Raw genomic sequence first — 71502 nt, 5'->3', positions numbered from 1 at the left:
CTAAACAGAGTTCCATCATCGAAACACAATCAACCCTCATTAAAAAAGTTCCAAAGTGTTTGACGCTCTCGGTGACGGAATCTCCTACTCGACCCTTTAGGCACATCACTTATTTTAGGGAAGCTAGAGAATAGCTCAGCAACGAGCACAATCGTTGCCGGAGCGAATGATCGGGGGTTCGAATCTCCGTCTTTTGAGAATTTTCGCTTTCCCTTGCATCCTCTACTATGTTGTGGCTTGTGTGAGAGAATATTGCCCAATGATTAAAAATCCATACGGAAGAGCTAGATTGTATTTGATTCACCGTGATTATCCACAATGATATATGAGGGCTTCTCTCGCCACACTTCCGGCGAGGACGGGAGAGAGCGATTGTTTATCTTTTTCCAAAGTGTTTTGCTAACATTCTTCTCATATGTTTTGTGTGTAATCCGCAGAAATACAAAAATGAGGAGGATATGAAGAAAGGAATTGCCTTCCCAACATGTCTCTCGGTGAACAACTGCATTTGCCATTTCTCACCCTCGAAGAACGACCCGGACTATGCTCTAAAGGCAGGAGATGTAGTGAAAATGTAAGTAACATATTCCAGTGAAAATTTAGTCCACATGGTCAGGGGACTTCTTTAAATTAACCTATTCAATGTCAATAATTGCTTAAATGTAAAACCCACCCACAATTGAAAGCGTATCCAAATCTCTTCCTGTAATCAAATAAGGGTAGCTGGGTGCTAGGTTGGTCATTCATTACGACCATAATGCGAACCCTACACAAAACAAGCATATTGTTTAATTGTAATTTATTAGCTTAAAAATGTTTAACAAATACTGTACAATCTGATTATCGCGAACGACTTTTATCCTAGTTGTGCACGACCGAAAATCGTCATCCAGTTTATTATAACCGTAGTGCATTGAATGACTATTTCCGATTTAACCATAACATCCTCCCGAATTATCCTGGGATGTAAGCGCATGATAACGATTTTAATTTTCCCTAGTGATCTCGGAGCGCACATCGATGGCTTTATCGCAGTGGCGGCACAAACAATCGTGGTCGGTGCCACGGTGGAGAACAAGTGTAAGGGTCGTGCGGCCGATGTCGTACTGGCGGCGTATAACGCCAGTCAGGCCGCCCTTCGGCTGCTAAAGGATGGCACCAGCAACTATGCCGTGACGGAAGCCGTACAGAAAATTGCCAGCGAGTTCAAGTGCAAACCGATCGAGGGCATGCTGAGTCACCAACTGAAACAGTTCAAGATCGACGGGGAAAAAACCATCATCCAGAATCCGACGATCGCACAGAAGAAGGAGCATGATAAGTGTCAGTTCGAGAAGTACGAGGTGTACGCTATGGATGTGCTGATCAGTACTGGCGAAGGGCTTGGAAAAGAATTGGGTACCAAGGTTTCCATCTACAAGAAGACGGACGAGAATTATTTGCTCAAGCTGAAGGCGTCCCGTGCATTTTACGCAGAGGTAAGATAATCATTGTAAAGGGCTTTTTCCGCGACGTGGCAATGGTCCTGACGGCACAAGCCTAGTGATGTACTATTGCATCCGTGGTTTGAATCCCGTCAGGGCATGTCGATAAAGAAGAGTAATTCTAGAAGGGGTCCAATGATGTTAAATTAAGCGCTTGAGGGGTGTGTGTTTCGGAGCGAGGTGCGGAAGAACTATAATTTAGCCGCGAATGTCTGTTTCGAGAAAAAGGACATTTTAGTAAAAGTTGATTGAGGCCTTTACTAAAGCTATATTTGGTTTGAATGTGCTGAGCTTGGTGACACCCCCTAATGAGTAGTAAAGATTATGAGAGCTGAGGGTCCCCTCTCTCCTATGTACACAAACAAAAATACTCTTTATTTTTGAAAATACTTTTCCACAATGTGATAATCCGTGTTTTTTTAAAATAGGTGAAGAAAAAATACGGCACAATGCCTTTCAACCTGCGTAACTTCGAGGAGGAGGCTAAAGCCAAAATGGGTGTGAATGAATGCGTAACCCACAAGCTGGTTGAGCCGTTCCAAGTATTATACGAAAAACACAGTAAGTATCGATTAGGCATTTTACTTTCTAGTGTAGTAGCTTGCAAGGAGAATTACGCGTCTCCCAACCTCGTGGATTTGTGACCAGACACCTTGCAAAATTATAACGATTAATATCCTTCCAAATGGAATTTTGCTCCCGGCTAGACCTCGAGTCAATCCGTGGCTTCGAACTTCTGTTTGGATTTGTTGTACCATGAAACAGTTTTCATGATACCCAAAGGAGAATCGGACAAGTTATATTCCGACTAAAAAAAATTTTGATCGTTGTTAAATGTACCAATAATTCAATAAGCTATCCTTTTCTTGTAGATGAAATCGTCGCCCAATTCAAAAACACCATACTGATCCTGCCAAACGGACTGCAAATCGTCACCAGCAACACGATCGATTTGGGCTGCTTCGAAAGCGAATACAGCGTGCAGGACGAAGAGATGAAAAAATTGCTGGAAAGTGATCTGGTACTGGCCGATGCTAAGAAAACAGCGGTAGCTAATTTGGCTAAAGCTGCAACAAGTGCCGGTAGCACAACCGCCGCCGCAGCCACCACCACCACCACTGTCACTGCATCATCAACCGGCGATGGCGCGCCAGGAACGGGTGCTGCCAAGGACAAGAAGAAAAAGAAGAAGAAGAAGGCGGCGGCTGCGACAGTTGCTGCCACTGAATCCGGAGCTGGTGACTCGAAGACTGATGCTGGTTCGAAGGCGACGACGGCGGACTCCAACAAGGAAAACGCCGCCAAGCCATAATATCCTATGCTCTCGCTGCATGGCACAGTGCTTTCTATATGCGTTTTTGTCGACTTCACCCTGCAACCCCCTCAGCCCCCATTCTTCATCAAGACTTCCGTTAGTTCGTCGCAGCTCTACAGCGACATTTATTGTAGAATAGTCTTAATTTCTTCCTGCTCACCGATTGGTTTGTAAAGCGCTTAGAGAGATCGCCCAATCCGTAGTAGTCTCAGTGGAGAAAAAGGAAGCAGGAAAGGATGTTGAACTTTTTACAGTAAGCATAATTGGTTTTGGTGACCAATTTACGGTTGGCGCCTTTTACTGCCACTATACGCATAAATGCCCCATGTTCTATGGATTTCCCTATATGCATGGGACAGTTTATTATGCGTAGAACAGCAGTATACTTGTAGCAATCGTGTTAGAATTCGTTTTCTTGTGTCTAGCTACTGATCGTTCTGTTTACAATCACAAAGCATGTGATTTGAAGACATGTACTGGTGATCACGTGGAATAGAAAATTATCCAGTAAATTGAATAGAATCCAACCCGTACTAGTACCGTACATCATCCATACTTCAAAAGGGAAAGTAGACGTTAGCATACAAAAAGGCTTCCCTTCTGTTCAGTGCGGGGAAAATAAAAAATAGTAGAACACGATGTAAGTACCTTTTTGTCTGAAATTGAATAAAGTCGTTTCGTTGAAGCAGTATAATGTACAATCCAATCATTCATATTGTATAAAAAGCCACAGTCGAGTCGTTTGCAAGAATGTAATTCCGTTTTTTTTCGTAATAAATTTGACAAAACCATATAAATCTATTGATTTTAAACTTACGACGAAAAGTTATATTTTCCGTGTTCCGAAATGCCCGTTAGATCGAGCTAATAATCTTGACACAAATCAAATTTGTTCTTGATCACGAATGTTATGGCACTGTGTCAAACTTAGAGAAAGATTTATCCTTTACACACTCGAGTTTTATAGTCGGTTGATCATTTTAGTTATTTTTACCCAGCATCTCCCAAGACAAACAACTGCTTAGGACTCCGCTGTTTTGCCAAGCTCTCCAAAATCTAAATTTAAGCTACACAAAAACCTGGGGTTGGTCAGGGGTTCTTCGAGTTACCAATATTTTCCAGTAGAATCTCACTATTTTTGACACGTTACACCGATACGACATTAAAGGCTAATAGTTTTTTCACCAAAATTAAACGATAGTCAGCCAAAGAAAAGACTTAGCGAGACAAAACAAACTTATCGCAGTAAATCAAGCTGACCAATGTTATTTTTGCTAATGCTTATAAGACTTTGATTTCTGTGTTTTCTAAAGGGTAAAAAATCCCTACAGTTTTAATTCAGAACAACCTTTGCCGTTCAACGGATCACACATTTACTTTATTTCTTCCCAACATGTACACATTTTCATACGCATTACTAGAAAAAGCTCACTTTTTCGAACCCGTAACCGGAGCTGGTACAGCGGATGGTGCCTCAGCCGGAGGATCTACTGCCTTCTTAATGGCATCGGAGGCCTTTTTGGTCCACTGGCCCATGTAGCAAGGAAGGCGATGAATGAAGTTAATCGTATTTTTCACTCCCGCATTGTAGTAGTGTGTCGTTAAAAAACACAACTCACCGGACTTTGGGAGGGCAGGAACCTATGCAAAAAAACGGAGCCGGAGTTAGTTTTGAAATCGTACGCTATTGTCGAATTGTAAAGATAAATATAGCCTACATCAATGGGAATCTGCTGCTTTACCGACGCAATGTGCGGCTGCAGTGCAGACGAATATCGTTCATACACTTGATCGGTATTTTCGTTCCAAATTCCTTCCTTGCGTGTGTAGTATACTGCACTTCCGGCTAGCCCGTTTTTGGCGATAAACCTGTAAATTTTAAAATCATAAAATGGATTTGGGGGCAATCAAAAATGAAAATATACTACTTCAACATTGTATGGTGAAGGTGCAGACACCAAAATTGTTGTTTTACGTAATTTTTGACAAAAAGAAAATACTGACAGTGATTTGAGGCTTCAGGTGTCAGTTTATATTTTCTAGCAATAGAATTTGAAAAGGCGTAAAGCGCAGATGTTGCAAGCACCCCAGTGAAAAAAGGAGAACGAACGGTCAGGCGATTTCAAGCCAAGATGAAGAGAAGGTGGGAACATTTGACACTTTTGAGTGTAGTAGTATTATACTTGCAAAATTAAGCATGGCGGCCGGGGCCCTTGAAGTAAACATCAACATCCGAACGACCATCCTGATTCTTTGGCGCAGTGAGAAAAGGCCGAGCTTTACTTCGGATCTATCGATTAGAATACTTATGGACACTTTTTACCTAGAAAAAAATCGATTAAATTAACTATGACCGAACCGAAACAAAACTTATGGCAACAGAAGGGCACGCTACGTCAACTGTTTTTGCTTTTCTTCTTCATATACTCTTGTTTTTTCGGCTTCACCGAAGAAAAATGGCAACCGCACTCACACACAGAAAAAAATGTGCACACCTGTATCCGTCTTGATTTCAATCCACACGCAACTTAAGAGAAGAGAAGACAATCGCGTAACCAATTTGATCCAGTCCTAACCTCAATATTGAACCAGCTTTTGATTGGTCGTTTTGCCAGTCAAGAGCGTTCATAATATTTACCAACGGGATGAAAAACAGTGCTGCTGAATTTATTTTGGCTACTTTTCATACACATGAACATTTCATGCAAATTGAATAGATACCCTTGAATGACGAATAACTACGTGTATTGTTCAGAGAGACACGAATAAATTCAATTTTTAAATGCAGCTAGTATTGTGAATTCTTGACAGAGGGTCGATATTTGAGGTACATTATTTTCAGCAATTGTGAAAAACATGCAAATGGAATCTGGCAACGATGGATGCTTGTTGTCTTTGGAATTACGACAGGGCCTGGTAGATAAAATTAAGAAGAGCAAGAAGCCTGTTGTCGTCTCTTCCCCAGTTAAGCTCAGCCGGAAATGAACCGGAATTCTGGCTGGTTCCAGTTCGTATTCCGGCTCCAGTGACACAACCGATTCTAGTTAGAATCGGTTGTGTTACTGGAGCCCGTATACGAACTGGAACCATCCAGAATTCCAGTTCATTTCCGGTTGAACTTTACTGGGTCTCTTAGCACGCAACCATAAAATAACCTACAGAATAAATTCTTTTAACTTAAATTTAGGTAATTTTGACCTGTGCGTCGCTTTCGCACTTATTAGTGTTGTAAAAAAACAAAACGAGAGATTCGACTCAGTCCCCAAGTAGCAATTTTTGTTTCAGTAACTATTTCATAACCAGTTGGCAACAAAAAATAGGTGCTATTGTGACTGACATCTAACTTCCTGTGCGACCTAAAAAGCGCAGTTTTAGGCCGATTTTCAACATGATTATGATTGAGCAAAACAGTAAAAACTTGTACCCGTTTCGTTGGAATAACCATGCGAGAATAACTAAATGAAATCATATTGTTGTTAACATGTTGAATGCAGGTCGCAACAAGATTACTTAATCATACCATTTTTTCGTTCACCTAGACTGTCAATCGCAACTGAAAAGTTACTTATTTTCTTATAAATATGTTAAGATTATGTTACCAGTGGAAATGAAAATGAAGACCAAGTTAAAATATATGTTGATTATTTAAATTTGAACAGTAGTGTCATTCTTCATATCAAAAATTGCCAATGAAGCATTAAATTTTACTGCGCATCAGGGTCTATCGAGTGATATTTTATTCCACTTCATATTATTTCACGCGCTCTTTGTGAAACCAAATTATCAACAAAATAAAACCCATTTTTTCAAGGAGAAAACCGAATCATATCAGAAATCCAACATTATTCAATGAAATCACACATTTATCATAAATCAGGAACATAAATCGCTTTACTGCTAGACTTTTATGAATATTCGTGTGCCGGTTGAGGTTTTATTTCCAATACATTAGAAAATGATGAATATAAGAAACATGGCTTTCTAGCCATCCAGGGCCAAATTTAGGATGTGATTTTGGTGAATGCGAAACAATTTGCTTTTCGAGCAAATTTATATCAATGAGCAAAGATTTTGATTTGTGAACAACTGCATTTCAGCGTACGGTTTGGCTCCATCGAACAATTTTTAGTTCACATCCAAATATACCTTTCCTTAATATGACTCTGTACTATACTATTCTTACTGAAAACGTTCTAGTTACAAAGTCATATTCTTGTCATACGCGCGTATCAGGCACATATCATTATACTTTGAATCACAAACTCACACGTATTGATGAATAGCATTTGCAACACTGAATTGACCAATTCATAACTAAAGGTCAGCAAGTTAATAATTAAGTTGAATTTTTGTTTCCATTACGTTGACAAAATTCACCTGTCACACTTCATGCGCTCCACTTCATATTATAGAAGCATTGAACTGTACGGTGGCGCCAACTATAAGATGTTCGGTGTATCGGAAAAATGTAAACATGTATGATTGTAACGAGAAATTTTAAAAGGAAATTTTGTTTTTACCGCAGTAGTAGCATTAATACTTAATAGTTGAACTATTGGGTCATATTTCTATGAGAAGCACAGGGAAATATTATTACAGGACGCAATAAAAATAAACAACTTCCACTAACATAGGAGCTATTTTAAACCAACGGTAAATCATATGTATTTATACTTGTGCATCTTATAACAAATGAGTGGATAGGAATAAGGACTCAATGGTTACAGGAACTGAAATTGGAAATAACGCAACCAGTGGTACACATATGTTCCGCGAGTGAACCACGAGATTACAAATTGAAAAATAAATTTACTTGCAACTTTGATGTTTTTCGAAAAAATAGGAACTGAGAGTATTTGATTGCCGACAATACAGTTTTGTTTGTTTTTCATACCTATTTAACCAAAAATTAGCCTCATAATAAGATAATTTTTTTCATAAATTATCAAAAATATCAAAACGTAATTCAAGCGTAGGTTTTTTTCATGAAGGCCGCAACAATTAAAAAAAGTTAAGGATTCTATATCAACTCAGTTGGCAAATAATCCCAATCGTCAAATAAATGCTGCAAAATACCCATTAAAAATGTGGCAGTGGAACATTTTTAAGGACTTTTTTTGTTAGGAAAAGCCCACTTGAGTCTACGAGTGGGGAGTGGGTCCAAAATGCCGGTATTTTGTCTACGTGCTTTGTAAACGGTCCCTTTTCGGGTGGAATTCTCAAGAAATTTTTTGAATTATTAGACAAAATGTCATTCAGCAAAAAATACAAAAAAAATCTATTTTCAAAATTTGCATATCATGGGCTAGTATTTTCAGACTCTTCAATTATTAAACAAGAAATTTGCTAAATAGGAGTACTCCTTAGATCACGTTAACTTTTCTATTGTTTCCGGAAGGTACTCCAAGTAAGCGATATATCTCAAATTCATACTACTCATTCCGATCTATCTACTATCTTTCTTGTTCTTAGTTCCGAAATTATTTTCAAATATATCAATTATATAATCAGTGTTGAAGGAATTTAATCACTTCGTTTAAAATCAGCAATAGCATACATGCCATTTGTTTATATTTTTCCGATACACCGAACATATTATAGTTGGCGCCACCGTATAGCTCAATGCTTCTATAATATCAAGTGGAGCGCACGAAGTGTCATCGGTGAATTTTCGCAATGTAATTCCAACAAAATATTTCTTATTTTTTGTTTTGCTAAGCATCAATTGTGAACTAGTGGATTCAATGTTGCGAAAGCATTTTATTAACCCTTAAATGTGCAATGTTGTTTTAAAACAACATTGCGAAAACCATCTCAAAATTATCATAGTAACGTATTAAAGCTGTGAGACAATTTTCACAAAATTTGAAAAAAATTGGTTTGCGCCTTTAAGGGTTAATACGTGTGAGTTTGTGCTGAAAGGCGTAATGATGATATGTGACGGATACATTCGTATAACACGAATACGACTTTGTAAACTGAAACGTTTTCAGTAAGAATTTTGGTCTTTGACAACTGTGCAAGTGTCAAAATACATATAACAAAATCAACATCACAACTAAATTTCAACCAGCTCTGCAGCATCAGCAACCAGTTCGGAACATTAATAAACATGTTCTAGCTGGCAACATAAATGACTATTTGGTGACAAAATATGTTATTAAATAACCTTGATGTTATCTACACTGAACGTAAAAGTCACGTAAAATTCATCTGAAAATACATATAATTATTTTCCATGTAGCTTTTCCCATAACTTTTATGAGCAAATCACATGAATATGAGAGATATGGTTTTGATTATATTCATTGGAAAAATCACATACATTTTATATGCACTGCCGTTTAAAGTTATTGGATTTTGGGAATGGATTTCAAGTGCAATACTTATGAGTATTATTGGTTGTGATAATAGAATTCATGTGTTATTTTAATATTTTTAGATGTATTTTTAGGTTTTATTGTACAAAATTGTTTTTTTTGTAACATAATGAAATTAAAGTATATCCCAATCATCATTCTGTGTGCTCGAGGAGACGTCAGTTTCTGAAGTCTACTTTTTGTAGAACATATTAGGCGTTTGAAGAATGGTGTCATCTTCTGTAAATATAAATTCAGACGAATGGGATAAGTATTGTATTGTTGATGCTTTTGTAGCTAAACGATAAAACTTACATTGTGTTTGTTCCAGATATACAAGAAATCCAAGTGGGTTAACAATTGATTGAACAAATTCACCATTTTAAAACTGTTTTTCATATCTGAAAATCATATATATTTAATCTGATATTACAGATAACGTTCGTTCATATACAATGTAGCATGATGACAATAGATAATTAGTGTGTCATCATGAGTTGTATGTGATTTGCACATCATTTTCAATAGATATACATAGTATGAATGCGATTGTCATAAGAGTTGATCTATGTGATTTTTCTAATAATTTTTACGAGATTTCTTGGTTCAGTGTATGTTCAACCAGTGCAACAAAAATAACTGTATTGTTCTCTCGTTGCAACATAGTGTGTACTTAGACTATTAAAACTAGTTGCGATTTGCTACTTGGGTCGAGGTCTTCCGTGGAGTAAGGTACTTTTAAGTTGTTTGGGGTATACCCAAAATTAGGTAAATTCAACTTAAATTTAAGTAAATTAAACTCAAGGTTGAGTTATTATTTTAGCCGTAGTTAAATTGAAACTACCTTCAACACTGTTTACCTAATTTTACCTTCCTGCACGGTACCACGAGATTGAGTCAAAAGTACTGAATTTTAGGTAGTTTTTCGGTGGCGTGCAGGGACAACTTGACAGATCCCAGTTAAACTCATTCCGGAACCGGTTCAAATTTCTGAATGGAGTCATAATGGATTCCAAATCAAATGCAACAACCGATTCCGACTCAGAATCGGTTGTTGCATTTGATTTGGAATACATAATGACTCCATTCAGGATTCAAACTCCGAATGGCTTGACCGGGATAGTGCTTGTTTCATATAGGGGAGCCCGGGGCTAGTTGGCGGTCGGGGTAAGTTGGCGGAATCCCTTTTTCTCTGTTTCTATTAGACATATAGCGCTGCCTCTTTTTGTGTACCTCGTTATGTGAAACCCATTATCCAATGTGTTTTTGTTGCAAAACGATTTGTTTGGTGGAAGTTGTAGGTGATATTGAGTTTTCGAGCATATAAAGTAAATTTTCTAAATTTTAAATACTTTGCGTTATTTAGGGTGATTTTCAATATTTTTCCAGAATGATTATATTTTTCGATAGCGCATGAAAAGAGCTTTCAGTATCCGTTTAGATATTACATCTATCCACACACAAAAGTTATTTTTTAAATAGTCTTTAATGAAATATGCGGTTGGGGTTAGTTGGCGGTGTTGCACGCGGGGCAAGTTGGCGGTACTATTTACAGTGCAAAAAAGTCATTAAAAAAATTTATTTCTGGAATTCACTCCAAAGTAAGAAAATCTTTTTCTTGTGTATCTCGTCAATGCAGGAGACATTTATTTCGGCCAATTGCATGAAGAATTTAGAAAATTTCCTTTTGAATGGGGAGTACGCATCAAAGTCAAAATACCGGGGTATTGAAACAAATACAATAGCAAATGTCGGTTAATACACAGTTTTCTTGAAAAGACATTCAGCACGTTCCAAAAGGACCCTTGAAGTAATTGATGTTGCAAAATAGAACACGCGGCATAAAAGAGCAGACTGTTGGCAACGTCTCTGATTTTTTATTAAGTGTTTGATGCGTTGTCTCCATTTTTAGAGACAAAAATATGTGACGCGGAATACCCGCCAACTTACCCCGGCCCCGGGGTAAGTTGGCGGTATGTGTGGATACGCCAAAAACTAAGCAATCAAATGGAGGATTGCTTAGTTTTTGGCGTATCCACACATACCGCCAACTTACCCCGGGGCCGGGGTAAGTTGGCGGGTATTCCGCGTCACATATTTTTGTCTCTAAAAGGAGACAACGCATCAAACAGTTAATAAAAAATCAGAGACGTTGCCAACAGTCTGCTCTTTTATGCCGCGTGTTCTATTTTGCAACATCCACCTACATCAAAGCGGTAAAAATTGAAAACTGAAAACACCGCCAACTAGCCCCGGTGTCCCCTATGTACCACCGATATAATGGTGGCGCTAGTATGCCTTCTCTGTACCTAATAGAAGAGAAGACAATCGCGTAGCCAATTTGATCCAGTTCTAACCTCAATATTGAACCAGCTTCTGAATGGTTTGCCAATCATGAGCGTTTATTATATTTACCAACGGGATGGAAAACAGTGCTGCTGAATCTATTCTGGCTACTCTTCATACACATCAACATTTCATGCAAATTGAATAAAAGTCCTGGATGACGATATAGTTACGTCTACTGTTAAGAGAGACACGAATAAAAATTAAATTAAATTTTTAAATGCAGCTTATGCATTGTAAATTGTTGGTTGAGGTGAGATTTTCGAGGTACAATTATTTTCAGCAATAGCGAAAAGCATACAAAAGGAATCTGGCAACGATGAACGCTTGTTGTCTTTAGATTCGCATCATCGAAGGTACAGTGTCGCCATCTACAAAAGTTGTGCCTGTGGGTGATGCATATGTAAACAAATGATGTTAATTTTTCGTCAGTTTTCAAATGGACTATTTTCAAATTTTCAAGAATATTGAGTTAATTAAATAAGTGAATGGGATTAAATAGACTTCTGCTAAACCCTTCTGCTAAGCCACCAAACCTTTGTCAAAGCTTTTTCGCAGAAAATATGGAATAAGAATTTCACGTTTTAGCATACGTTTTCCTCTTGGTTAATTGCAAATTGTGATTTTAATATACAAATATATTGAAACGTAATTTTAATGGTATGGGCCAATAGAGCATCACCCGAATAGAAATGTACAGTAAGAAAACCATGATTTTCACTGTGACAGTATAGTAATTTTACAATAATTTACAGTAAGTTTTAGTGTTATGCTACAATACAAAAACAATAAACTTTAACGTTTTTACAGTAAATTTCAATGTAAAATAGACTTTTACAGTGAAAAAGGGGGGTGGTTATGTATCTTAACATTAAAAAAATCAATTTTTCTCCATACATTTTTTTCTCGAAAACAGCAAAATTTAATGTGAATGCACTGTATCAGTTTTTTGCTGAACAGTGAAATTTATTGTTACATGAAATTTTATTGTAAATCTACTGTGAGAACTTGGCATCGAACAATGTTGAAACAGTAATAACTATAATATTTATTGTTTTATGATTATTTGTAGGGTAAATGCTATTGTAAAATTCTATCCGGGCAGCCCAATAAAGCATAGCGTATATAGTTTGGTAGTTTTTTTGCTAGAGAACGCGAAGAAAAGTTCTTATAAACTGGTCGAATTTCACTGAAAGTTGTTTAACTATCAATAACACTCGTGGTTCTGAACATAAGTATGGAAATTCGGAGTCTAGGGGCAGATCACTTGTGATGCATTTTTAAAAATCAGCGAAATTAAATGCATTTATTTCCATCAAAATAGAAATTCATAATGTATTTTGCGTTACGTGCAATGTTGTTTGCGTTGCGTGTAAGACGTCAAAACCCTACAGAAAAACTAGCCCTACATTTAACAAAATGTCGAACAAAGTGGATCAACGTAGGACGTTTGTTAAACAAACTTTTCTGCGAGGGAGTGCAAAGCTGATGCAAAAATGCAAATTAAATGCATTTTTTCTAATTTGATGCAAATTTGTTATACATTCTTAGAGTGATCTGCCCCTAGTTCGGAGTCCACCGAATTTTGACCGGTGTGTATTGCTACTTATGACAAGCGGAAACATCTGCCCAGCCAAAAACTATCTTGATTGCGTTCAACTGCTCAAAACCCACCCGTATGTCTTTAAAGCAAACTATTGCCTTTCCCGAGATAAACTAGCGTTTCGTCGATTTTTTGCTATATGTGACACAAATGAGTGCGAACGAAACAAAAATAAACGTCAAACCGTTTTTTCGCTTGCACTAATGCAAAGTGAACATGCGCGTAATTAAGCGCACGGCTTAGTGGCGCATGGCTGAAATGTCTCGATGTGGATTTTAGAAAAGATTCGCAATATATGCAAGTTATTGCAAGTGATAGCTCCTGGCGGTATAAATATGGCCAACGAAAAATACACATTTCTCCATAACAAGTATTGAGAGAATTTTTTACCATAAGTTTGATATATATTGCTTTTCAATTTGTAAATAAAATTTTGGGCGAAAAGGTGAATTTTCAATATTTTTTATCATTTTGAAAACTTATTTGTTTTTTGCTTCACAAAAATGCGTTATGTTGAGAACGCAAAATAAATATATTCTACGACTTTTTTACTCGTTTTTTTATCAAATTAACTCGTTTGATGATTTTTGTTTTGATTGGTACTAAAAATTTCATGCATTTATGAAAAAACCATTGAAAACGGCACGTTTAAAATTATTCATTTTCCATCATCCATTTGTTTGCATAAACTTCACGCACACAAGCTGTCAAACTCAGTTTCGTAGTCGCGAAATTACTGCAGGGCCCAGTCGGGAAAATTAAGAAGAGCAAGAAACCTGTTGTCGTCTTCTCTTAGCTCTGTACGAGTACCACGAACAACGAAACGAAAAAGATTCAAGAGAAAAGCGTGTTTCGTTGCGTGTGTTATGAATGCCACCCAGCCTTGGGTCAACTTGACAGCTCCCATCCCAGTCAAAAAGGGCAAGTTGCTGGCTAACGGGAGGCTATTTGCCAACTCGGATGCGCTAATTGCCCTTCAATTTGCCAGCAAGTTGCTGGCAATTTGAGGGCTATTTCAAATGCAACATTTGGGTGATTTGCCGCCGTCATTTTTTCGCCGCTCTGCTCGCCCTTAAATCGCCAAGGGAACGCGCCATTTAACCGCCCCCGCCTAATATGAAAATCACAAAAAATATTTTTTTTTCGGATTTATTTTATCTACTCACATAAACTTATCAGTATACTAGGTAATCACCACCAAACTATAGGAAGAATCGATGATTAAATTAGTATTGCACACCAAAACTTACCACAATCTGACTTTAGGTCAGAGATCTTGCTACACTATACTTACACAAGATTCCACAATTTCCCACATTCGTTGACTAAATGAAGTTCACTAGACAAACAAAATACAAGCGAGAACAGGCCAATCATTAAAAAAACAATTTTATACTTAAGCCAAACATGAACCGCCATGTTTGAAAAACGCAAAAAACAATCAAGTCCATTTCAGCCGCCAGAAAATTTGTCTAAGTATTGAAATTGCCTTTAAATTGCATTCGCAAATCGTATTTGTTCCTAGGGGCAATTAGCACAGGCGAGTTGAGTCAAACTATTTAAATCGCCTGACCATGTTCGTCCGCATTTTTTTTTTTACCGGGATATAATGAACTCATAAGCAAATTTTAAAATGATTTAGTGATTTCACCACAATCTGTATTTCATTCTGACCACATGTATTTCATTTCATCCCACAATACGGCGGCATTGCCATGTCGGCGGCTGTATCGAGATACGACTGTCAAAACCGATGACAGCTCACTGTGAAGCAGAAACCAAAAGAAGATTTGCATCGGAGTGACAAATTTCTGCCCCGTTCTCTAGGTGTGGTTGAAAATTTTGTCGCTTTCGGCTTAAATTCAGTCCAAATTAACGCCAGAAACGGTTTTAGCTTACTTCAAGTCCCGATTCTAGTATCCGGGACTGTGTAGTGTAAATTGTTATTCGAGATCATCAAAAAAAAAATGACTGGAAGATTACCAGCTTGTGTGATCGATGTCGGAACGGGGTAGGTGCCTAGCCTAATATTGAACGCAGAGGAATGTTCTCTGCAAAGCTGCATATCTGATAATTTCTTATCTACAATACCCGCCGTCATCGTGGTTTCATTTTCAGCTACACAAAACTCGGCTTCGCAGCAAACAAGGAGCCTCAGTTTATTATCCCATCGGCGATTGCAATCAAGGAAACGGCCAAAGTCGGTGACCAAAGTGCCCGTCGCGTAACAAAAGGGGTAGAAGATTTGGATTTCTACATTGGAGACGAAGCGTTCGACGCTACCGGATACTCGGTTAAGGTACTGTAAAGCTTGTACTATTTGTGGTTGTCTCGGTGAGAATGATGAGTCATTCGGTTATGATGGCTTTTATCTGACAGGCTTTTGAAGCACTTTACAATCACGACCGTCTTTCTTTTTTTTCAAATTGATGGTTTCGCGTGCGCTTAAATTTGAGTGACTGATTTGTTAGCACTGAACTGACTTGATTATGATTTCCTCATAATCCGAGGATTGCCGTCACTAGAACCACAATTTAGTAGGATAATGGCTTAAACAGTTCTTGTTCAGCTTATTCTCTCTGATCAAAGGTTTATTCAGCTTTCGTTGTTAGTTGGGCATGTATCGAATGTTGAGCAACATTGTGCAGGACCAGCGGTGCAAATTTTCATTTTCAAATGCCAACTTCTAGTTCAATATTCAACCCCAACTGTGATTCAAAATCAAAGCCTCCCTTAATCATTCACTTTCAAGTTGGCGGGATTTTCATGACCAAACCGTACGTCTTTATTTCAAATTGATGCTTTTTCATTCACTAACCAAAGTTGTCATGTGCTCTGTAGATGCCAGTTTAGGTCAAATGTTGGAATGTTATGCGTTTTCAAGCTTAAATGAACAGCAAGAAGTATGTTCAGAGTAGTTTTGCTTGAAAAACCTAGTCGATACCCCAGTAGAGTGATATTCACAGGGTCGATGAAATGGAAAATGATTGGAAAAAGATTGAGCAGCTTGTTTGAATGTTTGAATGAATGATGCCAACTAAAGACTGCAAATTGAACATAGTAGGGCATGATTTGAGATTTGTCTTTCCTTCAAGATCAAAACTACCTGTTGAAAATTTACAGCTCTGTGCAGGACATTTTAATTTCACATGATTGATGTTATGATTCCTGAGTGACATGCAGTCAATTATTTAAAAAAAAAGCATAAAAAACGTTAGTGATGTTATATGTTGCTAAACTATAACGAGGTAGATGGTTGGTTGAAGCGCAAAAAATATTTTTCCTAATTAGTTATGGAATTTGCGTTTCAACTTCGTCTCTTCAGAATCCGACACTAACTTGGTGACATGGCTCCGGATTGAAGCTAGTTCCAAAAACGAATACACTATTTGTATTTCTGAGCAAGCCTCTAGTCCTTCATGATATCCCATAAGAAAAGGAGTTCTGATTAAGATGATGAGGAGGAATTGATTGATTGAAACTTTGAATTGATGAAGTTGAAACTTGGTTTAGTTTAGCAAGCCAATATTGCAATAGACTTATCCAGCTAAGTTGGTATTGTGCCGCTTTGGCGTTTAAATTGGGAAGAAAACAAAACCTTCGCACGGCGAATTGGGAGGCAAACAAACCGCTTCTGGACCTGAGTGGTGGGGGGTAGTATAAAAATGCGACATCGCAGTGTGCGTATTTTAAACGTCAGATATCTCATGCCACAAAATCTTATGGGATTTTCCATTGATGTGCATCGGGGTAGTGGAGTGCACAGGTTTTGCACTATCTAGCAGAAGTGTCAATACAAAGTCTTCTGCACTTCTGCTAGAAAGTGCAAAAATGGTGAAGTTCCAGAGCTCTCCACTACACCAGTGTCAATCAATCGAAAACACCATTAATGAGAGTGTGCTTGAAAACAATTTTCTCCGTAGTGGAAAAACAAGTTTTTACCTAAATTGTTGTCCTCTGAGGAGAAATATGACCTAGTAAATACTTTGGCTCGTTGCAATTATATTTCTAAGAATGGAAAAGGGGACATAAAACTAGACTCGAACTTACACAAGAAAGATATTTTCTGTAGTTTTTTTTTCGTTTCAAAACAAGCTTTTCGGAGCCGGGCCGTCTCTTTCAATGTAAAAAATTATCTTTTTTACATTTTACCGACATTCAATTACCTAGAGATTACTGAGTAGGGAAAGTTATGAAAATTGAGAGCCATAGTACTCAAGCGAGAGCAAGGATGTGAAGTCGGTTCTCACGGTAAAGAGGGACAAGTCTGTCTTTGCCAAGAGACATGCTGGTGAACTCGAGTGATTCGTAGTTATGCCTCCTAAGCTCGACCCTCATCAGCAGAAGACAAAAGTTAAGCCCGTAAGATATTAAGCATGTTCTAATGACCCTGCCACTTCTAATTTTCCGATCTGTATACTTCACATCCTTGCTCTCACTTGAATACTATGGCTCTAAATTTTCATAATTTTCTAGCTAATTTAATGTCGTTGAAATGTAAAAAAGAAAATGTGACTAACATAGTCAAAATAAAAAGAGGATAAAATATCGCAAATCCATCAAAATATTTCTTACTAAAAATGTAAGGCTTCAGTAATAGATAAAGATAATTTGTAATATTTGAGGCGAGCAATTATCTAATCCCGATTGCTTTTCCATCTCCAATTGCAGTATCCCGTCCGCCATGGCCTGGTCGAAGATTGGGACTTGATGGAACGCTTCCTGGAGCAATGTATTTTCAAATACCTTCGAGCCGAACCGGAAGATCACCATTTTCTTTTGACGGAGCCCCCGCTAAATACACCGGAGAATCGCGAGTACACTGCGGAGATCATGTTTGAAACCTTCAACGTACCGGGTTTGTACATTGCAGTACAAGCTGTTTTGGCTCTAGCGGCCAGTTGGGCCTCGCGACCCGTAGAAGAACGAACGCTTACCGGAATTGTGGTCGACAGTGGTGACGGTGTGACTCATGTTATTCCGGTCGCTGAAGGGTACGTCATTGGATCCTGCATCAAGCACATTCCGATCGCTGGGCGGAATATTACTTCGTTCATCCAAAGTTTACTGCGGGAGCGTGAGGTGGGCATTCCTCCGGAACAGAGTCTGGAAACTGCGAAAGCTATCAAGGAGCGGTTCAGTTACATATGTCCGGATATTGCGAAAGAATTTGCCAAGTACGACGCCGAACCGGCCAAATGGATGCGCCATTACGAGGGGATCAATGCCATCACCAAACAACCGTTCGGGGTCGATGTGGGGTACGAGCGTTTCCTGGGACCGGAGATTTTCTTCCATCCGGAATTCTCTAACCCAGACTTCACCACACCTCTGTCGGAGATCGTCGACACAGTCATCCAGAACTGTCCGATTGACGTCCGAAGGCCGCTGTATAATAACATCGTACTCAGCGGGGGTTCGACAATGTTCAGGGATTTTGGTAAGTTGGACAAGTGCGATCGAGTAGAACGCCTTACGCGTAATTAAAAATTTACAACTCTAGGTCGTCGGCTACAGCGAGATATCAAACGCAGTGTGGATGCTCGTTTGAGAATTAGTGAAAACTTGAGCGAAGGACGTATAAAGGTAATGAAAAGTAGCGCGAAACTTAACATGAGCAATGTCTTTTTAACAACTATTTCGGTTTTCAGCCAAAACCAATAGATGTTTCGGTGATCTCGCATCACATGCAAAGATACGCCGTTTGGTTTGGTGGAAGTATGTTGGCATCAACGGTAAGCCATTTATTTTAGCTACATCGTCAACACAGGCTTATTTTTTTTCTTTTTGCATCTAGCCCGAGTTCTACCAGGTTTGCCACACGAAAGCTGCCTACGAGGAATATGGACCAGGCATCTGCCGCCACAATCCAGTATTCGGCACCATGACGTAGTTTTATTATCTGATTGTACTATACTGGCTTCTACTGATAGCGTTTCAATTTACACTGAACGAAACAAAAAAACACGTAATCGATGAGTGCAGACACACATACACACATAAAACACAAAATTTTGAGTAATGCAGAAAAGTAGTTGTGCTTTCAATACGAGAGCAATGATTCACAAACATCATTCCTTCAAGAAATTTCCAAATCAAATTGTGTGAGCCAATGAAACTACTTGTTTTATTAATTTATTTTTCAATTTACACGCGAATGTTAGAGCATTTTAACAGTGTCTACAAATAAACAGGCTTTTATTTTATTTTTCGATTACTTATTGCATTTTCCGAACATTGGTGTGAAGCACCAAATTAAGCCACACTACGATTAAAACAAGCCAAATTGTAATTGAAATGCATTTAAAAACCCTTCAGGCACGACCGAAAATCATACAGCGGACTAGGTGCTCGGAGCAGATGAGCAAATATTTTAAGCGAAACAAAAGTATTTTCCTGCGAGTAAAAACATTTAATCTTACGATTTAAAGAACTTCTATTCTTTTGTTTTGTTCTAGTTGTTGATTGGTTGAGTGATAGAGAAGAAAAAAATAAAGTTGCCGACTCAACATGATTGAACAATCGCAATTTGATGAATTATGAATATATAAATCAAATGTGTAAACAAAAAATAGATAATAAAGTTCAAATCAAAATCATAACATCTTGATCCTTTCCTACTTTAGCAGTTTACGTAAACCAGCGGTTCTCAACCTTTTTCGTACCACGGACCTTTTAGAAAACGCCCTGGGTTGCTGCGGACCTCCACGGATAAACATCGATTTTGTATGCTATCAATATGTTATTTTCAGTTTGTTAGGAAACAAGACTTGAATTTTCAATCTGCACTCGGAAAGTATATTTTTCTTCGCGGACCCCCAGCAACGACTTCGGGCCGCCTCTAGGGGTCCGCAGACCCCAGGTTAGTAATCGCTGACGTAAACCATAAAAAGTCCTATTTGCATCTGCAACAAGCCTATTTACATCGCGGCTAACATCGTAATCAAATGTCACTAGTATTCCAAGATATATAAATTCGTCGACAACCTCATACCGTACCTCACAGATTTCCACCTCGGAAACAACACCATTCGGACTGCCTCGCTCTCTACCAGCTACCATGTACATTGTCTTGTAAGAGTTTATTGTCAGTCCGATTCTCGCTGCATCCCTTATAAAAGGCGTAAATGCCTCTTCCATTGCTCTGCGATCAACGCCAATGATGTTGATGACTGATATTCGCAAATTCAAGAAACCTTGTAGATCCCGTTCTAATGGTTCCGTTCATTTACACATCAGCTCTTCGTATCACACCATTGTGCGCTATACTAAACAATAGATCAGAATGCGCATCGCCCTGCCTCAATCCAGCTTGTCAGAAGTATGTCCGGTTATTTTGACACTTGATTCACGGTGCTACAAAAAATGAACTTGATTTGGATGACTAAAACGTCGTTGGACGCAAAATTAAATGTTCTTCTGAAACATCATTAGACAAATAACATTCTTTTTGGAATAATGTTGAACCATGTGCATATTTTGCATGACAATCCGCAAAAAAATGGTTGTTTGCATATTGCTATCCCCTAAATCATACGGTAGTTCATACAAAACAGCAAAAACATAGAATACCATTGTTTTTCTTCCTTCCAGAACAGTCAAAAATTGAAAACCGGTAAAAAAAACATCGTGGAAACATTCAAATCCAACTTTTCTAAATTAGGTCTTTTCTTTTTTTTTTTTCTTTAGGAAAAAATAAATGTTGCATCACAGACAAACAGACGTAACACGAGATGAATTTTCATAGCCCACCAAAAACGATCGATTTAAATAAAAGAGATTATAACTACTAGAGCGAGCAAAGCGCTACTGTCTCCATGTATTCACGGACTGAAACATGGGGTCTCGCTCTAGCATATTGTATCCCATTACTTTGACATGTATGTACCCGGGGCAATATGTGTCAAACTAATGGGCCTGGTATATGTAAGAGCGAGATAATAAATTATCAGTGTTAGCAGCGACATGCGACCTCTAGTAGTTATAATCTCTTTTATTTAAATTATAAAAAATGCGCCATTCCACCGAGCGTGGCGCTTCGTTACCACAAGTATACTCAAAAACCAAGACGAAGGGAAAGAAAGGCGTAAACATTCGTCACTTTTGAGTGTATTAGTTTTATACATGTCATTTTGAACATGGCGTCCGCGACCCATAAAATAAGTGAACATAAAGATCCGAACGAGCATCCCGATTCTTTGGAGCACGATAAAAAGAGAGAAAAGGCCGAACTTCACAACGGATCTTCCGATTCGAACACTTAGGGACATTTTTGCCTTTCTCAATAGAAAGGTATTGCAATTGCTCTGAAAACCGACTTTTTAACGGAGGCCCGGAGGGCCGAATGACATATACCATTCGATTCAGTTCGTCGAGTTCGGCAAATGTCTGTGTGTGTATGTATGTGTGTATGTATGTATGTGTGTGTATGTGCGTATGTGTGTGTGTATATGACCAAAAATGTCACTCATTTTTCTCAGAGATGGCTGAACCGATTTTGACAAACTTAGTCTCAAATGAAAGGTGCAACGTTCCCATAGGCTGCTATTGAATTTCTAATGGATCCGACTTCCGGTTCCGGAATTACAGGGTGATGAGTACGAACACGCAGAAAATGTCGATTTTAATAAATTCTGCAATGAATGTATAAAGGTGAAAATTTTTCCAAAATATGACCACAACTGCTTCAATTTGTAGTATTAGGTCACTAACATCCATCCAAAGTCTATTTGGCCACATTGGCCACCATCATCGGTTCCGGAAGCCCCGGCAGAAGTATCTAAATTCAGAATAACAGTCACATCGGTTTCTCGGAGATGGCTAGACCGATTCGACTAAACTTGGCCTCAAATGAAAGGTATTGCGTCCCCGTAAATAGCTATTTAATTTCATCCCGATCCGACTTCCGGTTCCGGAGTTACAGGTTGTGGCGTGCGATCACATAGCAAATTGTGATTCAAACCGATACTCCGATGAAAGTAAAAAACCTATTTTAATCCACCTAGCGGTGCAATTGTGAATCACGAGAATGTGTGCGTTGTTTATATTCATTAAAAGAGTTCGAGTTCTAAAATTTTGAAAAAAAAAACAGCCACGGTAATATTGAACTGAAAAAAGGTGCGAAATCGGCAAAGTCCCAAAAAGTCGATTTTTACAAAAAAAAATTTTTCGAGATAACATAAAATCTCGACGTTTCATGCATTTTAAAGATGTTTGGCATCAAAAATACGAATTCGATTTCTTAAATTTCATGGGGTCCCCCTTTGAAAAAAAAAAATTGAGTTCTGGCTTATATGGGAATTTCATATGTGACCGGACGATTTAGTCTATATTTCCGGACCCATATAAGCGATCCGTACGAAATTTTATAGACATCTGTGGGGATATTATAGCTATCATTTGGAACTAAGTTTGTGAAAATCGGCCCAACCATTTCAGGGAAACTGATGTGAGTTCGTAAATTTTGAAAGATGGCCGCTTTTCCCGGGCACTTCCGGAACCGTCTATGGTGGTCAATGTAGTCAACGAAAGTTTGGTTGGCCGTCGGTGACCTAGAACAGCAAATTTAAGTTGTTTGAGACACATTTTAGCGAAATTTTTACGTTTTTTGCTTTCATCGGAGTATCGGTTTGAATCACAATTTGTTATGTGATCGCACGCCACAACCTGTAACTCCGGAACCGGAAGTCGGATCGGGATGAAATTAAATAGCAATTTACGGGGACGCAATACCTTTCATTTGAGGCCAAGTTTAGTCGAATCGGTCTAGCCATCTCCGAGAAACCGATGTGACTGTTATTCTGAATTTAGATACTTCCGCCGGGGCTTCCGGAACAGAGGATGGTGGCCAATGTGGCCAAATAGACTTTGAATGGATGTTAGTGACCTAATACTACAAATCGAAGCAGTTGTGGTCATATTTTGGAAAATTTTTCACCTTTATACATTCATTGCAGAATTTATTAAAATCGACATTTTCTGCGTGTTCGTACTTATCACCCTGTAATTCCGGAACCGGAAGTCGGATCCATTAGAAATTCAATAGCAGCCTATGGGAACGTTGCACCTTTCATTTGAGACTAAGTTTGTCAAAATCGGTTCAGCCATCTCTGAGAAAAATGAGTGACATTTTTGGTCACATACACACACATACACACACACATACATACATACACACATACATACACACACAGACATTTGCCGAACTCGACGAACTGAATCGAATGGTATATGTCACTCGGCCCTCCGGGCCTCCGTTAAAAAGTCGGTTTTCAGAGCAATTGCAATACCTTTCTATTGAGAAAGGCAAAAGGTAAAAAATTCGCTAAAATGTCTCTCAAGCAACTTAAATTTGCTGTTCTAGGTCACCGACGGCCAACCAAACTTTCGTTGACTACATTGACCACCATAGATGGTTCCAGAAGTGCCCGGGAAAAGCGGCCATCTTTCAAAATTTACGAACTCACATCAGTTTCCCGGAAATGGTTGGGCCGATTTTCACAAACTTAGTCCCAAATGATAGCTATAATATCCCCATAGATGTCTATAAAATTTCGTACGGATCGCTTATATGGGTCCGGAAATATAGACTAAATCGTCCGGTCACATATGAAATTCCCATATAAGTCGGAACTCTAATTTTTTTTTCAAAGGGGGGACCCCATGAAATTTCAGAAATCGAATTCGTATTTTCTATGCCAAACATCTTTAAAATGCATGAAACGTCGAGATTTTATGTTATATCGAAAAAATTTTTTTTATAAAAATCGACTTTTTGGGACTTTGCCGATTTTGCACCTTTTTTCAGTTCAGTATTACCGTGGCTGTTTTTTCTTTTTCAAAATTTTAGAACTCGAATAATGATTTATTTTCCTGTATATAGTTGTCATGTGATGTATAATAATAAAATGTAATATATGCATTTAAAAGCTTTTAATGAATATAAACAACGCACTCATTCTCGTGATTCATGATTGAGAAAGGCACAATTGCACCGCTAGGTGAATTAAAATAGGTTTTTATTTCGAAACTACCAATAAAAATAATTATGACCGAACCGAATCACATCCTCTGGTCACAGAAAAGCCCACTACTTTATTTGTTTATGTTTTTCTTCTTCATATCCGTTTGTTTTATCGGTTTCATCGAAGAAAAATGACCACAGTACTTATACTTAGAACAATGTGGCTACCTGTACCGTCTTGCCCGAAAACTTTACCGCCATTTTCATTTTATGCAAACCAAAATAAATAAAAATGTGAAATGTATTCCTGCCGAATTGTCCAAGGTAAGAATTGTACAAAATCATTTCGTAGTTTCCTGCACGATGCCGATCGGTGAGCAGATACATTTTAGGATCTTGCAAATTTAACTGGTTCGGTGTAACGAATCTAACCGGATGTATGCAATAGATTCGAATTTGTCGGTCCTCGGAACTGACGGAGAAAGTAATGCCGTGTAGTCGTGTGCAGAATCATCGTGGCGAACCATCAGTTTACAATTTTATAAAATTAAATTCTTGCATGGCCTACATGATGAGTTTTCTTACGGAAAACATTAAAAATGAAATCGTTGATGCGAATTGATCCTCATATTGGCAAGAAAATTTTAGGGATTGTGTTTCCGCGATCTGGATCCAATGATGGCCTAGACAGCACAGCCGACTCTTTAACGATAGGCCACATAGCTTAGTTCTTATAGTTAACAGTAAACGCCAGCCTGGAAATTAAAATAAAGAGTACCTGATGTCTCCGGGGTTCCAAAAGAGCGACAGCAAAGAAGAGTAAATAGAGACAAAAATCAACCATACGATCATTTAACGACAAGAATTGATTTCTTCACAGGAAAAGTAAAACAATTTTAGCGTTACCTAATTTTCGGTAACAATAAATGGTTGTGTTTGGTTTTAAAAATGTAGTCGTAGCTCTTTAAATTTGTCAATTGCAATCATTATGCCATGGAAAGTTGAAGTACGTACGGTGATTTTTCTATTTCGCCCTTCAAATTTAACAACTGCATCAATGCTCCCACCTTTCATTTACTATCTTGCAGTTGACAAGCGGTCTGGGCATTGTTGCTAGGACTTCGGTTAAAAAAAATATTTCCCATGGTTGCCAGAATCACATTTTGTGCAATGTGTTCAACAGATGTCGCTAGTATACGGTGGGCGATGATTTTTTTAGAATGCAGAACTGTTACGTCTGTTTGTCTGTGGTTACATAGTCGCAGGCGTTTCCCCATACTTGTCAGCTTCTTCGAGCTGTTACGTCTGTTTGTCTGTGGTTGCATAGTCGCAGGCGTTTGGTTCTCATGCCAAAAGATATTTCATTTCCCCATACTCGTCAGCTTCTGTGCTTGGCTAACCGTGACACTCGGTACCAACCAGTTGCTTTGGGTGTTCACGCATGTTGTGTGAACCGATGGATTTAGTGTCTAACTGGCGGCCATTTTGTGTTAATTTGGACATATCGTCTAACTGGCAGCAAGTTGGTTCTGGCCAGTTCAAATCCAACTTTTCTCATTTTTTATGCCGCAGGTCTCAGTATTTTTTGCTATGAACGAAGATTTTGAGGAGTACAACAGTTTTCAAACATTCTATGGCCTGACTTTTGTTGACCGATTCGTTCATCGAATATTCCTCGACAACACCCTCATCCGAGAGTCGCTTGGTTCTCTAACGTCTGGAACCGGTTATGCAAGACAGTTTTGCGCAAATCCTACACACAACGAGATAATAGGGCAGAGTCAATTTTCTGTCCTGATCTCAACAAATTCGAGCATAGGTCGACCGAGATTCCATAAATGGTCGATTTGCGAGCAAGTTTCGCTATCAGGGTGTCTCCAGGTGTGGTTCCGAATATTCTTTCGTGCAAACGAGGTGATACAGATGTCCGTTCATACAAGCATTTTACACAATTATACTAGCGCTCATAACGCACTTGACAAAAGTCCGTTCTTGTTTGTTTGTTTTGTGTTTTTTTCGAGAGTTGTCCCACTGGAGCTGTAGAGCTGGGCTCTCGGAAGGGCTCCTCGTCAGAATTACTCACTACAATTGCAGACGAGACGGGAAATGGTACCCAATAAAAATGATATCGAGTGTTTAGTGATCCAATTGAAGGCATGAGTCGAGGCTGCCAGAAGATAGAAACTTCCGAACCTGACCGACCGCGTTTGTAAATTTTATATGCTAAGACGTTGACTCCGGTGTGTTTTAATGTTGGGGAGATCGCGGGCGTAAATATGTGTAGAGGATTGCAATTGCATGCTTGCGTTTATGACCAGGTTTGTGTTATCGCGAAAGCCACGAGCATTTGTACTTTGGGAACGGGAGAGATTGTGAGTGTATATGAGAGAATATGAAATTAATTGTGTTAGTAATTTAGAATATAGTAATAAAAGGAAACATAATATGCCGAATCAAGAAAAAATGCAAATTAATTAGAAGTCAACGCTTTTTCTTGAACAGGGCGATACTAGCAGTGACACCTTTCAAAGAAAATCAACAGTGAATATTTCCAGACTTGGTTTTCTTTTTTTAAAAACTATTGTGTTTTTTGCATCCTAGTGGTTACACCATTAAGGGTATACTAGTTCTTCCGCCTTTAGCCGCTTAGAGCGTTTACCGGTCTCCAGAGTTCGGACGTTAAAGAGTCCGCCCGATCCCATCGAGGAATTTGGCTCAGCTTGCTTGCTTGGTGTCGGTGTTTTGCCTTTCTCAATAGAAAGGTATTGCAATTGCTCAGAAAAGTGACCTTTTAACGGAGACCCGGAGGGCAGAGTGATATATAGCGTTCGAGTCAGTTCGTCGAGTTCGGCAAATGTCTGTGTATGTGTGTGTGTATGTATGTATGTAAACACTCACGGTCACTCACTTTTCTCAGAGATGGCTGAACCGATTTTCACAAATTTAGTCTCAAATGAAAGGTGCAACGTTCTCATAGGCTGCTATTGAAATTCTACTGGATCCGACTTCCGGTTGCGGAATTACAGGGTGATGAGTACGATCACACAGAAAATGTCGATTTTAACAAATTCTGCAATGAATGTATAAAGGTGAACATTTTTCCAAAATGTGGCCACATCTGCTTGAATTTGTAGTACTAGGTCACTAGCAGCCATTCAAAGTCTCTTTGGCCATATTGGCCACCATCATCGGTTCCGGATGCCCCGGTGGAAGTATCCAAATTCAGTATAGCAATCACATCGATTTTTCCAAGATGGCTTGACCGATTCAACCAAACTTAGTCTCAAATGAAAGGTGTTTTATCCCCGTAAATAGCTATTAAGTTTCATCCGATCCGACTTCCGGAGTTATAGGTTGTGGCGTGCGGTCATAATGCAAATTTCTATTCAAACCGATACTCCGATGAAAGCAAAAGAGGTAAACATTTCGCTAAAATATCTCTCAAATAACTTATATTTGCAGCTCTAGGTCACTGACGGCTAACCAAACTTTCGTTGATTTCATTGACCACCATAGACGGTTCCGGAAATGCCCACGAAAAACAGCCATTTTTTCAAAATTAACAAACTCACATCAGTTTCCCGGAAACGGTTGGGCCGATTTTCAGCCATGCATTCCACGCACGTATTTGCATAAACAAACGCAGATTTCAATCTATCGGCAACAATTTTCGAAAAACTGACAGCATTAAAAATTACAGTGTAAACAATACACTCTAAACTACTTGTAACCAAATTTTCAAGAGAAAATACCTAATGGGTCATTTTCTACAGCGTTTTTTCCGTGATGAAATTTGATGTGGGACACCATTTAATAGCATTTTTCTCGAAACAGCTTCTTAATTTTTTTTCAAATTGGCGAACACAATAACTCAAAAACTAATCAACGAATTGACTTGATTTTTTGTACGAGGATGCCCAATATGGCTACCATGAACCACAGAAAACTGAATAATTTTTTTTCTACCTATTATTTTGAATCAAAATGAGTTAATTTTACAGTAAAATATGTGATTTGTCATGTCATGACGCCATTTTCCGAAGTTCGAACTTTTTTTTTCTATTTTTTGTGGTTCATCGACTAATTTCAAGTCAAAGCTTTACAAAACTTATTGAATGTCCTATACCAGACAATTTTATCGAGAGTTATTTCCGCCCCGGCGCTCCTCGACTTGGAAATGGTTGGACGTCTACTCGTGGAACGCTCGTATGTGTTGGTCTGTGTGACTGAAAATATTTTTTTTTCGAGCACAATGAATAAATAAAGCAATGCTAACATTACATAAAAGATCTATTGTTGCCTTGTCTTCAAAATCGTTATTGTTATTTATCAGTGTGCAATCGGGCTGTCTCAAAAACCTATTCCTGCAACCTATGTGCATTAACTGTACACCTACCGTCTCACCGTTGCACTTGACAGTGTGTGCAGTGCTGCTTTCCATGCGCACCCGGCTTTCCATGAGCGTTTTGGCGACTCAGAGGCTGTCCTTCCATGTTGCTCAGGGATACATTGCTCGCATTGAATCCGCTTCTGTTTCTTCCAAGTATCCTTTTTGTCCCCTAGGTCCGAAGCGGATCAATCGACTATTAATTGAAACGATAAACATACTAGCAGTATTTTTCCTTGCTCGCGAATACTTTTCCTACAACCGTGCTGTTTCATCTCTATCTTATAACAGAATTCTATTATCCCTGTTCTAGTCAATATATGCATTCATTACATTATGGACCAGGCAAACCCTCATTTTTTATCCTGAGTAGCTATACCAGTGAAGGCATTTTAGGATTTCGCAAGAAGGATCTCTGCCCATAAAGGGCATAAGAAATATTTATCCACTATTCCCCATAAAGTTTGCTCAAACCGAATGTCCGCCTGGTTCGACTCGGATAGGCCACACCGACCCGAAAGGGTTGCTTATTATTTCTGAGAGCCGGTGTGCTTGGTCGAGTTAAGTAATCGTAAGTAAGTATGTTCTGAATAACTAACTATCTCTTAGGTGCCAGTCCTGCACTCCTTTCCTGAAGTAGCCTCATACCCACGATCAAAAGAGTCGACAACTAGCAGGATCCACATGTCCCCCACCCAAGCGAATTGATCAATTTGCAAGTAGGAGCACATATCTACCAACCAGCAAAGAAGACTTCCGAATCAATGAGAATGGACCATGCCAGTCGAAGGCCACAGGCCCTGCGCCATCTCGTACAGTTCCTGAAATCAAGATTTTTGTTAGTGCTACTTACAGATTTCATTTCAATGATAGGTTCATTCTCTCATGTTAAACTCGCTTGCCGCTGCTCATCTCTTCCGGCATTTCGACTCCGTCGGTCGAACGTCTCATAGAAAGGATCTCTATCGGATCCTCAATTTCCGTCGGAACACTTACTCAAAAGATCTTCCATACTTAACCTTCCGGCGAATGGTAAAAAATACGTCAGACAACTTTAATTGACCCCCCCTCGACACCAGTTTGGCCTTACCAAGCCGTAACATGGGTGGCGTTATGAGAGCTGTCGAATAGGAGTTGAGAACAGTTTGAAACAACATCTGATGTTGTTCCAAATGTAAATGACACTATGTCATGGATCCGCCATCGAGCCTAGTTTGCATACCGTACATAACAAGACTCACTGTTCTCCGTTCATCCACATAAAATATCTATGGTTGCCTTGTCTTCAAAATCGTAAAACAACTTTCGTTTTGAGCACTTTATACCAGACGCTCCCCTTAAGGAGATAATTGTTTAAAACTATCTTTGCGCGCAGAGAGCACAAAACATGTTTCGGAATTTGCGGTACGACTTCATCTCGTCAGAATCCGACACTAACGTAGTGACAGAACTAACCTAGCACCAGATTGACACTAGCTCTAGAAAACGGGGCACAATTCGTGTTCCTGAGCAAGGAGTTCAAAATCGAAACATTAGGTTTGGCTTAGTGTTGGATTCTGATGAGACGAAGTCGAAATTCAAATTCCATAACTAATTCAACACGTTCGTCTAGCAGATACCTTTTAAGAAGGTGATGGTGCGCCCTGAGTGCCGATGCTACATTTTGGTTACATCAGTGCTTCGCGACGAAGCTTGAGAGTGCTACTGGAGTGTAGGATCATTCCCTGTCGACTCGTTATGGCACCTTAACAATAGGGGAATTTTCGAAATGGTCTTGACGATAAGGTACCAGACGAGAATGTTGGACACGCCACCTTGAATTCCAAGATGGCGACTTCCGATTTAACGAAATTCTGTATTCTGTAACCCAATCAATCAATAGTCTGCGTAAAAACCTCACAAAAATTGCACAAAAAACTTGAGTGCAGTAATCATTTGTTTCAAAACATATCATGATCTGATTTTAATTGATATCGATTTATCATTGCATCTTACATAATGAGGGTGCGTGATATTGATCACTTCGCATTTCATAACCGTACACTCGTGTACGTAGGTGATCTTTTATACGCATTGATAGAGTTTATTCATTACATTCCGATGTGCCAAACCATCGTTAAGCATACTTTATCAAGATTATATCATCTGGGTTAATTTGTATCAGTAAATACAATTTGTTTTCTTTATGTCGGAACGAATAGTGATAAATAGAGTTCAATAAAATACTAGCAACTTTTTACTCATATTTTTGCTGATTGCAACGTGCTCCAACTAGCGTAACGTATATGAAATATATAGTCAATTGATTTGATTTTGTCTTTTGATAAATATGTAATCTTGATTCCAACCAGTTTCCTGATTGGAAGCAGGACACTAACTTTAAAACTTCTGTTTTACGGCATGTATTTCACGTTGATGACAATAGACGCAATTATTTGAAAATGTATTTATTGTTTTATATGTGCATTAAGTGGATGTCAAAAACCGTTTATCTTCGCTTTATTTTGTATGTTTTCGCAAATGCTACTCCGAACCGAACCGGAATGAGAGCGAGAATGGCAGATAGAACGAAACGATCAAAAGGGCAGCAAACCCTCCTGGAATGACTCGGAGTGCATTTCCGAAAGCACCACCGTATAGCTTTTGTGATGGAAATTACACACTTGCTTGAACTTGCAACAATATTGATAATTTTGCGCGAAGCTTCGATTAACATTGCTGACACTGATTAAATGTGCCTTCAAAATGAAGGATTAATAATGAGGCTAAAAGTATGGTGTATACATTCAAACTCAACAGTGATATATTTAGTTGTAGACAACAGTACACAAACAATACGATTTTATCAAAAAAGTGAGCAAAGTATTTAAACTATTTATCTTCTAAAGACTCGATTACTTCTTGTGTTGAATGACGATAATTTAGTAATCACATTTACGAATAATTTTGTCGTAATCCTGGATCAAAAATGTTGTAGAAAAATAAAAAAAAATCACTATCACTTACCAGGGACAAGAAAGCCTTCTAAAGTTCTTTTCATTTCTGCTTACGTTAGATAGTTATTCTGCTCGTCTTCATCGGTGCTCCCGTCGTCATCGACATCAGCATCGTTGGGCCGCTCCAACACCCGAATGTCCGACAAAAAGTCTCGCATGGCATCCACTATCGAATTTAGCGAGTTTGTGTACGCCTGCAGTCCGGCAATCGCTCCGTCACCAGCTGCTGCTCCAGCAACTGCTGGTCCTTCCATTGCCTCCCGGTTACGATTTGCAACCTGACCGGGTTGCTGCTGTTGCTGTTGTTGCAGACTAAAGCTGGGCAGAAGTGATTGAAAGAACATCGAAAATGGCGAAGCGTTGATCATCGTACGAGCAGTTGGGCTGATCGTTGGCCTAGTTAAGTTGAAGAGACAGAATGAATAAGTGGACGTTTGATATCTTTTTCGCTCGAAGAAAACTTTCATTCTTTGAAATATAAATTACCTCTTGTAGATATTGATCGAGTCCAAAGGCGGTAGCGGATCGTACATCAAAACTGGTTCTGTCTCTTTCTTGATAAATTGAGCCAACGGAACCTTCTCCTTAAAATCGGAGAGTACAATGTGCCGAAGAATGGCTCGCGGGGGATTCATGTACCTACGTGAACGTGAAATTTATTAAAATTTAATGACAAAATTAGACTATGCCGATTGAATCGTTTATCACTTGTTGCTCTTAGAATTGCTTTATAGCAGATCTTGATCTTACCTTTGATTTCTTTTGCTGGTATAGTCAGCTACAATTTCATCCTTAGCATCCACTCGATCCAACACAGTATTTACATTCCGTTCAAGCCACGGTAAAATTTCGGCATCCCTCCAGACCAGCTTGGAGCGACAGATATACATCGAAACAAGCTGTTGCAGTGCAACCGTCGCCTTATCGTAGGAGTTTGCAGCAAAGAAGCTGTGACTACTGACACGCGGATCTGGCTGAATGGAAAGTTCGTCCAACAGCATTCGCAGCACCGCAGGGAACATCAGTAGCGCATACTGCAAAGCCCGATCGGCTTCATCCGTTCGTTTCAGATGGAACAACGCCAGCGCGTAAGAGTAAGCCATGTTTGGAAGCTGTGACAGATTGTTGGTCATCTCCCACTCGTCGTACAGTTGAACGAACCACTCGTACTGTTTGGCACGAATTGCGTAATAATCGATAATCAGGATTATTGCAAGTGGATCGTTCACGGGATCAAACGTCAGGATTAGCTTGGCTACTTCCAATGCAGTTCTGGAACAAGCCCGAGACTCCAGATACTGGGAGTGCTTAAATAGTGTTATGAAAAAAGCACGGTTCTCCTGTCGGCGATATTCCAGCCGACAAGTTCCCTGAGTCAAGCTAAACATCGTATGAAACGATGATTCCAGCGCAAACAGTGCGTGTTCAATCAGATCCGATGCCATTGCGTGATCTTCGGACATTTTGCACAACTCGCTCAACTGAATCAATGAATCCACATGATACGGATGCTGGTTAATTATTTTGATGATGTTATCTGAGTCCATACTCTCGACCGCATGAAGAAACTTTTGCTGTATTAGTCGATACGATGGACTATGCTCGAAGGCAAAGTATACCACATTTTTATCGACTGTTCCTTTTATTGTGCCGGAGCTACTAGTGCCAGCTGATTGCTCTGGAGCTTGCACTAAGTTCATATAGATTCCGGATTTGCCAACAGGAGGCCAATTATCCTTTGGATTCACCAGATAGGTGGATTTTAAAATACGTGGCGCACCACGATTATTTCGGCGTTTGTTTCTGAAAATAATCATCACAATTTAATAAGAAACACATTCTCAACAAACGTGTTATAGTTCAACTTACTGCTGGTCGGTTACGACCTTGCTTCCGAACATTCGCTTCATCTCATGTTGCGAGTTTAAGTTTTTATGTTGAACCGAAAGCAGAACCTTCGCTGTAGATCCAGCCGAGCCATGGCTAGAGGCGTTGTTTGCCACAGCTGGACTGTTCTCGGACCGCTCGTAGCGGTCTGCGAACAGTTTATCAACCTCCTTGACAGTTTTGGTAAAATCATCCTCCGCATCTGCATTATCTTCACTGCTACGTCGTGCCGAACTCGATACATATTTTCCCGTTCGCTTCTTCTTCTTCTTTTTCTTCTTCTTCAACTCTATCAGATTATTGTTCTTCATTCCTCCGGCTCCGTCACGTTCAGTTTCATCATTGTCGTCCTCTTTGAATTCGCTCTCCGAGAGCGATTGCTGTTGATTTAGCTGCAAAGAGAGAAATTTGGTTCAGTTGAATTTCCCATTCATGAAGCCTAAACAATATGGAAAATTGATGAAAATCCAATGCCATTTGATAAATCTAACTTGCGTAAAAATCATTCAACGCTTTCGTGGACTTATTGTAATTAATCACTCTGATTATGGGGTCTGGGTTATTTGACATAGTCATTAGGCATAAGGCCATTTGGCATAACGGTTATTTGGCATAATGGCCATTTGTCATAATTTTCAGAATTGATCACATTGAAGGCTCTTTGGCATAACGGGCATTTGTCATCATTTATTTTATCTCTAGGATAACGGTCATTTGGCATAACGGTCATTCGGCATAATTTTTAACTTTGCATAAAATAAAGATCATTTGGCATAATTTTGAGAAGTGATCGCTGTCGCACCGTCGAACAAAAACGAATTCATACCCCCTATGTTTGAGTGATTCGGGCAAACAAGTGGATCGGAGGTTTGCTTGCCAGGGGCCACGGCATCCGACGGCGGATTGGCGGCCACCTCGCCACGGTCTCAGTTATGTGGCAAAGCAGCATTACGTGAGCGAAGCACGTGCTAGAGCAGTGTAACAAACCGATGACTCAGTATATGTAAATTCATTCAACAAATCATCGTTTGAAAAACTTGCATACGTTTGAGAAAACGATAAAGCTACTATGGTTTGGATCGAACAGCATGTAATTCGAAAGAACAGCTCATGATATAAAGAATAATAATAAGGAGAATTTTAATTATTGAAACGCTGTATGGAAAGCAAAAACTCACGGGCATCCATAATAATGATAACCAAAACAAAACATGGTTCTAGTGGACCGAAATTCTAGCGCGCTACGAGAAAAAGAGTAGTAAAAATCGTAGAAGGTAGCATGAACGCAGTCATATATAGACAAACTACTCACGCCTCCATCCAAAAATTAAATTTCAAATCGGCGAACTCATCGTGCCTCCACCAAGTTGAAAATTCAAACTACCGTCAAACGGGGTAACTTGCAACAGCGGGGTAACTTGCAACACTTCAACATGTTTCTGTTCAGATTAATTTAACAACGCTAATAATAGTGTTTGCAATTTAGCACAACAGCTGTCAAAAGCCAGCATATGTTACAAGATAATCATGTACTACCAGTCAATATTTTCGGTTTTTTAGCGCGACAGGGTAATCTTCTGTATTTCGAGATATTTCAATAAAAAAGAAACCGAAATGTCGTGCTTTGGTCCACTTCAATGATAAGAGCATTTCATTTGTATCTCATACGTACAGATCGAGTATACAACAGCAAACGTTACTGTTTGATACATGTTTGTTTACCCTCTCAAATATATGCCAGATAACGATTTAACTATATTAACTACCCATGTGGGGTAGCATGCAACAGTATTTTGTCTTATTATTATTATGCCTCTAGCCATCTAGCTGATTGAGAGTTTCAAATAACAGTCTATATAGCATTTTAAAGGTATAAACTACAACTAGAATATGAAAATGCTCCTTAAATACACAAGAGTACCAGGAAGTCGTCTTTACGTGAACTTGCTTCTCTAGCAATACTAGAAAATGCTCAATTTCTATCTTCTTATACTCACCTCAGGAGCGGATCCAGAAAAAAAATTCGGAAGGAGTCCGAAATTTCGATTTTGAAATATTCAATGTACAATACGTAATATCTAATACCCTTCTTTAATTAAAATCAGTTTTGGTTGTCGAATCTGGTTTGGAATGATTTGGAATTTAGAGCGAATTTAAAATAGAAACTATTTTAAAATTTCTCAATGAGATAAAAATTTCGGGGAGGTCCGGATCCCCAGAACCCTTCCCCTGGATCCACCACTGACTCAACTGGATTGTTCTAGCATTTATAATAGTTCGATTGCATGGAAAAGATAGTCATTGACAGTGTAAATTAATAGGTTATCTGTTTTCAATAATATCTGGAGACAACAAAGATATGGTATGATTTAGTTCTTGCCGTTCACTGAAACTATCCCTGGCAGCACTGTTCCAGTGGAATCCAATCACGTTAATTGCGATAGAACTGAAGTTATAGTTCTATGGATAATACTTGTTACTTACTAGTTCTGAAATGAAGGGTTAAAACCCTGTTAGCTAGCCTTTCCTACGAATTTCTGAAATAAATCGAATGTTCCAGCTGTTCAAAAACGTTGTTGATTATAAACAACATGGGCATCCAAATTATAGTACATACATTTGGTCGCGGTTCTTTGTAAATGACATGGGTATCCAAATTATCGTACATTTGGTCAATGTACCAAAGATAAACAAAAATATACAGCAATAGATTTCAATGAAGTTCATGTGTTGCAAGTTACCCCATATGCGTGGTTACTTGCAACAGGCATAATTTTTGGCCATCCTGAAAACAGGGAATGATGCTTTGATATGATAAATACCATTTAGTAGTCTTTATACTCCCATTAGCGCTTGTACATATTGAAAATTATTCTAATGTTACAGCATTTTTAGTTATACCACTTTTAAGTTGAAAAGTGTTGCAAGTAACCCCGTTTGACGGTATGTTAAAACCTGCCCAAATCGATCACGTTCAAATCGACGGGCGATTATTCTCTGATATCACCAACGCTCGTACCTACCGCAGTGCGACGCCAAGGCCCAATATCGCGCAACTTCAGGACGCCGGGGTTGCCCAAGACTACGCACAGCGGCTGGAAGCAGCACTTCCCACGGAAAAAACAGCTGGGCGCAGCAACTCTTGAAGATGGCTAGATGGAGATCCGTTCCGCCATAGGAAGTATTGCTATAGCGGCACTAGGTACAGCAACTCCGAATCGAGGAAACGACTGGTTCGATGACGGATATAAACAGTTAATAGAGGAGAAGAATGCAGCACGGGCGAGGATGCTGCAGCACGGAACGAGACAGAATGTGGAGCGATGCAAACAAGCACGGAACAGGCAAACCTCGGTCCTCCGGAGAAAGAAGCTGAAAAGTTCGCGCAAAGGCTACGTTCCGCAAGCCGATGTGTGCAGGGACTTAAACGGCAACCTTCTTACGAACGAGTGTGAGGTGGAAGCAGTACTATGACGAGCACCTCAACGGTGAAGCAGCAGAGTACGAAGGCGGTATGGCAACGGATCTTGTAGCACATTCAGAAGACGATAGGCTGCTGGCTCGTGATGGAGGGTGTCGTTTGTCCAATCTACAAAAAGGGTAACAAGTTGGATTGCTGCAACTACTGTGCGATCACACTACTTAGCGCCGCCTACAAGGTCCTCTCCCAAATTATTTGCCGCCGATTGTCACCATTTGCAAGGGAGTTCATGGGGCACTACCAAGCAGGATTCGTGGGTTCTCGCACCACCACGGACCAAATATTCGCGATTCGGCAGATTCTACAGAAGTGCCGCAAATACAACCCACACATCATTTGTTCATCTATTTCGATTCGACACAATCGATCGAGATTAGCTATGACAGATAATGCACGAGTACGGTTTTCCGGATAAGCTAACACGATTAGTCAAAGCGACGATGGATCGGGTGATGTGCGTTGTTCGAGTATCAGGAACACTCTCGAGTCTCTTTGAATCTCGGAGAGGGTTACGGCAAGGTGCTGGTCTATCGTGCCTGCTGTTCAACGTTGCATTAGAAGGTGTAATAATGAGAGCGGGGATAGACACCAGTGGCACGATCTTCAGGAAGTCCGTCCAGCTTCTTGGCTTCGCCGACGACATTGACATAATGGCACGAAAGTTTGAGGCAATGTCGGAAACATACATCAGACTGAAAGATGAAGCCAGCAGGATTGGACTTGCCATCAACGTTTGGAAGACAAAATACATGAGAGGAAGAGGTTCTAGAGACGACAATGTGAACCTCCCACCCGAGTTCGGATTGACGGTGACGAAATCGAGATGGTCGACGAATTCGTGTATTTGGACTCACTGGTAACCGCCGTCAATGATACCAGCAGAGAAATTCAGAGACGGATCTTCGCGGACTCTTTGGACTTTGGACTCCGGAGGACGCTTCGGTCGAACAAAATTCGCCGCAGCACGAAGTTGATTATCTACAAGATGCTCATTACACCGGTGGTTCTCTACGGCAACGAGACCCGTACTATGCTTGTGGAGGACCAACACGCGCTTAGAGTTTTTGAACGAAAGGTGTTGCGTACCATCTATGGTGGCGTGCGTATAGAAGACGGAACGTGGCGCAGGCGAATGAACCATGCATTAGCTGCTGGAAGAACCATCCATCGCGGATACCGCAAAAATATGACGTTTACGGTGGGCTGGACACGTCGTAAGAATGTCGAACGACAACCTGGTGAAGATGGTTTTTGAGGGCGACCCTACAGGAACAAGAATACGGGGCGCATAGCAAGCACGAAGATCGATCAGATGGAGAACGACCTGCGGACCCTTCAAAGATTGGGAGGCTGGCGACAAGCAGCAATGCAACGAGTGGAGTACTTGTACTTGTACGTGTGTGAAGCGGTGAACCCTAAACGGAAAATTCGAATCGGTAAGGCGGTGCGTGCGAGCGAAGTGACCTATAAAACTATTTAGTAACGAACCAAAACCGAACGATCTTGCATATCCGTTCACAAGTAGGACACTAATAGTGTGGGTGTCCCCCTAGAAGGACGAGTCGTATGTCCTAGGATACGATAGTGTTACAGCCAGGACTGCTAGAGTCAACTTAGAGCGCAGATCGCCTGCAAACAAAACTAAGTCATTCTAACCTCTGAATGGACGGCCATCATCAGTCAGTCCGTCGATCAAGCACAATGCCACAGAAAATGGATCAGTTCATAGGCGGTCAAAAAGAGGAGATCAACCCCCACCCAACCCTCAACATAGTACAGGGCGTTATCTACGGTCCCGACACGAAAGACGTAAGATAAGCTAGACTCCTGGAAGAGCTGAAGGCTCAGATGGTCACGAACCTTCGGCGAATAAAAAAAAGCTAGACGATAAGCCGACCAACACGCCACTATTCTATCATTCTCTAGTTCTATCCTTCCGGAGCACATGTAGCACAGGCCTCTTGCATCAACTGCGGACAAGGACACTCGACACGTAGCAACCATGAAGAAAAGCAAAGCTCGAAGCGCAGATAACAATAAAGACCAGGTTATCAATATTATCAAGTAACACAGTGCCAAGCAGGCCAAATTGCGACAAGGCGCCACCGAGCTTTACAAATATAGCTCTTATGGGAAGCCAAAAATTGACAACTTTATCGAATCATCCCGTAGCTGGAACTCCTGACGGCGCCGATGGTGGAGCGGTAAGCGTTACCGGCACTCATTCCAGTTGGTCTAGGTTCAATCCCAACCGAGGTCGTTGAGATTTTTCCTTCTCCCGTGATACTTGTGGAGTGCGCAGTAGTAATACGGCTTCTAGCAAAAGCAAGTATCGGACTTAACTATTCCTAAACACTTCAAGATTACCAGGATTTGCAGATTGAAAGATGTTTCGCTACTCTCAAGCATAATTTTACCTACTTATTCCGTGTGCAACTTCAGCTAGTCCAGATGCATAACGGAGTAGCAGCCAGGGGTGGTCGCACAAGCTCAAGCCCATCCCGTAGCCGGAGCTCCTGTCGGCTCGTTCAGCCTGCAGGAGCCAAAAAGGAAAAGACACCAGAACCAAGTCACACGGACAAGTCCCCACTCCACAGCTACCCCCGACATGACTCTGCTTACACCCAACAATGACCATGTCCTGGTTCCGCTGCAGCACAACAGGCAAGTACTTCTAGACCAAATGTAACAGCACACAGCCGACTGCCCTTAAACCCTTCCTGCCAATACCCACCAGACGGCAATCATCGAAACTCAGAACAACGATCACTCACCCGACCTAAACTGCCGCTATACGCATAACTGTCCCATGTGCAATGGAATTCCCTATACACATGGGACAATTATGCGTAGAGCGACAGTAAAGCGCACAAAAAACTCAACTCTTTGGATTCCACCCGCAATCGGTCAGACCACAGCAACATTGACCGTAATCCAAGCCCTATAGCCGGACGCTCCTGGCACCCAGTACGGTTCCACTACAGGAGCAGCGATATGAACGCCCCAGAACGCAACTATACTTGTTCCACTAGCTCGTTAGCAGAATCCGTTTGCTCGACTGGGGAAGTGCCGGAAACATCCGATGGGTGGGGGGAGCCCGGGAAGACCCGGGAAAGCTCCATCAATCCCGTCGCAAGTTCGGACGCATCTATCGCATTCTCCCTTCCTACATGGTCATATGGCACAAAACTAGCCCCATCAACACCAAACATCAAAGTCACCAAAGAACACATTAAACCCACCGTACATACCGTTCACCGAATGAGACCCAACCCCACGTCGCCTCCGACGTGGGACGTGCCGGGACACACGATGAGTCCTTGATGGTTGCCAGCGCAGGAAACCCGGAGTCTCCTCGGGTAAGTTCTACCGACCCCGTAACTCGACCGGACCCATCTGTCGCACTTTTCGTCACTACAGGGTCTCACGGTACAAAATCAGCCGCATCAACGCCATCATCAAATAAAGTAGCAGACCTCGATCCGCTTACAACAAAACCTGCTCACCGTGCATAAAAAAGTCCACTCAAGTGGAACACGGCCTGAGAGCAAACATAAGTGAGTTCTAACGCATGACTGAACGCTCAGCGCCCATCTGCCTCACTATCCAAGAGACACGCACCGTAGATCGGGTTACACTTGGGATTTAGCTAAAGGGTCGAAACTCTACTAGACGGTCGGGTTAGGAACCTGAGCTGACCTGCCGTCTGTGATGGTAAAAAAGGACACCGACCTGATCGTGGTCACAAGAAAGTTCAACTTTCCTGTAAGGGATCATCCATAAATGACGTAGCATTATATGGGGGAGGGGGGAGTTTTGTATTATGTGATGATGTGTGACGACAGGGGGGTAGGGGGTCATGTCATGCTACGTAGCTTTTTAAAGGGGAATAACTACTATCGTTTTTTATATTTTTAAATAATTTTACAAGGAGGGGGGGGGAGGAGAATCACCGTAAAGCTACGTAATTACCAGGGGGGGGGTGTATTTAGAGGTTTGTGACGAAATGCTACGATAGGGGAGGGGGGTGTTAAAAATCGCTCAAAAAATGCTACGTCATTTATGGATCGTCCCTAAGATGCCTGGTGGCATCCATATACATCCTTCAGGTAGTAAACGACGGCGGAAACAAATTGCAGATTCCCTTAATCAACTGCAGACTCCCTTCCTGCTAATGGGTCACTTCATCGCCCATCACTCAGCGTGGGGCTCAAAAAGGTGTTGTCATCATCGACGCAGTTAAAGACAGCGTTGTGGTGACGCTAAATGACGGTAGTATAACTTTTGTCCGGGACCGATCTACATTCATCTTACACTAAACCATATGCTCTAGCTCCATCGCCGGAGCCAGCGGATGGTCGGTTCTAGCCGACATTGAAAACAGCGATCACTTCCCTATTGCAATTTCTCATGGTCGAATGCCCCATCGACGCCGCCGTTAGATCTACAATCCACCTATGAAGACAATGTAATATTATGCATCCCTTGAACTAGCGGAAAACCGCCAAACCGGCCGGTTCACTGGTGGAACTTAGAAATAGCGAAGGGAATCAACGATCGACGAAAAGCTCTACGAACTCTTAAAAATACCCCCCTGAACATCATCGATGGGATGAGAGATCGGTAGATTTTTGACGTTTTAGGAATTATGCTAGACAGGGCACCGCGAAAACCTTCGTGAACGGGATAAGTTGAGACTTGTCGACTGCGGAACTGTGGAAAAGGGTAAATGCCCCAAGTGGCAAAAGAAGACAAAACGGCTTTGCATTAACGATCAACGGTACCACGACAGCCAAACCCTCCGATATAGCAAACTAAATCGGGAAACATTTCACCTTGATCTAGGGGAACTACGCCCTCCCACCCTGCTTCCTCAAAACGAATAGGGCCATAGAAGCCACCCCTATACTATTAACGACAAATGTGAGCCAGAATCACAACAAACCTTTCTCCGTTGTGGACCTAGCCACTGCGATAAGTACAGCACAGGGCAATTCTGTCGGAATCGACGACGTCGGGTATCCCCTGTTAAGGCATCTACCACCGGTTGCCAAGCGAGCGCTACTAGACGAATTTAAAAGTATCTGGGGAGGAGAGCCTCTACCAGACAACTGGAGAACCGCATTCATGATCCCTATCCCGAAGAGATGCGAGGGAACCTGAAGCCCAAATGACTTCCGACCTATCAGTCGCCTATCCTGCAATTACAAAACAATGGAAAGAATGGTGAACAGACGCCTGTTAACCCTTTTCGAGGAACAGGATCTTCTTGACCGTTGTCAGTTCGCATTCCGCAGGGGACTTGGCGAAATATTAAGCGACGCAATAGCTACCAATTTGCTTGCGGTCATCGCCATCCTAGATCTCGCCACGGCTTACACAACATTTTTTTGCGCGAGGGAGTGCTCCACCAGCTGCACCAATGGGGCATTTGCGGAAACCTTCACACTAACCCAGCCCAAACTTGTTCAGTAATTTCTTTTGACGACTTGCTCAGTAAAGTGATATTTTTAAGGAGCTGTCAGCAAATTGTTTAAAAATTTGCGGAATAGTTTTCATTTTTTAGCGATTTAGTAATTTTTCGAATAATTTACTGAAACCCGTGAAATTTTTCACTGAATTTATCAGCTCTTCTGTTTTTTTCGGTACATAAACATTATCCAGTAAAATACTGACTGATTGTTCGGCAAAATTGTACCAACGTTACCGAACCTTGTCAAAAACTTACAAAACAGGTACAGCAAATCATCTGTCAAGTCGCCATTTTCAGAGGAAACTGTTGACTGTTCAGTGTTTTTTGACGTTTGGATAGAACGAATTGCGAAGAGTTCGGTACCAAATTGTTTTACTGAATTGATTACCGAACGGTTTGCTGTTCAAAACCCCAGCAAAATTTTACAGTACCCAGAAATTTAAATTAAGTATGTTGGTTGCTTCATCAAGCAGTATCTTAGTGACCGAAGTTTCAGGGTATTGGAGGAAACTAATCAGATCTTTTTTTCCTTTTTTATTTCGACTATGTGTAGTCACATTTTCTTTTTTATTTTTAAACGACATTCAATTAGCTTGAGATTACCGAGTAGGAAAAGAATGAAAATTTAGAGCCATAGTACTCAAGGGAGAGCAAGAATGTGAAATATACAAATCGAAAAATTAGAAGTGACAGGGTCATTAGAAACAGGCTTAAAATCTTACAGACAAATCTTTTGTCTTCTACTGGTAGGAGTCGAGCTAAGGCAGCATTACTACGAATCGCTGAAGTCTACCAGAATGTCTCACGGCAAAGACAGACTTGTCCCTCTGTACCATGAGAACTGACAAACCTCGACAGTGATTTTCTCCGATCCCCTATCGATCATCAAGGCGCTGGAATCAGCGGCGTCCAAGCACCCTTACGTCCAAGCCATAGAGCAATCCTGTGACCCGTTAACTACCATATACTGGGTTCTCGGACACAGCGGAATCGGCGACAACGAAGATACAGACCGCTTGACCGCGCTCGGTCGCCACTATCGCGCCCTATTTCCTAATCAGTTCCGTCTTCCTACTACATCATTGAATTCAAGGCGAAGACTTTTAAGCCCTTTATCACTCACTGAAAAGTGGACAGACCACGAAAACTGAATAGAACAAGAGTGCTTTCCCACCTCCGCGTGGGTCATATGAGGATCACCCAAAATCACACAATCCCCGCGGCGACTCTCCAGTATGCACGACTCGCAACACAACATATACGGTGGAGCACCTACTCACAACTTGCCCTCCTTGATTCGAGATATACTATCAAACGATCCAGTGCACGAAGAGTAACTACTCGCATACTTGAAAGTTGCAAATCTTCTTGAATCCATTTAACGAAGACCGTGAACGGGCATACCTCGAAGTATCCACCTACCACCACAGCTCAGCGAACCCTCCGCCACACCCGGATAGGGTGTTTGGGCGGTTCTTCCTTGGCCCCTCTACTAACCGCAAACTGCTAAGTCACCCGCTGTATAAATAAATGCCATTTCAGAAACGTTGTCATCTTGTAGAACTACATTTTCCTCTTGGCTGCAACATGGCAATGTCACGCCAACGTTCCCAAAACTCCTCCGTATACCGCTGTACCTTTTGCCATCGATCGAGCTGATTCATCTTGCCGCGTTGAGATCGGATCGTTGCTCCAGGATTTGCTCAAGTCTGCCAGAATGTCTCACGACAAAGACAGACTTGTCCCTCTTTATCATGAGAACTGACAAACTTCGACAGTGATTTTCTCCGATCCCCTCTCGATCATCAAGGCGCTGGAATCAGCGGAGTCCAAGCACCCTTACGTCCAAGCCATAGAGCAATCCTGTGACCCGTCAACTACCATATACTGGGTTCTCGGACACAGCGGAATCGGCGGTAAGGAAGATTTCTTGTTAATGGAAAACTGACTGTAATTTTTAAAGATTGATGGCACGTACGTACCTCCCATGTCCCTTCATCGTGTGCATTATCTAGTACGTCTCGGCACCATCTGAAGGAATCTTCAGATAGCCAAGCAGGGGCTGTGCACTAGGGCGTATAACTGATAAGCTCCAGCGGGGATATGTCTCGAGAGGCACAATCCGCCGCATTTTCCCTTGATGTGATGGGAGCCCTGTGCTTTCTAGGCAGTGTGTCTAGGATCGAATATCTTCTATTTGTTTTGTAAATATTGCATTTTCGAGGACGGGCGGATGACCACTGCAAAAAGATCGTAGAATCACTCTAATGATTCTACATCCTTTCTCATAAGCTTCCCCAATAGTTAGCTGCATTGAGCTCTAGATGTGGTATGGAGATTTGTCGCACGGAAGCAACCTTCGTTTTCGCTGCTAGTAAGGTGACATGGATTTCGCCGTTGCTGCGAATGCCTCCTCAGAAGCGTCTGAGAAAGTGTACGGCTGAATGCGGCCGTTTTTGATGGGTGCCCATCTGGGTACCTTGATTTGCTGATGCTGATGCAGGTTTTCCTGCACTTCACTTCACGCCTCTCCGATGGAGGGGTTTAGCGCGTTATGCCAATTGAGATCGTAGACCCATCATTTCTTGTTGACTCGTATAATCAGCGGTGCAAACTATCCAAAAGGATCAAATAGTTTCGCTAAATCCGACAAGATTTGGCGTTTCGTGTGTAACCCGCGGTAGTTCTTCGTCATTCACCGGCACTGCGATTTCACGATCGCTATCTGCTCGTCCGTGTACTCGGGGGACCGAGTCTTCTTCCGACAGATGATGTCCTCCAACTTGAGGGTTCGGTGAATCAAGATATGGGAGCCGTGAAATTTTCGGCCGGCGTCACGCAAACTCGTTCCGTCCTTGTTGTCGAACAGATTTTTCAGCGCTTCCTTCTTTTTCATCGTTACTGTCTTCGCCGGACGGGCGCTACCGGGCTTCTGCTCCACGCTAAGGGTTGCCAGGATCCTGCAAACTGTACGCATCGGCACGTTTTCGTCTAGAAAGTAGTCTGCCGTAAACTTTTTTCCACGATGACCGTGCGTTTCGTAAAACCGTACAACATACTCGCGGAGTGCTTTCGACGCCATCTTGAATTGAACTGACAGCACCCAAACGAAAAGAAAAATACCACCCATAACTAGGGAGCCAGAGAGCTAGAGAAATTTTTTTGGCTCTTTACTTTAATTACAGAAAGGTATTAAAATCATTCTCTTTTTCTATTGAACGCCCGTTACAATCATGGGGCGTGCAAGGAAACCTTAGCAGTTTATTGAAGAATTGGTCAGCAATCGCCGATTTAAGTAAAAAAACTACCGAGTGCAGACACAGCCAACGATGTTATTGAAAAGGCCTTAGCGGACTTCCTGTCCCACTGAAGATCGTCCCAGGGGCGAATGAAAAAGATAGATGAGACGACGGAGAAAACAGACTTGAATAAAGCGCGTTCTCCTGACTTCGGGTGGGCATACTACAGTAACATACGCTCACATAATAACGAGAGTGGATCAATTGACAACCTCAGGAAATAGAAGAATTACGACAGCGATATGACATGACCACATCCATCAGCTAAGTACTGGTCAACGACTTCGTAAGGGAACAGGCACTAGTCTCAAAGAGGACAAACTTCCATCTGCCATATAAAACAATGCAAAATTCCCAAATGAGAAACATTTTGGATAAGACCAAATTTTTGTGCATAAGGACACAAGACCTTACATAAAGTATTTTTTTTTTGGGTTTCGGATATTCCTCGTCAGTAACTAGCACAAACAGACGATGTATCTAAACTAGTACCCAAATTAGCACTAGTTAGACACTAAAATCCATAAAGTCACATAAATAAAAATAAAGTAAAAAAGACACTAAAAACCAAAAAGGCACACGTCTTGCGTGAACACTAAACAACTGGCTTATACCGAGTGATGTTTGGTCTTGTCCAAAATTTTTCCCATTTGGGAATTTTACATATTTCCAGGCGTTTGGTTCTTATACCAAAAGACAGTTTCTATTAGTGTTCCTCGTCGGCAAACAGATCCTCTGTGCTTACCAACTAGTTCTAATTTGGGTACTAGTTCAGACACATCGTCTAACTAGACACCCAGTGGGTGCTAGTTACTGACGAGGAGAATCCTTAACACTAAAACAAAACGTAACAAAAATATAAAACAAGTTGTTCTTCCCGTGCGCCCATCTATACACATCAGAGAAGCTAAGGGAAAGCTCGCATCCCACAGACATAATACGGTATCGAGCAAAACACTATAATATTTTCCTTGACCTGAAAAACAGTTTTCACTACCAGGTTCTCGTTAACACTAATAAAATTACAAATTACTATAAAACTAGCGGGCCCTCCACCATACCTCAGGGAATCGGAAACAACGGAAACGAATAGATCGAATCTGAACAGCGCTTCCGGAGATGAACCAGCAGGATTGTAGGTGTTGGCAAAAACGTCAATCTATTCAGCCAAAACTAAAGAATACTTAACGACAGAGAAATAAATCGCGACTTGTTCATCGAAACCTTAAGCTTAACATACTTGGAAATAACCTTAAGTTCAATGTTTTGATTCACTTTGTTCTACAAACTTATTAAAGTAACGAAGAAACAATGCGCCATGAAAACCAGCTTATAGCATAAAAACATTGACCTCGTCATTTTTTTAAGATTCCGATCACCTTCTATCAATAATGTTATATACTGTTTCATTCCAACATAATCGATTAACTAAATACTCACTACCCCCGAACATATTGATACAGCAACTATGCTTGAAGGGCTTTCTATTCCAACGATGGAAGCTTATCTATTTTTATATTTGACTACCCTAAATAAAATTGCAGCAGTAGCCGTCTCAGTACATCGAAAGACTACTCACCAGATCGAATCGATTGATATTTATTTTCTTTCGGCTCTGGCTGCCAATACTGTTGGTATCGTAGTCCGCATCCGCACCGTCTGAGATCTCGTCAATCGGTTCCTTGATCTCCAGCTCATTGCCCTGCAGTTTCCTTAAAATTCGGTATGACATGTCGCAAAATATCCGAATCTTTTATTTTCTATTCTTGCTACCACCAACTAAACGAGCCGTCCAGTTTCAAGGCTCATCTGTGTATTAATCACTATTTCACTTGATTTTTGCCAACGAAGAAAATCTCGTACAAAATATAGAGCGCAGTGACACGAAATGTACAGAAAGAAAACTTTCTGCCACTTTTCACTGGATCGAATTTCAGGCAGAAATAAAGAAAACACGCAGTTGCGAAAATTTTGATGCATCGGATTTTGACAGCTGATAGATTGCGGTCCACTGGAAAAAGAATGGAAGAATTATTACTAGAATCCATCTTCGCTTTACGTCAATCATTGATCATTTCACGCAATCACATCAGTTTTTATTAAAAAAAACAGCCGGCTTGTGAACTTGTTTGAGAAACATTTTGTTTTGTTAGCAGTTTTTGTGCAAAAATCCAGCAGGATTCAGTTTTGCAAAAATGTCCTCACCTGCGCCAAAGTCTCCGGAGCTGTCGGACAAGAGTCGGAAGTACGATCGTCAGATTCGGTAAGTAAACGACATCGGTTAATCGTTCGAACATTCAATGTTTTATTTCGCAGTCTGTGGGGTGAGCACGGCCAGACGTTGCTAGAAAATGCTCAGATTTGCCTAATCAACGCTACCGCCTTGGGGACGGAAATATTAAAAGGAGTGGTTCTACCCGGTATCGGAGGATTCACTATAGTGGACAATGGGATTGTTACAGAGGAAGATATTGGTTGTAATTTTTTCCTTGATTTGACTTCGGTTGGTCAACCGAGGGCGAAAAGTGCAACCCAGTTTCTACAGGAACTAAATCCGGATGTACATGGTGATCATGTGGAGGAGAATGTTGATCAACTGATTGAAGCGCAGCCGGAATTTTTCAAAAGTTTTGATGTGGTTGTTGCCACAGCTGTGAACGAACGAACAACTGTGCGGCTATCGAATTTACTTTGGGATCAGCACATTCCGTTTATTGTGTGCCGGTCGCTTGGATTCTATGGGGTAGCTCGGCTACAGGTAAAGGAACATTGCGTCATTGAATCTCATCCGGACAGTCGACAAAGTGACCTTCGTCTGGAGCATCCTTTCGAAGCGCTGAAGAAGCACATGACTGAAACGGAGCTCACCCCCAAGGTGCCCTGGCTGGTAGTGATGTACAAGTGCCTGCAGGAATGGGTGGACGCTCACGAGGGAAGATATCCGAGCAATTACAAGGAAAAGTCAGAACTGAGGGAACTAATACGGTCCAAGATGACTGCGGATGAGGAAAACTTTGAAGAAGCGATAAAAGCAGTTAATTCCAGCTTTGGAGCGGGCAAACCAAGCTCCGGAATCAGGGAGATTTTGGCTGATGATTGTTGTCTGAATGTTAACAAAGAGGTAATCTATTTACAAAAGGAGGTTTCAAAATATAATACAGTTGCCTTTGGTTTGCTTTCAGAGTAACGCTTTCTGGATTCTTTCTAGGGCACTGAAGGATTTTGTAGAAAATGAGGGAAACGGTTTACTTCCGTTGCCGGGTGTTCTGCCTGACATGACAGCGGACACAGCTTCGTACATAAACCTACAGAATGTATATCGGTCGCAGGCAGTCCACGATGCGGAAATTGTATATCGTCGTACCCGACAGTTGCTAAAGGAATTAAACAAACCAAACGATTTGATCAGCGAGAAAGATGTGCGCTTGTTCTGTCGGGAAGCGGCCAACATAGCCATAGTTCGGGGAACAAAAATTGCGGACGAGTACGATAAAGGCTACAAAGCGACTCAGATCTCTGCGGGTTTGGAAACGCCCAACTCATTGATGGTTCATTACATGACGTTGCGTGCGGTGGACAAGTTTCAGGCGGAATACGGCTACCTGCCGGGGGAGTGCCAGGTTGAGGTCGACACTTCGAGGATTAAAAGCCTAGCGGCAAAAATGGTTAGCGAATGGGGCATTAGTACGCCACCGATCAGTGATGATTTGGCCCATGAAGTTTGCCGCTATGGAGGAGCGGAGATTCATAGTATTTCCGCCTTCTTTGGAGGATGTATTGCTCACGAGCTGATCAAGTTGGTTACGAAACAGTACAAGCCTTTTGACAATACCTTCATTTACGATGGGACCACGACACAGACAGAAACATTCAAACTTTGAACTGGGAAAGGTCAGTAGTACTATATGGAAAGTAGCTTGGCTTTCGTCGTTGATCCGTAACTATCAAAATATAATATTGCTAACGGCAAAATATCTTTACTTTCCCAGAGAAATAAATAAAAAGAAAAATGTGAAAGTGTAGTGATCTGTTTATAGGTAGTGGACATATTTTAGTATGGATACCCGGTCCACAATTATTTCCCTCCCTTGGTTGATGGGTTCGACGGTATTGCAAATATCATCAAATATATTTGTGCATTAGTTTTAAAGAACCTCTCTCAGACAGACAATTGCTTTAAGATGGTGGTACATCAACGAGACCGAGAGGACTTATTGGCCTTTTTTATGTTGTGTTTCTTCATGCTCTGCACCTGTCCATAATAACAATCAACCATTAGCTTGTACTCGCTGGCGTGGCCGACTAGCGGATTAGCTTTTGCTGTGGGCCGTGCTTGCAGAGATTGAGCTCTTGTCGGTCGGTCTCACAAACACTAATGGAGTTTGTTGGTTGAAAACAATCCCATTTATTTTTCCCGTCTTTGTTTATTATCTGGTTGCAGTTGAGAATCAAAGAATTGACTTGCGCCTTTTGTTTTTTCCCTATTTGCAGAGTGGGCAACTAAAGCGCATCTTGTGTACATGTTAGAGAATCAACTTGCGCATCATCTAAACCAGTTGCGCTTAAGTTCCGCACGCTGAAAATAGGAGAAAAATCGAAAGGCGCAAGTTCACTATTTCGATTTTCAACTGCAACCAGAATATTTTCCGCCAGGTAGTGATGTAGTATTTGTGGCATGTGACGGGTACGTACATGAGCCGTAGAAAAGACTATTGTTCCACAGCTTAATAACAGTGTTGGTGGACACAGCTCGCAGGGGCATCAATTGTTATGAGCTAGTCGTATGTCTATCCCTGTATGTGTTCATAAGAGCATCTATGACAGCTGGGTCAGGGAATGGATGTGGAACTGACGTATATGATAGAATAGTAGGTAATCCTTTCTAGGTTTCGTTGGTCATTTTTTTCCGGTATTCTATTTGTGCATTCGATTCGATTCATTCGGGAAGATCGGATTGTATAAATTTATTGAATTGAAAAAAGGAGCGACATCGGCAAAGTCCCAAAAAGTCGATTTTTATAAAAAAAAAAAACGAGATAACATAAAATCTCGACGTTTCATGCATTTTAAAGATGTTTGGCATCAAAAATACGAATTCGATTTCTGCAATTTCATGGGGTCCCCTCCTTAAAAAAATTGAGTTTAGGCTTATATGAGAATTTCATGTGTGACCGGCCGGTTCAGTCTATATTTCCGGAACCATATAAGCGATCCGTGCGAAATTTTATAGACATCTGTGGGGACTAAGTTTGTGAAAATCGGCCCAACCATTTCCGAGAAACTGATATGAGTTTGCTAGTTTTGAAAGATGGCCGCTTTTCCCGGGCACTTCCGGAACCGTCTATGGTGGTAAATGTAGTTAACGAAAGTTTGTTTGGCCGTCGGTGACCTAGAACTGCAAATTTAAATTGTTTGAGAGACATTTTAGCAAAAGTTTTACGAATCACGATTTGCTAAGTGATCGCACGCCACAACCCGTAATACCGGAACTGGAAGTCGGATCGGGATAAATTTTAATAGCCATTTCCGAAAAAACCAATGTGACTGTTAATCTGAATTTGGATACTTCCGCCGGAGCTTCCGGAACCGATGATGGTGGCCAATGTGACAAAAAAGACTTTGAATGGCTGTTAGTGACCTAGTACTACAAATCGAAGCAGTTGTGGTCACATTTTGGAAAAATTTTCACCATTATACATTCATTGCAGAATTAAATTTATTAAATTTATTTTATTAAAATCGACATTTTCTACGTGATCGTACTCATCACCATGTAATTCCGGAATCGGACGTCGGGTCCATTAGAAATTCAATAGCAGCCTATGGGAACGTTGCACCGTTGTACCTAAGTTTGTGAAAGTCGGTTCAGCCATCTCTGAGAAAAGTGAGTGAGATTGTGTTCGCGTACACACACAGACGCACATACACAGACATTTGCCGAATTCGGCGAGCTGAATCGAATGATATATGTCACTCGGCCCTCCGTTAAAAAGTCGGTTCAGAGCAATTGTAATACCTTTCTATTGAGAAAAGCAAAAACAAAAATACTCGGTCTAGAATTATTTTAACTTATTTCATAGAGAACGTACACTTAGAGATAGTCGTGTTCGGGTTCTATTAATTTAAACTTCTCAGGTTCGGGTCGGCTTTTCAAATTTGAATTTTCGAGTTCAGGTTGGGTTTTTTGAATTTTAAACTTTGCCCCACTTCCGAAGAATCAAAAAAAAACTGCAAAAGCAGAAAGCGGCTGGTCCGCATTATTTGCTACTGTCACCCCAAAACAACCGTAGAACAACACTCAACATCAGACGATCCCAATAAATAGCAAAATTTTGGGATCGACCTCACGTGCCGAAAATTAGATAGGCTCTCCACCATCCTTGGGCCACTATACCACGAAGCGGTGCGGTTTGCCTCCGAAGCACTACCAAGCACCCCTGCCGAAGCAGCCTGTGTCGCGGCCAGTGTACTCCCTTGTCGCTGGGAAGCAGCTAGGGTAGTCCTCAAACGGGCACTGAATTTCCTCGGGAGGACAGTGGGTAACGAATGCAACGCCCTCACCATAGCAGCCAACATCCACCTGGAATTCGCCAAGAAACGCCTCCCAACCGCATCGCAAAAGACCACGAGTCTGGCACGATCCTGGACCTAACATTGACGACAGCCTCATCCGTGCAATAAAGGCCGGAGACCCCCCAAACAGTATCATACCAAAATAAAGTCAACTCATCTACTGGAAATACCAACAATACATTAAATTATACACCGACGGTTCCAAGGCGGACAACGGCGTCGGAGCAGGTATCAGCGGACTGGGGAACGGGCTCTCCTTTCGCCTCTCACCCTTTTGCTCAATTTTCATAGCGGAATGGCTAAAAGAGACGCAGACGAACCAACCGTAACTTTAACTGACTCCTTGTCAGTCCTATGGGACATCGCATCAGGAACTTCAACCCACCCATTCGTACAGGCCATCTAGTCCCACCGAGACTACCTGATCACACTGTGCTGGATCCCTGGCCACAGCGGCATCAGAGGGAATACACTAGCCCTACACAACAGATGTGCCCGAGCCCAACTACCAGAAGAAATACCATCATTCGACATACACAGAGAATTCAGCATGAACCAGCGGAACGGATTCACTAACCACTGGCGGAGATTCCGAGGCCACACACAGAAGGTCAAAGGATCTGCCGACTACTGGTCTGACCGAACCAGTTTGAAAACAACAGCGAATACTCTCCCGACTCCGTGTGGCCCACACGAGAGTTACTCACGCCTACACCATCTCTAGGGAAGCTACGGACCCTGATCAACCAAATGGAATCCAATTCAAACACGTCCGTTTCAGTATAGCTAGTTTGCCGCATCTCGAGTACTGTCCATGGCTCGCTGCTTGCTTGCAGTGCCACGAGAGTCTTCTAGGGGTGGCCGCATCTGCTCAGGCTACTTGTATGAAGGGTCCTGACTGTCCTCCGCTGCTGGCCGTATCGACTCCGGTTGCTTCCACGCAGTGTCCTGACTGCCGTTCGTGGCAGGTCGCATCCGACCAGGCTGCTTGCACTCGGTGTCTCGGCTGCCGTCCATGGCAGGCCAGCTCCATCCAGGCTACATGTATGCAGTGTCCTGCTTTCCCTCTGTGGCAGGCCGCATTCGCTCAGGCTGCTTGCCCTCAGTGTCCTGATTGCCATCTTTGGCAGGCCGCATCCATCCAGGCTGCTTGCTCGCAGTGTCCTTTCCTTCCAGTTTAGATCCAATCCGTTGCTTTTGAAAGTATCCACAAGAATGAGCTGCTAGTCCAATGATGGGCTATTTATATGCTTCTAGACGACGCCGGAAGATTGTTTTCTTCTTCTTGTGGCAAAAGTAAAGAGTAAGCTCCCCTTCAGAGATGGAACCAAAGCGAAAAGTAATGCAACTTTCTCTCTCTCTCTTGTTAGACTGGTGATCATGTGTATGGGGGATTTCTTTTTTGTTTTCACAGATAATACAATATACGATTAGATGTGACATTTATTCCCAAGTAATCAACAAGCATTAGTATGTTCGGTAAAGTAGCATATAATTTGCATTTCAGATGCTTCCATCATTGTTTTAGCATTCGTTGGGCATAACTGTTGTTAATAACAATTTAAAAAAACTGTTTAAAGCCTTCTTGCCAGTAAGCAGCATTCTGAATGCACAACAGTAGCAAAACAGCATTTTCATGGCACAGCAGTAATGTAGCCGTATTTGGCCAAAAGAGACTTTTAAATAGCATTCAAAACGACTTAAATGTTTATCAGATAGCCGTTAAGACGCATACACATCGGTAGTATTTTGTAATTGTTTCTTATAATTTAACAATTTTGAATGCACCAGTAAGGCTCAACAAGTGTTTAGCAATTCTGCATTGTTGGTGTAGGTCGCACTTCGGCCAAAATTTGAACTAGTTATAGCAATATATCTTTTTACATACACTTGAGTGAGTAACCTTGAAAAGAAATATTCCGCTACACAAACGTTGGAAAGCACCTTGAATTGATATTAATTGACAAGCAAGCATAGACAAAAACCCAATGTGAAAAACCTTTCTTTAATATTTAAAAAGTTTGAAATAAATCTGAGCGCTAATTTTTAATTGAACATTATAATGTGCTTCTTGCTAATTTCACTTTTCCCGCGAATAAAAAAAAATTAAAAGTCTTCGTAGACTTTTGGCGAGGAGGGGGGGGGGGGTGGGGGTTGGGGTTTGGTAAAAGTCTACTATGGCCTACTAGGGGGGAGAGGGGGTTGAAAATTCTCAAATGTCGGTCTACGTGGTTTATGGACGGTCCCCAAGTGAAGAAATTGGCCGTTAGAGTAATTCCGAGAACTCCATTGGAGATGTCGAAGCATCTCTATTGACGCGCATACAGTACTATCTGAAGCATAAAAGCAATTATATCTAGAGAAAATAGGACGTAAGTAACATTGAGAGCCTTTCTTTGTTTACTTTCTCTTTCGTTTATTACGACGTGATTACAACACTTTGCACTAATTTTGCAGTACATATCGAAAGCCGACGGTTTTTACTAGACTATTATGCAAAGAGTAGAGTAGTAAACGTTGAAATAGCCGAGTAATGAACAGAAGAGAAAGACTCCAAAGAGAATCTCTCATTGTTACTTACGTCCTATTGAAAATTTTCTCTAGATATCATCATAGACGATCGTCGAACGCTGATTTAAGTTTTCAGGTTGACATATGTTAAATTATTTATAAACAACAATATTTTTCGTTATCAACAATACTTTTAAACAACAACAGCTGCACGCGGGAACAATTTGAAACGATTTGTTTCCGCCGAAAAAGTAGTGCGTAGGGTGTTTTACTTCCCTTAGCAAATCCCGCGGTTGAGTTTACACTCCATAAAAATTTTGAGTGCCCTCAAAATTATGATAAATTTGATTGCACTTTCTACACACTGACTGTAGAAAGGTCAATACTGCCGGCTTTCCCCTAAGCCCAACAGCAGTTTGTTTACCTCCCAATTCGCCATGTAATTCCCAACTCAAACGACATAAAATCATCGCAGCTGTATACGTCGATAGCTTTCAGCAGAACCAAATCTCGACAAACATATGATTACGGCCTAAAAGCCAACTGTCACAATCCACTTTGAATGGAAATTCCGGACAAACCGTTACACGCCAATCACAGATGTTGGTAGTAAACGAAAGAGAAAAGTTTTTTCATTCATAAACTGTTGTGAACTGTGTTCGACTAGTAACGGTTTGTCTGGAATTTCCATTTAAAGTGGATTTTGACAGTTGGCTTTTAGGCCGTAATCATATGTTTGTCGAGATATGTTTGTCGAGAAATGTTTAGTTCTCATCACGAAATATCTCAGCACCTTATATATTTTGGCGAAACATTTCAGATCGGGTACCTCCTCATCTTTTTCTTAGTGGACCATTATAACTTTTTCGACCCATCGATCGGCTCAGAGCTCTGCACTCTTTCGGGCGACTTTTGACGTTTCTGCGATAATGATGAATCAAGAGACAATGATTAGATGATTACTGTTTGCTTGTCAGTCTTTCGCAAGAATCAGCAAAATAATTTGTTTTTTACGTGTTCCAGTTGTGAAAAAAGAAGAATATTATCTTTATCTTGTTTTATTATCTCTCTGCAAGATTCTTATCTAGTGATTTGCAGTTGTTTGCCGCTAGAGTTATCAGTGTAAATACCGTCTGTGTCCAAAGATTTTAAAATAATTGGAGCATTCCACAAAACAAAGAAACTGCATTCCTCCAGAATATCGTAAAGGTTATTGGATTACGTTTGTGCAAGTTCTTGGAACGAAAGCGGGTTGTTTTCACGGGCAACGTAGCAAAAGAAGAACATTTGTGGGTGGAGAAAAACGCAATCGACATAATCAGAAGAGGCATTCGTCAACTCATTTTCGAACGAGCTGGTGTGGAAACACCCATACTACGTACGACTGGGCTGCCAATCGGGAATATATACCATACGGATAAGGTAATATAACCCATATCAAATTTAGATGATTCATTGTTTGGTAAAATTAAAAATGCATTAAGATTTCACGGCATATTCCTTTGGATTTGATCCGTGAGTTAAATTCACTTTTTATGGAGACCTGTAAAGTTCAAAATATCGGGTTTGTTTACCGTGTGTTTGTTTTAATTGGATTAAAAGTTATTTTCGATTGGATTACAATTCTGCCTGAATATTATTTGTCGATTTGTCAGTTTCAATATTTTTTCATCGATTTTTTTCTAATTCTAGATGAGTTACTCATCATTCGAAAATAACGGTCCGGGAACCACCACGGTAACCAATGAAGCTGATTTTCAGAAGCTGGTCCAGACTATTGCAACCAGCATTCAAAAGATTCTTCAGAATGGTAAGAAGTTTTGTGTCTGCCACAATCATTTTTACTGAACCACTATTTTGAAATTCTTCCAGTTTCGTCTATGCAGCGCATGGTGAATCAGTTTGGAACAGCACAGGACTCACCGGAATTGAAACAACAGCTGTAAGCTTGTCATAATTTTTAGAGGGAAATAATGCATTAACTATCTTTTTTTCAGCCACCAAATTCGAACCTACACCCAACGATTGATCACCGATACAACCAACCTGCTAAACAATCTGGTCAACTGCAAGGAACGCCACTTGAAGATCCAACGTGATCGGTTGGTTGACGAATTTGGCGCCGCACTAACAGCGTTCCAGTCGGTTCAGCGAAAAACTGTAGATCTGGAAAAGAATGCCATCCGACTGGCACGTGGCGCCCATGTGACGCTAAACAAACCGCCCGGGTCAAACAATTCCAGTATGGGAAGCTACAACAATTCGTCGATGTTCGAGGATAACTTTGTAACCAGCAGTCACGGTCAACGTGGGCAGACGCAAGAGCAGCTGCAGGAGGAAATCGATCTACAGGCGCTAGAGAGTCAGGAGCAAACCATTCGAGAGTTGGAGGTTTGTAGTGCTTGTGTAGGTTGGCTGAGATAAATTTTGATCTATTTGTTTCAATTTTAGGAAAACATTCTCAGTGTAAACGAAATTTACAAAAAGTTGGGTGCGCTGGTGTATGAGCAGAGTCATCAGGTGGATTCAATTGAGGCTTCTGTTGAACACACGAGCGTTTTCGTGTCCGAGGGGGTGCAGCAATTGAAGCAAGCTAGTGTCTATCAGGTAAGGTAGCTTTTGGTGTTTTTAAGGGTTATAAACGTTAGCACTAATATGGGGTTTTCTTTGATTATTGTATGTACACATGTATGCATGTATCTTGTATACATATATACAGGCATACAAGACATAGAAGCTCTTCTGTCGACTTTACTTATCCGGATATCGCGAACACATAGCTCTTCCAATCAATATTTCGTGTGAGGAACCATTGATTGTATTAGGTGGCTCTTAACCGTTAGCACTATTACGATTGGCAGATGGTCAGTGACCTACCTTCTACATGCAATCTAACCGCAGCGATATCGAGCAGAGGGATAAGTCTAAGGCGCTCAGACGCGCTGGAGGGGTAGGAATCCGTGTCATTTCACCCGTATTCAAAATGGTCATATTGAAGTTGTCGCCAAGCTCTTGGAGTAGGGTAGATCGATTATCGTCATGAAGGCAACCCCATGCCGTACCGTGGGAGTTGAAATCACCTAAAACTAGCCTCGGTGCGGGGAGGAGTTCCGCAGTATCACAAAGCCATCGGTGGCTAACTGAGGCCCTAGGCCTTTACGTCGAAGCTTGAGAGAGGAAATGTTCCTCTTTTTCTTTTGCTTCTAGGCACAGTAGAAGATGTTCCCTCCTGGGGTTTATCATAGTCACCTTTGTCAGTACACAAGTTGGTATGGATGTTCGTAGAGAACGGTGGCGTAGTTATTTTAAGCATTTCTGCAAAAGATCGCTTGGAGCGCCCCTGAAGAGAACGCTTAAGATTCTCCTTGCGCTGTATGTACGCGGGGCATGCCGGGAGATCATGTGGGTGTCCCCCACAGTAGACACTTTTCGACATCTTTTACACAGGAATCATCCGCATTTCTCACAACGGGTCTTATTCCTACAATAAGAGACTGTGTGTTCCAATTGTTTGCAATTAGTACAGTTCATGACCCGCGGCACAAAGAGGTGAACTGGTAGACGAACCTTGTCAAAGAGGAGGTAATTGGGTAGAGGTAATAGACTGAGTTGACGTATATTTTTTCCCGTCAGCTGCGACTGAACCTGACTGCAAACGTTTGCACTCCACTATCTTCACTGGCTTAAGCATGGGGTCTTTGAAACAGCCAGTCCCATGTTTCAGCAAGTCCTCGCAACTCAGATTCGAATCGGAAACGACGCCACTGACTTCAACCCTGTTAGCTGGAATATACACCCTGTACTCCTTCGTAAAGAGCCCGTAGCCAGCAATATCATTTGCCTGATTTAAACTGTTTACCACCACCCGAAGCTTATCAGCGCGAATTTTCGATACTTCTGTCACGGCCGAATACCGGTCCGTCAGAACTCGAAGAATTTGCAATAGGTTCAAACATTTTTAGTCTTTGGTTCGAAAGAAGAACACGTAGGGTCCGGTTGCCGAGCTTAGATATACAGTCGTGATTCGCTGGTTGGACATATTTTAACTGGACCGCTTTTTAGTTGGACCTCCGCTAGTTGGACCATTGACCTTTCTATTCCCGTTGAAAAAGAAAAGGCGCTGAATTATTTCGTGATGAAAACAAAATATTTTGCACTGCAAAAATTGATTGAGGTTAGGTATTTCATGATGAAAACAAATCAATTTTCCTTTGTCTTGAGTTTGCATTTGTGGTTGTAAATGAGCTGTCAGAAATCTTAATTGTCCAACTAAAAAGAATCTGAATGTCAATATCTTATGTCAAATTTACTTTGACAATCAATCTGACAATTCGACATAGATTTTTCATTAGGGCTTAAATCTCAAATGTAAACAAACTGCGTTTTCGCTATTATGACATTATGCGATAAAAATACTACAAGATTGAGGTGAAAATTTGGTTTTTAGGTCGATTTATAATTAAATGAAACAAAACGGCGAAACACGCATTTTTCGAGATTTCGACTTAGGCCCTTCTCATATGGAATATACAGGCTAAACTTACATTTTTAGACAACCGGGGCGTATGGTTATTAGTCACAAAATTATTATTCAAGCGGCGGTTCTATTATATAAATGATAAGCAATATCTACTATGATCATGTCTACTCTATAGTTGTTGCACATAAACATTCGAATATATCGATATTTTCATGAAATTTGAAGAAAAGATGCGTGCGCCCTTTCATTTACATTGGGTTTCCATGAGCCCATTTGCTGAGCCCTATTAAAAAGTATACTGTCAAGCTCGCCCATTTACCCGGCCCTACCTAGTAAGACAGAGTCAGTTTAGCCCATTTACCACGCCCTACTGAAAATTATGTTCACGGTTTAGCCCTTTCGCAAATGATGGTTGCTGAAGGGCGAAATCACGACTGGAATGTAAATTGGGCTTAAGCATTTTTTAGTTTCTACCCACTAAAACCACATAGGAATTAAATTCTTTGTTATATTGTCATAAGGTTTAACCAAAGATGCTTCAGGAAAAACATGGTCATAAAGTAATTTATATCTACAATAAAAATTACATTTAGCAAAGCATCGGCGAATATTGAAACTCATTTTTCTCCATTTGAGTACATTGCGACTTAGGCCCTAATGAAAGATCTGTGTCGAATTATGAGAGATGTGAATAGATGCAATTACACTACTAACGTTTCCTTTGGATAGTTTTTGACATCTGTCAGTCGGTCTAACTAACGAATCAAATTCGTTAGCTGGACAGAGGTGTGGCCAAACCAGCGAATCATGACTGTACTTTGAGCCGGGGAGCCGATTTTGTTTCGACGTCCATCTCACCTTGAGATGAGCCGCCGTCAGGGGAAGTCATTTTGACCTATTGCCCAGTACACGTTAGTAGGAGAATCAAGAAGGGGAAACGTAAAATAAAAACGGTACTGAACTTGTGTATGCAACGGTATCTAGACGGTTTACTAGAAGAACACCGCTTCACTGGTCGAGTAACGGTACTCAGAAACAGAAATACAAAAGAAGGTAAAAAATACTGAAACCTCGACGAGGCGGAGAGTGCGCAAGATAACCTTGAACGCGGATTTGCACTATTCTTTGTCGCTATACACCACTAGGATTGAGACCGAGCGCTCGAAAATGAATGTATAATGAGATGATAATCTTCAAATTAGGTCAATTTGATTTGATATTTTTTCGACAGTTACGATTTTCAATATAAAAAACTCTACTTACCTTTTAATAATAATAAAAAAACCAATTTGAAATATAATTTTTGGAGCGAGTTTTTGCAGCACTAAGATGTTACATGTATTATATACTCGACGCATCGAATGAATACAACCTGTCTTTGTGATCTACGCGTCACCCAAAGGCGTCAAACCCACTCCTACACTCTGACCAATAGCGTGTAGCAACATGATATGGTCGGTGTTAAGTCAGACCGGACTAAGTAACCCTTTATTGATTTCGAGAAAAACGAGTTTAAAATTTAAATCGCAGCATCCTTTACATGTTAATCGGAAAATACTTTTTGTCATAATTCTTGCTTTTTGTTAGATGTTTCAAATCTGGAAAAAGTCAAATGTAGCTGAAGAAATTCTGTATCCATGATATCATTATCTCATTTTTTATGTTTTGCGACTTGGTCCTGTCTGACTTAACACCGACCATATAGTCAAGACGCACGTGCTTGACAAATTCTACTGAGAAACCCACTCAATAATGTAAAATTTAAAAAAGCAAGTGAATTTAAACTTTTGACCGGTAGTGTAGCTGACCACGAATGGAGCTGTACTAATTGTGTAAATCCGACGCCAAGTGGTTCGGTTCGACCTGTACGGATACCATCACTCCCTGTTCCACGAGGAAAGGTGCCATTACCAGCACCACCTACATTTCCCATTGCGTCAGGAATATCTTCGCAGCTGCCCGTAGACCTACGGCTTATAGAAGAAGAACGGGTCATCGAACGGAAATTCCTTTAGCGAAAACGTCTACTGATGATGCCTGTGTTCAAGGCACCATAGCTTCGTCCGTCAGGTCAAGGATGTATGAAACCCGCTAGGGATAACAAAAAAAAATGTTCCGAAGTTATAAACGTTGAAAATGCATATTGTTAGAATCAGATAGTTAAGCTCTATGGGTATAAGTAATAAAAGAATTTGATTCTTCATTCAATGGCCCAAACGGTAAAGATTGGAGAGTGGCGTGTTAATGTCGAGCAACCTGGATCTGCATAATTCTTAATTCAGCATCGTTGATCGGATTCTAGGTATAAAGCACAAGGGTATTTGCGTCACGACGACGATGATGTTAAGTCACATTTATTCCCAGGAATGGATAGTTCCTTCCACAAAATGTTTATTTTCCCTTTTCCACAGCAATATGGTTTACATTTATTAGTTTAATAACTTTGTATAATACACAACCTTAGTTATTTTTGAAACGGATTGTCGAAGACACTAACTTTTTAATTTTGCTCCGCTCTGCATTGAGGGGTGATATGACCGAAGACCGAAAACAATATTGTTTAATCATCTTTCATATTTCTTCTATTTCACAGAACAAAGCCCGCAAGAAGAAGTTAATTCTGGCTCTGATAGCGGCAGCTATTCTGGCAGTGATCATTTTGCTTATAATAATAAGAAACTAGTACCGAAAAACTTGGCTGGAATAAAGATCGCTATTAGGTGGATACAGAAGGTGCATATTTCGATAAACACTTTCGAAATAGCAGTATGAAGGGATCTGTGTAGTTTGTATTTGTTTTTTTTTTTCACATAGTCGAAGCAGCAAATCGATTTTCGGTGAGCCTAAGATACTGATATCGCTATCCCCCCATCTTGACCGGCAAACGCTGAGCGTCATAAAACTTTTTTTTTGGGCAGTCGTCCGTAAATAACGTGATACATTTTATTTCAAGTATGAACATTCTAGAAAGCTGCATCATTCTAATGTTGTTGGGGAGCGAAATATAATTATTGTAACATATTTGATAGAGTTAAATCTGCAGCATGTTTTAGCTTTTAGAATCAAAATGAGGATTTTTTTGATATTACTTATCCAAAAGCAACCATTCACGTTTATTTATACACTTACTAAGTACACTCTTCGAGCACTGTATTATAATGTTATGTACCCCATATTGTACGACTAGGTATACTGCATATAGTACACGCACGTGACGAGAGAATAATAAAGAAGGTAATGCAAGAATATAAATCTATAAGCATAAAATGTAAGCTAAATAGTCCTGTATCTTGTCTACATATCCGAAATTCTTACCTTTCTTAAACCACACCAGTTTCCCAGATACAAACGACAACAAAACCAACCACTTGACAGCCGCAAATGATTTGTTTACAAACGAGTTTGATTTTGTATATTTTTCTACAAATCGTTTTCTCATAACAAAATCCCGATTCGAAGTCGTATCATTCATGCTTACGAAGTCATTCATCCGGTTGTTGGCAGTCTGCTGAAACATATGCTTGTTGCATTGCTCCAGTGTGAGAGTGTAAACATATGCAACCATGATGCAGCAAAGCTTCGTGCGTGGCCTGGACCTTGGGAGTGGATATAAAACAATAAAAAAAAATCGCCCGTTTGGTAGGTATCATAAGTTAATAAACCTTTTTTGCTCAAGAGATTCCTTCGAGAGTTTACAGCCCTGTTGGCAAAACAAAATCGAACACATTAACACACTGCAATAGCAATCCTTTGAGCTGCAAAACAGGACTGATTTTGGTAGACAAGTTGGTTTCCTCAAATTCGGCCTGTGTGGTCGAAACTGTAGTATATTTATTCACTTTGTTATGGAATTGAATACACTGTTGATAAGGTCTGTTTACATATTGATGTTAATGAAATAGCTGTTGCTCCTTTGTGCGAGATTTGTTTATTTAACATTTTTGTTACATCCGTATATGTATACTGTTTAGTCATCCTAAGAGTAATTAATTTCATGTTCAATTGTCGATTTTAGTTAGAAACTAGAGGGATACGGATGATTTTGATTAAAAGGCTATTGAGGATATTGATTTTCCTGCCTTAAAAAGTCGCCTATAAGTGTTTTATAAGTTTTTACAATTTTTTACTATTTTACTTCAACAGATTCCGTTAATGCTACACCCGTGGGCTTGGCAGCGGACTCCAGACTAAAATTCTTTATACTTAGAGATTTGTAGCTTGGAGACCTTGGATACTGGTGCTCCTTAGAATCTAATAGCAACACGGCGCGTGCTTCAGGTGGTGGATAGAATGCAGTATCCTATGGGTGATGGTTCATTACATATAATCTAAATTAAATATCATTCAATTTGCACAATGTTTTCAAACTTAAGTGACCAATTTGCCAATGTATTGGGATCACACCAACTCAAACCTAAATCTAAAGAAAACATCATTCAAGTTTTAAACAATTGAGGCTAACTATTTTTGGATATAGCCTTTAGAATGATCTTATAAGTATTCTACGTTCGGGGCCCCTAGCCCATCGTGTCCATGCATAAAGACGGTACTGATGCCCAGGAATGGCTAGTTCCTTTCACAAAATGTTTAGATTGACTTTTCCACATAAATAATATAAATACATTGGGAGTAAACAGGGTAATTTAAATATTTTTTCGACCATTTTTTTGTATTTTATATTTATTATTAATTTTGCTCCGCTCTGAATCTGTGGTCCTTGTATGCATTGTTGGGCGTTATTGCCGCAGACCGAAAACAATTCTGTTCAATCATTTTTCATATTTCTTCTATTTCACAGAACAAAGCCCGCAAGAAGAAGTTAATTCTGGCTCTGATAGCGGCAGCTATTCTGGCAGTGATCATTTTGCTTATAATAATAAGAAACTAGTACCGAAAAACTTGGCTGGAATAAAGATCGCTACTAGGTGGTTACGGAAGGTGCATATTTCGAGAAACACTTTCGAAATAGTAGTATGAAGGGATCTGTGTAGTTTGTATTTGTTTTTCCTACATAGTCGAAGCAGTAAATCGATTTTCGGTGAGCCTAAGATACTGATATCGCTATCCCCCCATCTTGACCGGCAAGCGCTGAGCGTCATAAAACTTTTTTTTTGGGATCACACCAACTCAAACCTAAATCTAAAGAAAACATCATTCAATTGCAAATTTAAAATTTAAGTAAATTATACAAAGTATTGGGACCATACCAATTCAAATGTTCACAATCTACCTGGTAATCTTGAATAAACCATCATCCACGCGAACCAAACCGTCAAACTAAGTGGCTATGTTCTCAAGTATAAGCAACTTTAAATACTTCCCTCCCGCTCTTTTTCTCTATTTCCTTAGACCGTTTTTTGTGTAGATGTTTTAACCTTAAGGTCATTCGCCTCTTCGGGTTAGAAAAATCTCTTATGAAAAATTTCTAACCCTATGTGCGGGGGTCGGGACTCGAACCCAGGTGTGCTGCGTACAAGGCAATCGATTTACCAACTACGCTACGCCCACCCCAAGTAGTTTGTTTTTGTTTTACTTCTATTAATTTGTTTTTTCACTATGTATATCAAAAAATATCAGGCGATTTATACGCTTCTAGGTAATCTCTTTTAATATTTTTTTCTTGTAATTCGGCATATTATTAATACTCAATAACAATACTAACTCTTTTCTTTATTTTCTTTTAATTTATTTTTTAATTTTCGGTCTCATGCGTCATATTCTTTTGATGACCTTTTCGTGCTCATACAACTAAGAAGCGCAACATTGCTGCCAACAATGATTCTTCTCTGCCATCAGACGTTGCCAGGTTTTAGAACAATGGAGGTGCATTCTCATACTAGATGGAATCAGATAAGTAGGAACGACCAACAAACTGCAAGTAGTATATTACACATTTCTTATTTTAACATATCACATATTGTTCGTATTAACGTATTATTTACAGGCACCACACATATCTCAACGCCCAACACTTCCCATACACACCTAAATATACACAAATGCTTGACAGGTAACTGGGCCAAGTGCATTCACTCGTAGGATCTATCATTTCGATGATTGTCTCCATTCTACGAAACCAGTGCACAAGTAAGCTGACATAAGCTAGTCTCGTCTGGTGAATGCATGTAACCTGGAAGCCCCAGACACGACAGGACGAGACAGACAGACTGGTTCGACGGAACCTAGTTCAGAGTATTAGGAAATTCATCAATGCACGGTTAGTGACCTAAAAAAAGAAACATTCGGCATGTTAATAAGTTAGGTTCATACTAATACTCACTAACACAATCAATTGCATATATTTCCATATACACTCACAATCTCTCATCCAAAACGCACAAACGCCCCTAGCTTTCGCGATAACACAAACCTGGTCAAAAACGCGAACTTACATTGCAATTTCAATCATCCACACACACCTCACGGTGTATTTATTAGAACAATTTTATGCAAAAAAAATCAGCATCTCTGAAACTTCGGAATATGAAAGAATGGGCTTTCCCCTTTCATTTGAAACTAAGATCAAAATAATCCGTCGGGGGTTGCTCTGGAACTTTTTTTTTTAAGTTTTTTTTTCGTAACAATATAAGTTTTACTACTGGAGATAGTTCATATTTCTGTCCCTAGATGGTGCTTTATACATTTGAACAACACTAAAAGTGAGAATTTGATAGAAAATTTAATTATCTACAAGTTTGTTGACCACTAAAAATTGATCTGAAATCATCCGGAAAAGTTGTTTAAGATTTTAACAAAGTTATATCTAAGATAGTTTCACACGAGGCCTAGTGGATTGGAAATATGTTTTCTCGCACTTATTATATTACCAAAAAAAAAAATAATTGGGTTTAGTGGCATAAAAATATTAGACGGGATTCATTACGTTGACAATTCTAATTGAACTTCTGAAAATTAGGATGTTTGACAGAGTCAGAAAACTATTTGTGCTTTTGGTTTGTAATCTTTCCCGATAGGTTCGAAGGGACTACTATTCATCGGAAGGTATTGCTTGGTTACAAGGGTTTGCTTACATTTATGTTTTGTTACACGGGTGTTTTAGAAAGGACCATACATCGTATAATTTAGGTTATGATCGCTTAAGTCAGCTATTATAATTCCGTTCAAGACGAAATGTTGGGACACACCGTTTCTAGTTTAACGCAAACCACAGCAGTAACTGTCCAAATTAGTGGCTAGTGTGAAATGATTTATTCAAATTTTCTCCGCAAAGCATATTGTGGCAGTTGGATTTTACGGCTATTTCCTATCAATTATGCGAGATATCGTTACTAAATTGATCCTAGATTATGCGATATGTATTACTTTTAAAAACAAAACATGATTTGAGTACAACAATAACCTTATATACATAGAAGTCCTAGAATATATCCCAAAAAAAATTATCTTGATCCCAAAAACTCAAAGTTTTTTGTTCACTGTTTGTCACATTGAGTTAATTTTGAAAACGGATAATCAGCGTTTTGAACCAAGCGTTGCAATGAAATCCGCGAAATATTGCAATGGTGCGTTAAAAGTTTCATTGAGTTTGTTCAAATATAAAGGTTGAAGTTCAGGACAAGTCAATTTTATACGAAGATGCTAACAGAGTTCATTGGAGATTCATGTAAGAATAGTTATCAGTCATCCCTGAAAACAATCGAAAAAATGAAAAAGATGGCATACATAATTGAAAAGGCTGTTTCTGCGGGAGGAATCACTTACCATCATGAAAAAGAATATTAATATCATACTAGTTTGGTCAACACTTATCTAAAACTTCTCATCCCAAAAATATGAATGGTGCCCTGTATCAGGGAATTATAATTTTCAGCTAAAAGATGACTTTCCAATCTCTCAAATTCCGCTGAATTCACTATTGAACTAAACACAACTATTTGGCAAATAAAAAAAGTGCTTGTGAATTAACAAACCACTAGGTCTTCTGTGAAACTAACTTAGACTAAGAATTCGTTAAAATATTAAACTACTTTTCGGGATAATTTCAAATCGGTTTTTAGTTGGTTTTCACGAAAAAAACTTCAAAAAAAAAGTTGCTCTAGACCCCCCGACGGATTATTTTGATTTTGGTTTCATATCCTGAAGTTTCAGAGATGCTGATTTTTTTTGCATAAAGTTGTTAAAAAAAGACACCGTGACCTACGCTCGCAATTTCGCCAACAAAACACCCCCTTAAGTGAACTTTTCAGCATTTATGACTTTACAACCGCGGTCTCAAGCATTAACCCACCGCTCGCGCGATCATGGATCGGTTACGTTCGGAATTCTCTACTCTTGATCAGCCTAGATTCATGCCTTTAGTTGAACCAATCAAGAATGATGCTCATATTCACCAGACAACACGTTCCTCTACCATACACTAAAAACTAATCAGATTCACGGTCCGCGCGCGATCGTTCAAGAATACACGCGTATAGGCGAATGGCCACACGAATCTAAAATCGAATTTATGCACGCAAAGGTAGAGACACGCTAGCATTCAAATGCTCGAGCCCTTCGCGATCACACTATTACACAATTAGTAAACACCCACGCCAACCCAGACAGATATGCACCCCTGGACTCGAACGGTAAAACTCACATCTTGCACGTACACACCACCACAAAACTCACAATCAGATTCATGCATACAAGGTAACAAGTAATAATTACGGATATTCGTCTGGCAACCAGGGGAAGTGCATCTTAAACGCAGAATTTATCATTTCAATGATGGCCTTGGTTCTGCGTTGCCTGTTTTCAAGGCACCATAGCTTTGTCCGTCAGGTCAAGGATGTATGAAACCCGCTAGCCACCACCCTTGGCCCTAGCTGCCTATTAAGAGATAAAAAAACAGATAGCGCTAAAGCTACACACAAAATCAGTTTTAATCCACCTAGTGGTGTAATTGCAAGTGTGCAATTCTCATTTATCCAAACTATGATTTAATAGATTACGTTCAATATAACATTGTGGAAATGTCCATTACATTATTGTTACACTTGGTAGGTATATATAATTGCACGACCGCCATGAACTTGATGGGCATCATGTCGACGATGACACACTTGAAACAAACGACAATATTATATTGAATTAGCTTAATCAGCGTGAGTTCAATGCTGTCTTCATGTTAACATATTTAGAAGTGCAAGGCGGCGGTGGAGTGGGGGGGGGGGGTGAATTAGTGGAAGGAGGAAGGATGCATCGGGAATCACCCAACTTATTTTGGTATACGGGGTGGATGAAGGAAATGCGGGTATAAGGTTGATCTGAGAGATGGACGGGTGGGTGAGCGAGTGGAGTGATGATCAGTGAGGGGAGGGGGTGAGAGGAAAAAGGGGGGAGGGGTGGATGGGGGGATCTTCCATTTGAGACTAGGCTAGTGAAAATTCGTTCAGTCGTTACCGCAGTGGCTATAGCAGGGATGCCAGGTGATATTTTGTAAAATCTGTGCGCGGCCCATTTGAAAAACTGTGCTAAGGAAAACGTACATATTTGTCTCAAAACAAGATGTGGCGACCTTTTTTTGTTGGCTTTCGCGCGAATCAAAAATTAAGCGCAAAGAAAAAAGAAATCTGTGGTAACATGCGCATTGTACAGGAAAACTGCAGAAATTTATGCACTAAAACAGAAAACTGTTGAAATCTGTGCAGTTTTAGAAATCTGTGCAGCATATTGAAAATCTGTGAACCACAGATAAATCTGTGCACCTGGCACTCCTGGGCTATAGTTCTGGTTACAGACACTTTATTCACAGACTAGCGAAGTGTCAAAAATTTCAGCCAAGCGGACTGTCAAAAAGTACAACCAAACGAGCCTAAGGAATTTGAGAGGGGAAGCACAAGAGGAAGTCCATACAAAGCTTATGGGAGCTTCCGTGATGCCAGTTTACATTCATTGTTGCTAGTTTTACTGTTTTTGTCACCGCAAATCTGTAGTCCTAGTATATGCCCTGAACCCTGAATATTTAATTCGACATCAGTAATCTAGACCTGCGAATCGAAGTAATTTAATGTTCATTTGAATAGATTTTCAACTTATAAGGTATTACGATTGTATCGGTTTATATGAGAAATTCCTATGTGACCTGTAACTCCAGAACCAAAAGTCACGAATATTTTCGTTGATAACGAAATTATTTGTCGTGAATGAAACGAAGTGTTCCGTTTGTTTTAATAAGTGTTTGTGTTTATTACGAACGATTTAGTTGGCCGCACATTTATTTTTGTTCATCTTAGAAAAGTTTTAGTATTTATTAGCATATTTTTTTGGCATTGCTCCGGAATAATATGGAACTAACTCGGTGTTTTGGTGAATTATCCCGGAAGAGAGAAAAATTCAAACGTATTCATACAAAACCAAGGAACAGTTCGCGATGGCTCATCTGAATCCGATCGATTCCGTACTGCTCCAGATTCTGGATGTACTGGAAGCGAGAGGTTCAGGAAATCTTCCTGAAACCGGCGGACACGGATACGGACAAAACTTCAAAATTTTATTTAGGATTTTTCAACATTTAACATTTTTCTCTGTTTGTAAAAGTGTTGAATAGATTGGGTTCCCTATCATTGCTCTATCCTGGGTAATGAAAAGGCCTACTCTTTAGCAAAGCTGGGCGCTTTAGAAGGTGACATCTACGAAAGACCAATGTGCTTCAAGGATTTTCAGTATTTGTCATCAGAGGACACTCGACAGTTGGCAAAACTCGTAGAGCAATGGGGAACTTGGACGATGGTTATATTCTATTGTCCCGAAGGTATCTACGAAGCCTTGGTTCAGGGAATGGATGTGGGTCGGGATTTCATACGTGTAATGTCCCGGCTTATGTCCAACCACTACAAATTGAATGCGCATTTGCGGCGTATTGGGCTCACGGAGAGTAGTCGGTGCGTTTGTAATGAAGGTTATCACGATATCGATCACGTTGTCTGGGTATGCCCCGGGTATTGTGACGCCAGGTTTCAGTTAAAGAATTTCCTTCGAGTCCAAGGTAGACCACCCAATGCCCCAGTTCGGGATATGCTGGCAAATCGCGATCTCTCCTATATATCCTTTATTTACATCTATAAAAACGATAAACATCCCAATTTAGCCCTTCTCTCTTATTTCTCGTTTCCAGAAGCTCCCTGTCTTACCTTGTAGACTCGACCAGTGCCAGAGTGCCATTATACGACCGCCATCGCCCTGCAAAGAAGGAAACTGATGTGAGAGCGACGCGATGGTCTGATAACTTCCCCGCGGGTCTGAAGAATACCCTCCGCCAACCCGGTACTCGACGACTGACTGACAAGGCATTGTGTCGCTGATCTCCCGTTTGTCCGAAAGTTACAAGTTCTGCTCTTCTTTCCATGTCATCATATACGCCTTCTCTCCTCTGTCCTTGATACAACTGCTGTTACACCGATGATGGAAATAAGCCCCCCTTTGAATATCTTAATCAAGCATGAGACTCCATCAAAAAAAATCAAATTTGGCGCTTAAAAATTAGTGTACTTTCCGAAAATAAATATCTTGTTTTGCCCTTTCTGCCCGAGGTGTGACAAAGGTGATTTTTCATGATATGTCTGAAGAAGATGCATGGTAGTGTTTGATTACCCAGGGTTCGTAATATAATTTATAAAAGTCTCAGCTTTATAATCAAGTGAAAAAATGTGTATTCTGTTAAAAATTCATTACATCAAATTTTTTGAAAATGAATTTTCAGATATAATGTACTATATACTCGTAAAAGTTGAATTTTCGAGCCTCCCTAAGTGCCAACATTTTAAGGGTAAAAAAATAATATCAAATATGAATTCAGCGCCCCAAAATTACCCCAATGTGAAGCTTTCATCAAATTCGGGCCACCTTTGAGATTCTGTCCGACTTTTGTATGGAAGGTGATCACTGTGCATCGTGATGATCAACAGTTATCTGACATATAGCAACAACGACACCATATTCTACCTCTATTAAAGCTCTTTTGACGTAGACAATTCGACGAATTCTGCTCGTAAATATAATAGGGGATCATTCATAAATGACGTAGAATTATATGGGGGAGGGGGAGTTTTGAATTTTTTTGATGATGTGTGACGACGGGGGGGGGGTAGGGGGTCATGTCAGGTAACGTAGCTTTTTTAAAGGGAAATAACTACCATCGTTCTTTATTTTTTTTTAATTTTTCACTGGGATAGGGGGAGGGTTACCGTCAAGCTATGTAATTACCAGGAGAGTATTTAGAGGTTTGTGACGAAATGCTACGATAGGAGAGAGGGGTGTTCAAAATTACTCAAAAAATGCTACGTCATTTATGGATGGTCCCTAGCGAACAATTCGTTTGCATAATGAAGCTGATTCGTAATA

General features: G+C 40.5%; 6 protein-coding genes across 6 annotated transcripts in view; 4 read left to right on the top strand and 2 right to left on the bottom strand.

Annotated features, from left to right (window-relative positions):
* LOC131689773 (proliferation-associated protein 2G4) overlaps positions 1-3615 on the top strand; it is a 4527-nt gene extending 912 nt beyond the window's left edge. Inside the window, exons 3-6 of the mRNA XM_058975066.1 lie at positions 438-574; positions 1001-1478; positions 1913-2045; positions 2357-3615. Coding sequence (XP_058831049.1) covers positions 438-574; positions 1001-1478; positions 1913-2045; positions 2357-2796 — 1188 coding nt within the window. The 3' untranslated portion in view covers positions 2797-3615. The remainder of the gene's footprint in view (positions 1-437; positions 575-1000; positions 1479-1912; positions 2046-2356) is intronic.
* A 540-nt stretch (positions 3616-4155) lies between these two features.
* Positions 4156-4847, bottom strand: LOC131689772 (MICOS complex subunit MIC13 homolog QIL1). The gene is made up of 3 exons (XM_058975065.1): positions 4728-4847; positions 4518-4668; positions 4156-4440 (listed from the first exon to the last, which is right to left on the bottom strand). The coding sequence occupies exons 1-3, from the start codon at positions 4733-4735 to the stop codon at positions 4228-4230; spliced, it is 372 nt and encodes a 123-aa protein (XP_058831048.1). The 5' UTR covers positions 4736-4847; the 3' UTR covers positions 4156-4227.
* A 10008-nt stretch (positions 4848-14855) lies between these two features.
* Positions 14856-19709, top strand: LOC131690683 (actin-related protein 3). Its single transcript, XM_058976609.1, has 6 exons — positions 14856-15118; positions 15226-15406; positions 17779-18547; positions 18611-18693; positions 18759-18842; positions 18905-19709. The coding sequence occupies exons 1-6, from the start codon at positions 15075-15077 to the stop codon at positions 18998-19000; spliced, it is 1257 nt and encodes a 418-aa protein (XP_058832592.1). The 5' UTR covers positions 14856-15074; the 3' UTR covers positions 19001-19709.
* Positions 19710-30506: 10797 nt separating this feature from the next.
* LOC131689102 (ribosome quality control complex subunit TCF25) lies at positions 30507-47560 on the bottom strand. The gene is made up of 5 exons (XM_058973917.1): positions 47173-47560; positions 33323-33732; positions 32204-33256; positions 31940-32092; positions 30507-31849 (listed from the first exon to the last, which is right to left on the bottom strand). Exons 1-5 carry the CDS (start codon positions 47323-47325, stop codon positions 31504-31506), a joined length of 2115 nt encoding a protein of 704 aa, XP_058829900.1. The 5' UTR covers positions 47326-47560; the 3' UTR covers positions 30507-31503.
* Positions 47561-47669: 109 nt separating this feature from the next.
* On the top strand, positions 47670-49595 carry LOC131689103 (nedd8-activating enzyme E1 regulatory subunit). Its single transcript, XM_058973918.1, has 3 exons — positions 47670-47856; positions 47910-48714; positions 48776-49595. Exons 1-3 carry the CDS (start codon positions 47789-47791, stop codon positions 49472-49474), a joined length of 1572 nt encoding a protein of 523 aa, XP_058829901.1. The 5' UTR covers positions 47670-47788; the 3' UTR covers positions 49475-49595.
* Positions 49596-55625: 6030 nt separating this feature from the next.
* Positions 55626-62429, top strand: LOC131690029 (syntaxin-7). Its single transcript, XM_058975473.1, has 6 exons — positions 55626-56099; positions 56370-56487; positions 56550-56619; positions 56675-57068; positions 57129-57284; positions 61751-62429. The coding sequence occupies exons 2-6, from the start codon at positions 56370-56372 to the stop codon at positions 61838-61840; spliced, it is 828 nt and encodes a 275-aa protein (XP_058831456.1). The 5' UTR covers positions 55626-56099; the 3' UTR covers positions 61841-62429.
* The last annotated feature ends 9073 nt before the right edge of the window (positions 62430-71502 follow it).

This window comes from Topomyia yanbarensis, chromosome 3 (assembly GCF_030247195.1).
Source record: "Topomyia yanbarensis strain Yona2022 chromosome 3, ASM3024719v1, whole genome shotgun sequence".
NCBI classification, from domain to species: domain Eukaryota; kingdom Metazoa; phylum Arthropoda; class Insecta; order Diptera; family Culicidae; genus Topomyia; species Topomyia yanbarensis.
The sequence above is the reverse complement of the archived record's forward strand: the minus strand, read 5'-3'. Positions and strand labels throughout refer to the sequence as shown.

Bases quoted from the DNA above. Each gene is read 5' to 3' on its own strand.
- LOC131690683 (XM_058976609.1), top strand. From the start codon at position 15,075: ATGACTGGAAGATTACCAGCTTGTGTGATCGATGTCGGAACGGG. The intron at 15,407-17,778 runs GTACTGTAAAGC...CTCCAATTGCAG, and splicing joins CTACCGGATACTCGGTTAAG to TATCCCGTCCGCCATGGCCT. The intron at 18,843-18,904 runs GTAAGCCATTTA...TTTTGCATCTAG, and splicing joins GAAGTATGTTGGCATCAACG to CCCGAGTTCTACCAGGTTTG.
- LOC131689103 (XM_058973918.1), top strand. From the start codon at position 47,789: ATGTCCTCACCTGCGCCAAAGTCTCCGGAGCTGTCGGACAAGAGTCGG. The intron at 47,857-47,909 runs GTAAGTAAACGA...TTTATTTCGCAG, and splicing joins AAGTACGATCGTCAGATTCG to TCTGTGGGGTGAGCACGGCC. The intron at 48,715-48,775 runs GTAATCTATTTA...GTTTGCTTTCAG, and splicing joins GTCTGAATGTTAACAAAGAG to AGTAACGCTTTCTGGATTCT.
- LOC131689772 (XM_058975065.1), bottom strand. The intron at 4,441-4,517 runs GTAGGCTATATT...TTTTTTGCATAG, and splicing joins AGCAGCAGATTCCCATTGAT to GTTCCTGCCCTCCCAAAGTC.
- LOC131690029 (XM_058975473.1), top strand. From the start codon at position 56,370: ATGAGTTACTCATCATTCGAAAATAACGGTCCGGGAACCACCACGGTA. The intron at 56,488-56,549 runs GTAAGAAGTTTT...AAATTCTTCCAG, and splicing joins TCAAAAGATTCTTCAGAATG to TTTCGTCTATGCAGCGCATG. The intron at 56,620-56,674 runs GTAAGCTTGTCA...TCTTTTTTTCAG, and splicing joins CCGGAATTGAAACAACAGCT to CCACCAAATTCGAACCTACA.
- LOC131689102 (XM_058973917.1), bottom strand. From the start codon at position 47,325: ATGTCATACCGAATTTTAAGGAAACTGCAGGGCAATGAGCTGGAGATC. The intron at 33,733-47,172 runs GTGAGTAGTCTT...CTCTCTTTGCAG, and splicing joins ATATCAATCGATTCGATCTG to CTAAATCAACAGCAATCGCT. The intron at 31,850-31,939 runs GTAATTTATATT...CAACTTAACTAG, and splicing joins TCGATCAATATCTACAAGAG to GCCAACGATCAGCCCAACTG.